Raw genomic sequence first — 72,089 nt, 5'->3', positions numbered from 1 at the left:
TTATTTATTTATACTTAAATGTATATACTGCTGATTCCGGACAGGGCTCGCAGCAGTTTACACAGTAAAAGAATAAGAAGCATAAAACCCGTAATTCCCTTAATAATAATACATGATAGTACATAAAACCAGGTGACAGGAGGAAAAAGCCCAGTTGCTATCTATTCCCCTCATCCTGTGCTGAACATATGTCTACTCCCACTTTGTATGAGTAAAACAATTATTCTATGGTACATATGAATAACCTGTCACATAAATCTCATATAAATATTCTGGGTCTATCAATTCAAAGAGACCGTTCTTGGAGATAGTGAGTACAGAATAAATTATAAGAAAGAGAATACAATATTGCAGTACTTTTATTTCAACACTTGTTCAAGATTGTTGAGCCATTGGACCTTGCAGCAGTCACTGAAAAGCTGGTTCTTATGTATAGGATGACTGCAAACAAACATATATAGGAGAACAGGCTTCTAATCTGGCAAGCCAGGTTTGATTCCTTACTCCTCCTCCACATGCAGCCTGCTAGTTGACCTTGGGCTCGCTATGGCACTGATAAAGCTGCTCTGACTGAGCAGTGATATCAGGGCTCTCCCAGCCTCACCTACCTCACAGGGTGTCTGTTGTGGGGAGAGGAAAGGGAAGGTGATTGTGAGCCGCTTTGAGACTCCTTCGGGTAGAGAAAAGCGGCATATAAGAACCAATTCTTCTTTGTCACACTATGCAATGGCAGGTTTTAAACACATCACACAATGAAGACAGCAGACACCAATGGAGCAGTATCTATATGTTTGTTTTAGATTTGGACTTCTACAGTGTCGGTATCAGTTTATTCATTGATCCATCACCATACATCAACAACAGGTCCTTTTCCTGGTTAGCTGCAGGAAAGGTTGATTATGTGAGGCCTTTAACTAGCCAAACTTTCATTTCAGTAGCTAGGGTAAGTCACATAAGCATTTTGACACCTTGCTAGCTGTCATGTTATTTGTCAAATACTATGGAAAAGAGGACAAGAGACTTCCATCCAAACTTAAAAACCACCTCAGGAAAATCCATCCCCATTAACACTGGAAGACCTTTGCAGTTTGTGGTCCAGCTCCTAGCTCTACACATAATCTGAACAGTAATCAGTACTATACTCACATGGAACTGGAGAAATAGTTCATTGGGTTGACCTTTATGAAGAGAATATTGACCTACTGCCCCATACTTTCTGATTGGTTAAAGATGACTTTTTTACTCAAAGAAGACCAAAAATATAGGCCAGCAAAAAAGGAGGTCTTTGTCAGCTTTCATGTTCAAATCTTGGCATGCTAGCAAGCCACCACAGGGAATACAAGACCAGAAAATTCTCTTAAGTTCTCAGCTAGTTCCAAATTTGACTAAATTTGGTATGTCTCTGTGAAGATAGATTCAGGTGAGTAGCCATGTTGGTCTGAAGCAGCAGAACAATGTTTGGCACCTTTAAGACCAACAAAGCTTCTTTCAAAGTATAAGCTTTTGTGTGCTTGCACTCAAAAGCTTATACCTTGAATAAAGCTCTGTTGGTTTTAAAGGTGCCACTGAACTCAGATTTCTTTCTGTATATCTCTCTATGCATCTGAAACTTGTATCTTATTCTTGAGAGACTTCTTTTCCATCACAGCTGGCTGTGCAGCTTATGCTACTTAACATAAAGGAAAAGGTGAAGCAGTAGAGATAGAAACTTGCAAGTCTCACACTTGGCACAGAGAAGGGACTTCCTTTCATACAAGGACCCAGAACTGTTCTAGGGTAATCTATCAGGTCACTAAAGGCCCAAGATAGTGGCAGTTCTACCCAAGAGCTGAGAAGCCAAAGGGATGCACATCACAGTGCATACTCCTTTTAAAGCACTATACGAGCCTATAGCAGCAATCCAAGTGGTGCAGATATACATGTTCTACTTCTTGCCACTGTGATCAAAGTTGCTATACAATATGGAGATTTAACAGGCAAACCTATTTGGACTTCTTTACTGCTTGTCATAGATTCATGTACCATGGCATGTGTTTCTTTGATTATTTCCCTTGAAGAGTCATAGGCTGAATATACACTGAGATTTTATTCCAACACCAGGTCAATTCAGTCCCTGCCATCTCCACTGAATGTGATTTCCATTTTGATTTTGTCCGATTTAAATTTTCCTCTGCAACAAACATGATTGTTCCAGAGTGACCCTACCTTTTCCCTGCAATATCCTAGAGTGGATATAAACCTCAATAGTTGAAAAATCGGGGTGAGAAAGCATGAGAAAGCGTGCAGAGCTCTGTGTGTTCCAAACTCACTGCTGAGCAATGTGGTAGAGAAGCCCTGATTGGACAAGCTTCAGTTCCTCATTCCCAGGCTGCAAGCTTGCCTTAAAGGGAAAGCCCTAACTTCTCTCAGCAGAGGCTCCAGAATAGAATCATAGAATCATAGAGTTGGGAGGGGCTATACAGGCCATCTAGTCCAACCCCCTGCTCAACACAGGATCAGCCCAAAGAAGTTAGAAGCCCTAACTTCTCTCGGTAGAGATTTGCCTCTTGTTTTTTTTTTCTCCCTCCTCTGCTGTCTCCAATCCTCTCCTCTCCCCCCCTCCCCCACTTCAAGAAAAGAAAGAAAGAGGCTCCTGCTGTGCTTGGCTGCCCCCTCCCCTTCTGAGCTTCCCTATCCATGTGCAGAACACTTTTCTGTTTCAATGGGAGAGAGGAAGACCTGAGTTCAAATCGATCTGGATTCAGCAGGATCCACAATGGTATAAAGTAAATGCAGAATCAGCCATAGACAAGCAGTTGTAATATACTGAACCACCCTCCTTTGTATTTGCTTCCTCCCCTTTTTTGACATATCTGATATGAATAGTTTTTTGGAACATCTAAAGAGTAGGTAGTGGTTTAATTTGTTTCTTGCATTTCTTCTTCATTTTTTCCATATTTCAAGTATCATGAGCAGAAACTCCTCCACTTGACAATAAGTAGAAGCTTCTAAACACGTTGGCGTCTATTTGCTGCTCTGCAGCTGTTAATCTAATGACCATGTTAACCTACCCATGAATGCTAGAACTTATCTTCAGAAACATTGTGTAGTGAATCAATCACTGCACTACCCTCTCCTGCCATTCACTTTGCACTTCCCTGAACTCATAAGGGCAATATATTAGATCACCTGCAGAGGAACTGCTTCATTCATATGCACTCTTATGTTATGAAGAAACAGGTACCAGACCTTGCAGGTTCTATTGCCTTGCCTAGAACACCCTGGGAACTGTGGTTCTGGGGGTTAAGAAACAAATATTGAATCTTCCAGCACCCTGCCCATCAAGCCACAGTTTCAGAAGAAATATGACAATAGTTAGACCTGGTATAATTGTATAGCGTGGAAATTCCATTATTCTTCATCATAGACAACATATTATAAGGAGGGCAGTAAAAGAAAAGGGAAATGTATAGCATTTCTACTGGGTGAAAAATAAACATGTTTTATTGGTAGTATCATATAGTCATATCTAGTCCCCTTATAAAAGATGGTTAGTCATGTGCAGTGAAGGAAAGTCTTGCTAAGGTAGGATGACAATTCTGTCATTTCAATTCTGTTCATTGATTTTAATTTAAATGGAAGAATCCTCTCCCAAAAGTCTTAACCTGGGTTAATGGGTGTTGGTTTCATGATGCTGTAAGATACTGCAAGGTAGAGGCTAAGTGTGATGAGAGCTCCAGTGGCTCAGGAGGGGAGCAAACATCAGCCGGAGACATTTTTAAAACATGTGGGCATAGAGATGGATGAGTTGTCTCACTAAAATAAAAGCTGAAGGTACATCAGTTACTTACTAGAGATTGAAGCACTTCCCACACCAGTAGTGTAACAGGGCCAAAGCTAGGGGTGTCATTGGCTCTATCAAGTATCAACTGCATTTCATAATTTATCCCAAACATCAATCAAAACATTAGCTGGGGAAATACCTCTATTTTCACGTTTTTTTAAAAAAAGGATTATGCATGTTAGAAGTCATGATTTTCTTGCAACAGGTATCCTTGGGGGGGAGGGGGGAATCTTTGACATCTTACAAAAAAAAAGTTTATTTCTCATGTAAAAATATATTGTGGACAGACTCTCAGATATCACATGGACCAAACCACTGCATTTGCTAGAGGTGGTGAGTGCACGGAAACCCTTGGGAAGGACACTCTTTTGATGGTGCAGGGAGCTGAGCTGAACAACATTTTCTTCTGTTCCGAAATGTTCAGAAACAATTTGTGAACTTGCCAGGTCCATCAGGAAACCCCAAAGCCTCTTTTAATTGTCATTACAGTCTCGGGCATCAAGCAGAGAGTGACATTTCCTTTTGCATTAAGTGCTCTGCTCCATGGTGCCTTCTGACGTCTCTTTTTAATGTGCCCTGTTGGGTATTAATAGCGCTTGGCTTTATTTTACATAATTTAGTGGTTGCCTTATAAAATATTAAAATGCTTATTAATGTTTAGGAAACTGGCAAAGCAACAGATATAAATTATGGGCAGTGAAGTTTTGATCAGCCACATACTAATTAGCTGCACACTCAGAAAGCAACAGTAGCTTATGCTCTATTTGTACAACTGCAAGTTGGAGGCTAAAACTATTCCTATCCCATTCCTAAAACCAAAAAAAGAAAAAAGAAAAGGTTGAGGTGCGGGGGGAAGGTAAGAAAAGCCCTATCTCTGATGAAAATCCATTATAATCAATGGAAATATTCTGTGGAATCTAAGCCACAGGCAGCCTTAATAACTAAAATACTGGTATAGAATCAGCTGCAGAAGAAAGAAAGAAAGAAAGAAAGAAAGAAAGAAAGAAAGAAAGAAAGAAAGAAAGAAAGAAAGAAAGAAAGAAAGAAAGAAAGAAAGAAAGAAAGAAAGAAAGAAAGAAAGAAAGCCTTCGGTATTTCAATTAAAAGCTCCCTGAAATGGTGTTGAAAGACATCAAGTGCAAGGGAAGCCATTCCAATATAATATGTGCTATTTTTAATACACATCAAACTAGTTTGGGCATGAACTCAGCGGTGAATGGAATTCAAAAGGTAAATGGAAACTAGAATGTGGATTTCAGGTTTCTAGCCTACAAAAAAATTCAAAATGATTCCTCTGTTTTGGTAGAGGTCTCAGGAGAATGAGCTCATCATTTTTCATAGAGGCGTCTACAGCATTTAGATATATACTGTGGGCAGCTCAGAGGGAGGCACAGGGACATTTGAAAATGAAAGCGCAACAGACCTTTCAGTGTGGTGAACTTTGTGTGTGAGGAAATGTCAGGAGCACAGTGTAATCCTACGGGGAATTCTTCGACAATTTATTTCACTTATTTATGTCAATAGGGTTTGTGTTGAGTCCCAGAGAAGTCAGCATCCTCTCAGCCTGACTTTTCAGTGTTTTCCACAGAAGTCTCTTCACATAAAAAGGGCATCCAATATCAGAAAAATCGTAGTCATTGCCATGACTATCTGAGGACCTCCTTTTTTCAATGTAACTAAAGGATAGAAAATATCCTAAAGGATCAGATTCTCTCCTCCCCCCCCCCTCCCGTAATGCTCTCTGGCCCTGAGCCTCCTAGTTTCCTGTTCTCTGCTGTGAGATTTGTTAGAGATGGACTGCCCCCTACTGGAGACAAAAGAAAATGTAACTGAAGCCAAGACATGGCCAATTATTGAAAAGAATAGCCAACTGAAAGAAAATGTGTTCCAAATGAGGAAAATCTAGGTAGTCCTCCTAGTCTCAATGTTATACAAATACAATGTTAGATGGGGTGGACATGTATTTCAGTGGTGATATTTAAAAAATTATATATATAAGGGTTAAACATTGCTGAGATATAGTGATAACACGGAATTGTAAGTACTGGGTGGGGGGATACATTGCCTTGCAGGGGGATACTGACCGCCTAATGAGGACACTGACAACCATAATTTGGCGTAAAAATATTTGGCCATAGTCTTTATTCAACATTGAGCATGGCAAACCTGGGAAGAAAAAGTTACCCTCTTGTGGTCAGCTGACCACAAGGCAGCCCATCGCAGCCTGCCCCTCAACAGGTTGCATTGGCTATCCAGCCCAGAATCCTGGACGTAATGACATGGTGACCCCTCCGGGCATTGGGTTCTCCTGCCTCCCGGAAATACAAGCCTTCAGTCAAGCTCTGCATCCACACAGCCCCTTAAGCCCCCCCCCCCCAAATCTAGGGGAGGCCAGCAGGCAAGCTTGGCTGCCCCCAAATTGATCCTTCCCATGTTACACTTAAGAGCCTCTTGTGGCGCAGAGTGGTAAGGCAGCCGCCTGAAAGCTTTGCCCATGAGTCTGGGAGTTCGATCCCAGCAGCCGGCTCAAGGTTGACTCAGCCTTCCATCCTTCCGAGGTCGGTAAAATGAGTACCCAGCTTGCTGCTGGGGGGTAAACGGTCATGACTGGGGAAGGCACTGGCAAACCACCCCGTATTGAGTCTGCCATGAAAACGCTAGAGGGCGTCACCCCAAGGGTCAGACATGACTCGGTGCTTGCACAGGGGATACCTTTACCTTTACCTTTTATGTTACACTTCCGGCAGCTGTGAAAATTAAATAATACAATCCAACATCTAAAAAATAGTCCAACAACTCATAAATAGGGAGGGAGGGTGGGTTTCGCGTCTTTGGGCGCCCTGATGGGGAAAAGAGGCTGAGCAATGTCAGGCCATCCGTTTAACTGACGCCTAGCTCAGCCACGCCCCCTGTTGCCATGCCAACACACACCCTGCCCCAGAGAATGCCAGGGCTGGGAGTTCTCTCCCACCAGCCCGGTCCCTGTCAGCGTTCCTCCCCCACAGTGGCAATGGCCCCCTTTAGATGAGTCTTGGGGGCCTTTTAACAGAGGCATTGACAAGAACTGCAGGTTTTGTTTGGGAAGTACCACTCAATTTTCCTAGAAAATATGTTTTGTTTTCAGAAAGTAAGGGTAGAAGAAGAGCTGTTTTTTATACCGTACTTTTCACTCCCCAAAGGAAACTCTGTGAGGTAGGTGGGACTGAGTGGGTTCTTACAGAACTGCTCTTAAAGATCAACTCTGAAAGAATTGTGATATTATTATTATTATTATTATTATTGTTATTATTATTATTATTATTACTATTATTATTATTATTATTATTTTATATTTGTTTCCCACTGCTATCAGTAAAGCCATCTCATGGTGGGTTACATGAAATAAAACCCCACAATATAAGATTAAACTTAAAATTCTATTCAACCCCCTCAATAAAAAATAACAACCTGGCAGCAAAGTCCTGGCCCCCACTCCCCAAATCCAATAGCTCCTCCGTGCCTTAGGGAAGAATTACGGGGGTGCCAACCATCCAGGTACATTGGAGGGGCCCCTTTGATCTTCTGCACCCAAGTTCACCCAGCTGGCTGCATGTGGAGGAGTGGAGAATCAAACCTGGTTCTCCTTATTAAAGTCCACCACTCTTAACCACTCTACCACACTACAGAGAGCTTGAATCCTTATGAAGAAGGGGCACAGGGTGTTTTGTTTTGTTGTTGTAGTTGTTGTTTTTGCCCTGAGTAGTCTTTAATTCCACAGGGGTAACCAAGTTAGTCTGCTGCAGTGGCATCTTAAAGACCAGCAAAAATTATTTCAGCATCAGCTTTTTGTCATCTGATGAAGGACGGTCTGGCTCACAACAGCTTACACTGGAATAATTTATCAATCTTTAAGTATTACTGGACCATATTGCCTTTAAAGGTAGTCTGGGATGATGGAAAGAGACAGATGGGGACATTTTGGGGGTTACAGATATAAAAGGACAGGAAAAGTTTCACCTGGTTATTTTTTGTCGAGAGGTTGCATAAAAGGCATAAGAGCAGGGCCAGCCCAGGGATACAGCTAGATGGCACATGATCCAAGAACCCTCCTGAAGCTTAGCAGATCTGGCCTGGCTGGTGCCTGTTTGAGAGGACCCTTTATGGGTGCTGTCTTTATTTTTTGTTGAGTACATTTTATCCTGCCCTTCTCTGAGGTGCTCTGGATGTCATACATAATTCTTTCTCTGTATTCCAACCTCACAACAGACCTGTGAGGTGGCATATGCTGAGAGATTGTGACTGGCCTATTTTATGCGTCTCACTTCTCTCTGTATTGAATTTGTGTGTGTCTGTGTGGAAGGGTGTCAAAGTAATAGTTTGCCCAAGGAGCCAATTTTTTTTAAAGCCTTGGGCTTGTTCTGGTAGATAGAAGCGACTTCCTTTGGTGAGGGTAAGCTCTACTGAATGTGCTTCAGGAGGATTTTGAGTAAACCTGCTGAAACCTCCCAGAGGTTTCAAAAACCAAATTGCTATGTGAAGGAAATTATGATGAAGTGGATATTTTTAGGTCTATATATATATATTTGCTGCATTTCTTGGCATATCGCATGCTGTATTTCTATGCAACCATATGATACTGAGACATTTCATTGTCTCAGCCCAAGAGATGATGGTCGTTCATTGACAGGAAGATGAATTCATTCTTCCCACATGTAAGGAAGTGCAAACCAGTTTGTAAGGCACTTCAGGTTTCTCCTGACTGAAAAGAGATATCGGACTTGTAAGAGGAAACAAAACAGTACATTTGCTAAAAGGGCAGAGGGTGCTACTGATTTCAGGGAAAGTTTAATGCAAGAATGAAGAGCTTTATACTGCCTCCCTCCTTTCAGCATATTTAGAAACCTCTGTACCTCTTTGAGCATACTGAAGGAAATTTCCCTGGGAAGTTGAAGCAGTGCCCCTTTAAAATTACAAAATATCTTCCCCTTCCCTAGATGGCATGCTAACAAGCATCTAAGTGCACATAAAAAGCAGAAGACTGTAATTTACCTCTGAAATTTAATTGTGTTAACTTTGTAATCAACACCATTTAAACTGAGAACAGGTGGGTAATTGTCAGTGTGGGGTTTCTTTTACCAATATGATTTCCTTCCCTCCTAGATTCCTAAGATGCAGAACAGGTGTGGATGAGGACTCTCACTTTTATGATTAGTTTGCATTATGTACAGAATAGAGAATTAATATTCATCATAAGTCAATGTTGCTTGTTTCTGTTTATTGAAAATTCGTTTAACTAGTCCTCAGCCAAAAATAAATCAAAGCCCATCATTGAATAGACACATTGGATTTCCCCCCTGAAATACATTCTCTCTAGGCTCATGGACTTGGTCTTCATCAGAGTCATTCTTTACAATTAAGCATGGCACATTAAAAACAAATGTTAAGCATGAATTCAAAGTACTTGTCATAGTCATCAAATGTCCATAGGCTGCACAGTTAAACAGCATCCAAGAGGGAAGGAGAAGTACCGTTTGAAAGAGAATTTAGAATGAAAGAGAATAATCTTGTAGAGAATTGGTCTGATGTTAATGAGTTTAAGAGAAAGAAGTAGAAGCAAAAATTGCTTTACTTTAAAAAGGCTGGAAATAGAGAAGCCTGGAAAATAACCCTTACTTGTTCATATTCTAACAAGCCCCCTTTTAGCATACAATGTTTTCTCCTGGTGAGCTACAAGATGGTCCTCCTTGCTTTCTAAGAGTCTTCTCATTAAGCTTCATATTACTAATGTGAGGTTTAAATTTCCCCTTTTTAGAGGTCTTGATTTGGTGTGTGTGTGTACAAGTTAATGTTATTTACTGTGCATGTTTACTCAGAAATAGGTCTCACTATGTGTAATGAGGCTTATTCTTAGGTACCTGTGCAATCCCATACAGAGTAATTCCCGTTTACCTCACCTGGAATAATAATCTACTTCAGCTATGCATGCTCATAGTTGTCATCCAGTTCCTGGATGCAGAATGCAATGGCATTCCTTATTCATGTCATAGAGGGTGGCTTCTTTAACATCTGAATATACAAGGAGTGTGAAATGAAAAAGTAGAGAAGATTATTTGTCTTCTGTCCCCAAAGTAAGAAGTTCCTCACAAGAGAGAAGTTGGGTTTTGGTGAAGGAATGGGGCAGATTCATAGTAAACGCTGGCAGGGGCTCATGGGAATTGTAATCCATGAACATCTGGAGGACCAGAGGTTGACTACCCCTGGTATAGATGGTTAGTCAACATCAGCAGCCAGTATAAGTGCCTATCAGGCCCCAATTAGCTGCAACCTTATCTGACTTGAAGAGGCAGATCTGAGATTCTTTTCAGGCCCAGCCCCTGAGCTTCAGTCACTGCTAACACACTCAGCCTCAGAAGCACCAGAACTGTCTCTGGCACCCAAGCCAAAACCTGAACCACAACCAAACACAAGCACCCAGCCCCTCCAGCCTTTGGACACCAAGCCTGATGCAGAAGCCGTGGCAGCAGCTGACTCTCCATCTTTATCTCCTGAGCTTATGGAACAAAAAAAATAAAAAGTAGTGCTTTGCTTTGCAGGAAAGAAGAAGTGAAATATTAGCAGCTCAGAGCAGAACTAGCCTCCAAGTGTCTTTGCAAAGTCAGACTAAATAATGAGGCAGCTGTTCATGGTTAGCTGTGCCCTGTAAGCTTAAAAAGAGGCCAGAGGCAAAAGTCCCTGTGCCAGTAGTATCTTTCTTACCAGACCTGCACCTCCGGGTCCTGCTTACATGGCTGTCCTTCAGCTTGCAACGTTTTTACTCTCTTCTTGGCATCTCTTCTTGCCCTTATTGGACTTGGCCTATATGAGTGATTGATTTCGGTCCACTGTCTTCAGTTCCTGTTCTTTAATCATGCTTTGCATACTCCCATCAAGACTATCTGGCTGGCCTTACCATCTTTCCATGCCATGCCTGGAGACTTAGAATCATAGAGTTGGAAGGGGCCATACAGGCCATCTAGTCCAACCCCCTGCTCAACACAGGATCAGTCCTAAGTATCCTAAAGCATCCAAGAAAAGTGTGTATCCAACCTTTGCTTGAAGTCTGCCAGTGAGGGGGAGCTCACCACCTCCTTAGGCAGCCTATTCCACTGCTGAACTACTCTGACTGTGAAAATTTTTTTCCTGATATCTAGCCTATGTCATTGTACTTATAGTTTAAACCCATTACTGCGTGTCCTTTCCTCTGCAACCAATGGAAACAGCATCCTGCCCTCCTCCAAGTGACAACCTTTCAAATACTTAAAGAGGGCTATCATGTCCCCTCTCAACCTCCTTTTCTCCAGGCTGAACATTCCCAAGTCCCTCAACCTATCTTCATAGGGCTTGGTCCCTTGGCCCCAGATCATCTTTGTCGCTCTTCTCTGTACCCTTTCAATTTTATCTACGTCTTTCTTGAAGTGAGGCCTCCAGAACTGCACACAGTACTCCAGGTGTGGTCTGACCAGTGCCATATACAATGGGACTATGACATCTTGTGATTTTGATGTAATGCCCCTGTTGATTCGCCTTTTTTACCGCTGCATCACACTGCCTGTTCATGTTTAGTTTACAATCCACAAGTACCCCAAGGTCTCGTTCACACACAGTGTTACCTAGAAGTGTATCCCCCATCCAGTAGGCATGCTTTTCATTTTTCTGACCCAGGTGCAGAACTTTACACTTATCTTTATTAAATTGCATCTTGTTCTCATTTGCCCATTTTTCCATTGTGTTCAGATCTTGTTGAACTCTGTCTCTATCTTCCGGAGTATTTGCCAGTCCTCCCAATTTGCTCCCTTTAATATCTGCTCCATTATCTTCCCCACAACAGAGGTCAGACTCACTGGTCTGTAGTTTCCCGGGTCATCCTTCCTCCCTTTTTTGAAGATCGGAATAACGTTTGCTCTCTTCCAGTCCTCCGGGACATCTCCAGTCCTTAAAGAGGTCCCGAAGATGATGGACAAGGCTTCTGCAAGTTCTCCGGAAAGTTCTTTGAGCACTCTCGGGTGCATTTCATCTGGCCCAGGGGATTTGAACTCATCCAGTGCAGCTAAATGCCTCTCGACAACCTCTCTGTCCATGTTAACCTGCCACCCAGACACTATCCTTTGCAGACTTCCCGTGTGCATGAGAGTGCCGCGCATGAGTGGCATGCGCGGCTGGGCGATTGTCCTCCCTGCTGCCACCGGTCCGCAGCCTGGAAAAGGTTGTGGACCACTGATATAGAGGATGGAGTAGAGTTGTTTTCTGGTGACCCGGAAGGTCAGACCAAAACTAATGGGTTAAAATTAATTCAAAAGAATTTTTGTCTAAACATTTGGAAGAAGTTCCTGACAGAGTAGTTCCACAGTGGAACAGGCTTCCTCAAAGAGGTGGTGAGTTCTCCTTCTTTGGAAGTTTTTAAGCAGGGACTAGATAGCTCTTTGACAGAAATGCTGATTCTGTAAATTTAAGCAGTGTGTGTGAGTGGACAGAAATAGTTGTCTGTGCTTGGCTTTTCTAGCCCTTCCTTGCATGCCCAGGAAAAAGCCAGTCATTACTTAGGGATCAGGAGGTGAATTTCCTCTAGACTGGCCAGGGGTTCTGGTTTTCTTGTAGGGACAAAATTTGGGCATGGAATTGGAGTCACCATGGGTGGGCAGGTAGTTAATTCTGAAGGTCCCTTCCAACTCCATGGTTCTATGATTCATTCACTCCCACCCTGCAAAGCCATCCACAAACAAATCAGAAGGTCATATTCCAAACACAGTAACTAATGGACAGACGGACCACAAGGCGCTACCAGCTATGTAATGTGAAGAAGGTTGTGAGCAGGTATTTGGCCTGGCAGATCCTTCTCACTAGATATTGCTTAGACCGAATACCAGACTTGATGAGATACTCATAACTTATGCTGCTTCAGTAGATTCACTGCATAGCAAAATTTAGCAGCATTGAGCAAAATGTTGGTGCAGGAGGTTAGGCACTGGAGCTTGAGACCCCTAGCATCTTGGAGGAAAAATTATCTTAGGAAAGTACACAGAAGCTATCTAGATAAGAGTCAGCATGTTGAATCAATCTAAGGAAGTCAGGCGAGTCAGTAGTACAAATGCCTGAGCACCCATACAATGTGATTCCACCAAAGGATTTTCTCAGCATCTGTTATAGATGAGAGAGTGCTGTACACTTGTGGAACTTTGTCTGGCATTACTGACTAATGCATGCATGGCTTTTTGGCTCATGGCCCACCCATCAAAAGCTTAGACATGTCACTGTCCTATATTAAGGATTCAACAGCCACCTAATTTCCCAAAAGCAAATATATAATACAGGAGAATTTATCTTTTTGACCTCACTATTAACCTTCCATCTTAGAAGATCTTTGAGATGGTCATCTTAGTAATATGCCCTTCATTAAATGTTGGTCCCCTGCTGATTTATGTTGTCTAATTGCCTTCCAAAGCTGTCTCATCTCCAGAATAATTCAATAATGCTGTAAAAGCACTTTGAACAATAATGTATTGTAAACCCCGAAAAATGTACTGGCACTCATAAAAGGCTGTAATAAATTGTACAAAATGGCAAATGTTTTATGTTTTAGTTATGGAGCTGTTCTCTTTAATAGTCACCCTGTGCCTCTAGATATCATTAATATCACCTTCCCTCCATTCTGCACATTGATTGGCTATGGAGATGGGTCAGGAAAATACCAGAACATTGCTTCCAGCTGTTTGTAACAAGCAACAGGACGTCATTTTCAACATTGTGCTCTATAATATTTAACAAATGCCATAGAACTGAATAGAATAACAGTTGGCAGGGTTGGTTTTGTCATTAGATCTATTGGGCAGGTTTTTCCATTTGCATTGTGAGTAAGTCAGAATCAATGCCAAGTTGAAAGATCCTTGCTTATTTCTGTGCAAGTGGATTGGTGAAATAGTTTGAGGAGGAGGTTAAGATTATGATTAGGAATTCAACAAGAGATTACACTCCCCAGAGAGATCAGTATTGTTTAATAGAACGTTCCAGAAAAATGCTGCCCATCACCTAAGTCCCCCCACACACCCACATTCATACACATTGACAATTATATTATTTAGTGCAGTTCTCATACCAGAGGAAAAGATTATACTGACTGGAATGTGTCTGTAAAGGGGAAGCACAAAGCAATGCATCTTCATGGGCTGCAATGAGTACTGGAGGATAAATCTTGTTTCTCAAATTGAGTTGTTAATGCTTACTTCTATGCCAACATTTTTGGTGAAGGATGTATTAGGAATGTGCACTCTTATGTAACTGAATGGAATATATATCAGAAAAATACTTTATTGGACTTTCTGATGTATTTGGGTTTCCGGGATTTGTTGGGATACTGAAAATGGATCCTGAAAAATCCTGGAAATTAACTTGGGATATTGGGAGCCAGCATGCTTACTAGGTGGCTTTAGGTAAGATTCTGCCAGTTTATATATATATAAACAGTTTACATTTATGTTTTACACAAGCTGAGAGCCAGCTTGGTGTAGTAGTTAAGAGCTGCAAATTCTAATCTGGTGAGCTTCTCCTCTACATGCAGCCAGCTGGGCAACCTTGGGTTTGTCACAACCCTGATAGTGCTGTTCTTACAGAGCAGTCCTGTCTGAGCTCTTTCAATCTCACCTCCCTCACAGGGGGTCTGTTGTGGGGAAAGAAAGGGAAGGTGATTGTAAGTCATTTTGAGACTCCTTCAGGTAGTGAAAAGCAGGGTATAAAAACCAACTCTTCTTCTTAAGATCTGAATATTGGACATGAGATTTTAGCTGGTTTCAGATTCTCAGGTTGGCCGTTCCCAATTGGGCTCATGGCGGTTTACAATAATAAAAAGACAAAACACAATAAAACCCCATAATTCCCTTAATTATATACTATTACTGCTAAAAGGTGGCAGGTGAAAAACGACTAGCTGCTTGACTCCTCATCCAGCCAGGGCGCCAGTTTCTTTGTTGACTTACTAGTGGGAGCAAGGAGCCAGATCAATCAATAAACAATAATAAAATAACAAGTTGGACATGGGTCCATCTTTTGCAGGGTTCTCGCTGTTCCAAGCAACACTGTTTTCTGAAGCTGAGACAGTGTTATTTGTTCTATGCCAGAATGTCCAGAATGTCCAAATGTTTCTTGAGACTTTTAGGCACTGTTCTAGAGGCTCCAATTACAACTGACATAATGGTAACCTTCTTCTCCCAACGGTACTCAAACTCTATGGCAATTTCCGCACAGAGTGCCAAATTGCACTTTGTGTCCTGCCCATGACTGCAGGATAGTAAATGGTGCTATTTCTCCCCTCCACACTGTTGCCGCATCATACCTTTTTCCCTCCTCACTAGCGGAGAAAAAGGCACAAGAAAGAGCAATGCACTATTTTACTCACCGCTCCTCAGCCTGTCAATCAATGAAGGCAATGAATCAGAGGTTTTTCTCTAAAGTGACCCCCAGAACAATTTTTTGGAAAAAGAACTGAAACCAACGTGTGGCAATTCATACTCACCTGCATTGAAGTCATTCCTCCCACTCTGGACCTTCCACTATTTTCCCTCCTTCATCAGTGTATAAGCTCCACTATGGCTTATTTTTTTCCAACATGTAAGTTTTGAGGTGTTTTACAAGCAGGATGAGTCTAGTGAAATGAGGTTATTGCTAAATTTATATTACTGGGGGGAAATGGCTGACAGTAAAAGGCCAAGGTACAGGCAGGAGTCCTTTTGAAATTAAAGAGAACAGGCTAGCAAGCACTTTCTCACAGAATGTGGCATCATTCTTCCCCCTCATCTCAGTGACCCCACAGACCATCCATTCTTTCCATCATCCATATATCGCCAGGTGTTCCCTGTCATGCAAGGGACAATAAGGCCAGCAGTGTATTTTAGAACTAGGACTGCCCACTTTTAATGACCTTTACTGTATGCCTCCATGTAATATCTAATTTGGTTCTCAGCTTTAGTATAGAGGGCCTATGAGTGGAGAGAAACCTTGTGCCAAATGCTGCATTCCATTTATCCAGCTGCAGGAACCACAGTCCAAATGACTCATTTTAAGGTGTTATTTGTACTTTTACAAAGGTTTTAGGCAAATGACTCCAGTCTGTCTACATCTAGTTAATAAAAGGTTATGGAGTATGTGAAGTTGTATTAAATAAGACAATACCTACCCCTGTGGGCCTCCTCCCATCCTCCTCTCTCAGCAGGAGCAGTACACACCAACTATTTGCTGCCTCCGTGGAGGAGCCTTGGCCTAGGTGCTGCGGCTGCCCTTTATCACAGGCCTTCCCTTTCCCTGCTCCCACCCCTGCAAAGAAGAATGTGTCACAGCAAATTTAAAAGCAAAATTATTTTTTCCTTGAGACTGTGTCCCAAAACATCTTTCCACCTTGGACTGTACTTCTTATAAGCTGGAACAGCCCTTAAATATTATAAATTCACTCTTAGGCAATGCTTTTAAAAGCATTAATCTGCCTTCCAAATCTCTCTTACAAATTGCTGCCTGTTCCTGATATCATTCTGTGGAGCCTCTTCTGCTAATATGTGTTTTAAATCCAGTTTTTCAAATGTTAACAAGGCCAGATGCTTCGACTGCAAATAGTCTAATTTAGCCAGCATGCCTATAGACTTCTGCAAGTCCCCTGAATTCCATTTGTGCCATTATTATTATTATTATTATTAGATTTATTTCCCGCCACTCCCCGTAGGCTCATGGCGGGTAACAATAGTCTTTGTCCCCATTAAAATACCCATTAAAAGACTTTAAAACAACATGGTGGAAAAAACACCCAGTATTCCCACTCCCTACTATCAGAGCAGTAGGGAGGATGGGGAGAAGATATAACCTATTAGACCCAAGGGGGAGGGGGGGGATGTGGCTCTCATTCGCTGACCCCCGGCCTCAACCAAAAACTTGGCGGAAGAGCTCCATCTTGCAGGCCCTGCGGAAAGCTGGAGCTCATTCCACCAGGTAGGGGCCAGGACCGAAAAGGCCCTGGCCCTGGTTGAAGCCAGGCACGCTTCCTTGTGTTTCTGGTCAGGGGCTCTATTAGTGTTTTTGCCATCCATCTTCTAGTTTCAGTTTCTTAGCTAAATCTCAGGAATGAACAGCTGTTAAATCCCAGGTCAATTTCTAGCAGGCCTCTGGGCTCCCCCACTCCTGGTAGCAAAAAATGTTCAGCTCTTTAGAGCCAAAAACAAACCTCAGCATCTCTTGTGAGCTTAAAGGTTTAACTGCTTTCAAAAGATCTTCTCTACTTAGTACATGCTCTGCACAGCAAAACACAAGCTGGGCAACATAGTCAGGGTTGGGATTTTAGACTAGACTTGGTTCTAGGTCCCTCCAGAAAATTAAGAGCTGTAGAGTAAGAAAATTTCTAAAGTCTGCAACCATTAGTTATCTTTGTGGATGAGGGACAGATCAAGACTGACAGTGCTTTGAGATTTAAAAGAGAGTATCTTTACTGCATAACTACTTCAGTCTCCTTACTAAAGCAAAGCACAAAAGCTTAAGAGATAGTTACAACGAAACCACATTGTATGCCCGCATGTCTGGGCTGCAGGCAGACTACATGCCTAAATGTCAGCAGAGAGCCTTAATGGCAGCTGCTCCTTGTTTCAGAGCACACATACCTAAACTTCTTTTTCCTGAAGAAAGAGGAAGTAGGAGGAAGCCTACCTTAAACCAAAGAATCCCCAGGAAATGTGCTCAGGGCAGCCTCACCTGTGACTGTTAGATGCTCTAGTGAGGTACGGCTCAGCTACTTAAGCTGCTTAAACAGCTTAATAACAGCCCTTCAAGACTGACTTCACCAAATTGCCTGCTGATTGTAATTCCAACATCTTGACCTGCATTTCTCACCCCTTGGTGTTCTATGGGTTGTTTTCATCCTTCTAAAATTGCATTATTCTGCTAGTTTTACTGACTTCTGGCTTTATGTGTGCACCCAGTTTTACTGCGGTCCAGTTAGCTTTATTTATTTTTGCACTATTTATTCTCAACTTTTTATTTATTTCATTTATTTTATTTTTGAACTTTTAGCCTGCCCTTCCCTAGAGGCTCAGGGTGGGTTACAAATAAAAGTCTTCAATTAAATAATTCCATTAAAATTTTTATATAATTTTTTTCCATGAAGTCTAAAGATATAAAATACAAAAATATTAAAGTCTGCAATAATATACAAATAACATTGCTTGCCCAGGTCTGCATTTTGTGTGAGGAGAAAAGAGGGGGCAATGTATAGGAATATCAGTTCTCTTAATAGAGTTGACCTGATGAAGTTGGGCAGGGAGGCCAGTTGAAATCCGATGGACCCTAAGGCTTCAACCACAGGCCTGGCCGAACAACTTCTCCTTAGAGGCCCTGCAGAAGTGTTTAAGATCTCCCAGGCCCCTGATCTTACCAGACAGAGTGTTCTACCAGGCAAGAAAAAGCCCTGCAGTGGTTGAAGCCAGTTTTATTTCATTGGGGCCTTGGAACCTATGCAGATTTTGATTGCTAGACCTAAGAGCTCTTTGGGAGATGTAATGGGAGAAGCAGTTATTTATTGTTTAACTTCACTTTTAGGATTGGATGTGGAGCACCATGTTTTAGACCGTAAACATCAAAGGAAAACAACCCTCAAAATCAATCAGCAAATTAAAAAAGTCATCTCCTCCTCCACCCAAAGACAGGAAGAGAAAATTTCCAAATCACCATTTTAAGATAGCTAATAACAAGATTGCAGGTATTAGCTATCTTGAGCAGCTGCAGGAAAGTGATATATAAATATTCCAAATAAATTGATAAACTTACTTTTAATCTGAAGGTAATTTTCACAAATGAGTCAGGTAGTCAATACCTTCATTTTCATCACCTACTTCAAATGTTTTATATCTCAAGCTTCATTGTTCCCCCGTCTTTCCACTTATAAATAGCCTGCAGGAAAGTATTAAAGCATTATTTCAAGAGACATAGGTTGTTTTTTTTCTTAATGGGGATTCTTCCAACTTTATTTGCTTCTTCCAGAGCAGCAGTTTCCTACCTTTACATTATTGGTTTTTCTCCTAAGATGCCATAGCTTTAAGCCATTCTGAATATTAAAAGTCCCAGTGTTACTTTTGTATGCGGCAGTCCCATATTACTAAATGAAATCTATAAAATATTTGGGGAGAGTGAATTTGAAACTAAAAGCACTAAAAGAGAAGACGTGCCAGTGAGATGCTTCGTCGTTCACATATGGCGAAAAATGGACTTCTTATTGCAATACTTCCCAAATGGTAATGAGACCTTTGCCTTGTGCCAAATGACTCAGACTTTGAGGATAATTTAGCCTCTGAATTTAGCATTTGCCCACATCTCTCTGCACCTGTCCCAGCAGAAAGACATTTATGGCAAAATAAATAAAATGTGTCCCTTTTGAGGTATATTAATATATGTAAGTTAATGAAACTGTAGGACATTGAAAATGAGCTCTGCCTTTGATTTATCTCTCTGAAGGAGATGTCCATTATCATTACCCTGCTATCTGATTGGCTTTTTTTGTGTGTTTCCCTCTTGAATAGCCTTAGAATAAATCAGTTACCTTAGTAATAAACAGCATCTAAAAGAACAGATGATTTTAAAAAGCCACTTAGATGGTAGCAGTGAATTGTATTTAATGCCTTGTCAAGAATAACAGAGCCAGCGCTCCCTCAGTAGACAGAAACAACTTTTGTAAAGGCATTTTCAGTTTATCTTGCCATAATTTCAGATTGACTCTGACCATGCATGGCCTCTTCCTATCTTCATTGCAGTTCAGCAATAAAAGGTTATCAAAGCCAGTTTATTCTATCATTTTGGTAGTATATGGTGTTTTATGACCATCTCTGCATCTTCTCTTCTTTATCTAGATTACATTTTGTGATCCTTTAATGAGAAATAATCATAAATTTTGACTTGCTAATCTAACAGAGCTGTCATTTCATCAAAGCACCAAAAATATATTTCCAGATTTACACTTTTTAAAAAAGTTACACCTTTAGCTCCTACTTTGTCTCTTATTGTCACAGATTCAATGATCCATGCATGGACAGCCTGCAGTCTTCCTGCATTACTGTTCATTCTTGAAACTACTTTTGATCCCTAGACAGATTATTCCAGGGTCACAGCTTCTGTCTGGAGCAATAACTGTGCAGTTGAGTGAACTGGAGAAAGGCAGGACAGGGAATGAAATGGTTCCCTTTCCTCAACAGAGTTGGTCTTGTGAAAAAGGAAGGAGGAATGTTTTCATTCACTTGTACCATGATCAGTTCCATAACCAGCTTTGCCACTGTCGGGGTTCTCCAATTCCTGGGAATGATCTTTTTGGAGGTTGAAAGGCACAACACGAACAAAAATGAACATGGGGAAATCTGATGTTCTATGATTGGATCCATGCCACTGATTCTCTCTTTTTTAAGGCAGGAAAGTTACTACAAGGTGATTTTAAAAACCTCAAGTTTTTACACTTCATGACAACAACCTGTCAAGATTGTTGTTGTTAGGTGCGAAGTCGTGTCCGACCCATCGCGACCCCATGGACAATGATCCTCCAGGCCTTCCTGTCCTCTGCCATTCCCCGGAGTCCATTTAAGTTTGCACCTACTGCTTCAGTGACTCCATCCAGCCACCTCATTCTCTGTCGCCCCCTTCTTCTTTTGCCCTCGATCGCTCCCAGCATTAGGCTCTTCTCCAGGGAGTCTTTCCTTCTCATGAGGTGGCCAAAGTATTTGAGTTTCATCTTCAGGATCTGGCCTTCTAAAGAGCAGTCAGGACTGATCTCCTCTAGGACTGACCGGTTTGTTCGCCTTGCAGTCCAAGGGACTCGCAAGAGTCTTCTCCAGCACCAGAGTTCAAAAGCCTCAATTCTTTGACGCTCGGCCTTCCTTATGGTCCAACTTTCGCAGCCATACATTGCAACTGGGAAGACCATAGCCTTGACTAAACGCACTTTTGTTGGCAGGGTGACGTCTCTGCTTTTTAGGACGGTGTCTAGATTTGCCATAGCTTTCCTCCCCAGGAGCAAGCGTCTTTTAATTTCTTTGCTGCAGTCCCCATCTGCAGTGATATTGGAGCCCAGGAAAATAAAATCTGTCACTATCTCCATTTCTTCCCCATCTATTTGCCAGGAATTGAGAGGGCCGGATGCCATGATCTTTGTTTTCTTGATGTTGAGTTTCAAGCCAACTTTTGCACTCTCCTCCTTCACCCGCATCAACAGGCTCTTTAGTTCCTCTTCACTTTCTGCCATTAGAGTGGTATCATCTGCATATCTGAGGTTGTTGATATTTCTCCCTGCAATCTTGATCCCAATTTGTGACTCCTCTAATTCCGCATTTCTCATGATGTGCTCCGCATACAAGTTAAATAGGCAAGGTGACAGTATACAGCCTTGCCGAACTCCTTTCTCAATTTTGAACCAGTCAGTGATTCCATGTTCAGTTCTCACTGTTGCTTCTTGACCTGCATATAAATTTCTCAAGAGACAAATAAGATGCTCTGGTATTCCCATCTCTTTAAGAACTTGCCACAATTTGTTGTGCTCCACACAATCAAAGGCTTTAGCATAGTCAATGAAGCAGAAGTAGATATTCTTCTGGTACTCCCTAGCTTTCTCCATGATCCAGCGTATGTTGGCAATTTGATCTCTAGTTCCTCTGCCTCTTCGAAATCCTGCCTGTACTTCTGGAAGTTCTCGGTCCACATATTGCTGGAGCCTAGCTTGCAGGATTTTGAGCATAACTTTGCTAGCATGAGAAATTAGTGCAATGGTGCGGTAGTTTGAACATTCTTTGGCATTGCCCTTCTTTGGGATTGGTATGTAAACTGACCTTTTCCAATCCTGTGGCCATTGTTGAGTTTTCCAAATTTGCTGGCATATTGAGTGTAGCACTTTTACTGCATCGTCCTTTAAGATTTTGAATAGTTCAACTGGAATGCTGTCACCACCACTAGCTTTATTGTTGCTCAGACTTCCTAAGGCCCATTTGACTTCACATTCCAGGATGTCTGGCTCCAGGTCAGTAACTACCCCATTGTGGTCATCAGGGATGTTAAGCTCGCTCTTGTATAGTTCTTCTGTATAATTTTGCCACCGTTGCTTAATCTCTTCTGCTTCTGTGAGGTCCCTACCATTTTGATCCTTTATCATACTCAACTTTGCATGAAACGTTCTCTTTATATCTCCAATTTTCTTGAAAAGATCTCTGGTCCTCCCCATTCTATTGTTTTCTTCTATTTGTTTGCACTGTTCATTTAAGAAGGCATTCTTATCTCTTCTAGCTTTTCTCTGGAATTCTGCATTCAATTGGGTGTATCTTTCTCTTTCTCCCTTGCCTTTCACTTCCCTTCTCTCCTTAGCTATTTGTAAAGCTTCCTCAGACAGCCATTTTGATTTCTTGCATTTCTTTTTCTTTGGGATGGTTTTAGTTGCTACCTCTTGTACAATGTTGCGAACCTCCGTCCATAGTTCTTCAGGCACTCTGTCTATCAGATCTAATTCCTTAAACCTATTTGTCACCTCTACTGTGTATTCGTCGGGGATATTATTTAGTTCATACCTGAGTGGCCTAGTGCTTTTCCCTACTTTCTTCAATTTAAGCCTAAATTTTGCAACAAGAAGCTCATGATCTGAACCACAATCAGCTCCTGGTCTTGTTTTTATTGACTGGATAGAACTTTTCCATCTTCGGCTGCAGAGCACATAGTCAATCTGATTTCTGTGTTGACCGTCTGGTGATGTCCATGTGTAGAGTCGTCTCTTGGGTTGTTGGAAAAGAGTGTTTGCTATGACCATTGTATTCTCTTGACAAAATTCTACCAGCCTGTGCCCTGCTTCATTTTGTACTCCAAGGCCAAACTTGCCTGTTATCCCGGTTATCTTTTGGCTTCCTACTTTAGCATTCCAATCCCCCATGATGATAAGCACATCATTTTTTGGCGTTGCTTCTAGAAGGTGTTGTAGGGCTTCATAGAACTGATCAACTTCATCCTCTTCAGCAGCAGTGGTTGGGGCATAGACCTGGATCACTGTGATGTTGAATGGTTTGCCTTGGATTCGAACTGAGATCATTCTGTCATTTTGGGGATTGTATCCCAAGACTGCTTTTCCTACTCTCTTATTGATTATGAAGGCTACTCCATTTCTTCTGCGAGATTCTTGTCCACAGTAGTATACCTGATGGTCATCTGAATTAAATTCACCCATTCCTGTCCATTTTAGTTCACTGATTCCTAAAATGTCGATGTTCAGTCTTGTCATTTCTTGTTTGACGACGTCCAGCTTACCTTGATTCATGGATCTGACGTTCCAGGTTCCTATGGAATAAAAATCTTTACAGCATCGGACTGTCTTTTCGCCACCAGTTACTTCCACAACTGAGCGTCCTTTCGGCTTTGGCCCAGCCGCTTCATTCATTCTGGCGCTACTCGTACTAGCCGTCTGCTCATCCCCAGTAGCATATTGGACACCTTCCGACCTGAGGGGCTCATCTTCCAGCGTCATATCGTTATGCCTATTGGAACTGTCCATAGAGTTTTCATGGCAAAGATACTGGAGTGGTTTGCCATTTCCTTCTCCAGTGGATCACCTTTTGTCAGAGCTCTCAGCTATGACCTGTCCGTCTTGGGTGGCCCTGCACGGTATAGCTCATAGCTTCACTGAACTACGCAAGCCCCCTTGCCACAACAAGGCAGCGATCCTTGAAGGGGGCTGTCAAGATTACCACGTACTAAAAATTCTTCAAAATTTTGCCATTTCAGGACAGGATCATTTTCATTCTTGTCAGGTAAACTATATTACCCCTTCCATTGAAAAGCAGGGAAGGGAGCAGACTGTGAACTGGCTCAGTATGACATTTTAATATGCTGCAACACCTGTCTGCATTTGGACTTTGTAATATTGCATGGGACAGAAAAACTTGGTTGCTTGGCTGCTGTGGAACCAAAGGTTCCAGAAACCTGGAACCAAAGGTGCGTCCTACTCACCTTTCTTCAGCTGTCTAACTTGTAAATCTGTGGAAAATGTGGCCGCATTTGTGGAAATGTTGTAAGTCTTTGCTGTACAACTTGCAAACTGAATACACATGACAATCAAAGCCACAAATGTTATTTAAAAATATATTTCTTGTAGTTTGCCAGTTCTCATAAAGTGTATCTTTTGTCTCACTTCTATGTTCCCTTGCTTATTTTTGTCAGTTTTTTGCATGTTTTTTAAAACTTAAAAGAGAGGACAGTTTCATCATCCTGTCCTTTGCAGACGTGGGCTGAGTTTGCTATTTTGGGAAGGAACATGTCATAAACTGTTAGCAGCTTTGTGATTCCCTTGTTTACAGACTAGCTATGGTTCATTTACTTACAAAACAAGGACTTTGCATTCTTGCAGTGAAGTGTTTTAGAGAGTGATGGCAAGACAAGGGGCTATTATGCATGTACTGGTTTTCACTGCAGTAAGTTTGCCGACCCTTTTAAATCGTTCTTTAAAAATAACATTTTTAAAACATTCCTGTTTATGCATGAGCTCTGATACTGCATTGGTTTCTTTTGCACTGATTATGCCTTTGAAACAGGGGACTTCCTCTGTTGTGATGCAATGTTATCTGCCCACCACTCTGGTATATGCTGCCGGCAGGGCCTCATAGGAATTATAGTTCATGGACACTTCAACAAGAAATTACCATGAGGACACAAAGGCTTTTGAATGGCCAAACTACCACCTTTCCCACTCTGAGGTATACTGTTCCTTGTAGAGAGTGGGCAGGATGGACCACAGCAGACCACAGGTTCCCATGCAAACTTAAAGCCTTCACCATACCATGCCCTCCCCTGAGAAGTTTTTTTTTAAATAACTGGCTAGCCCAAAACAGGAGCCTCCGCCCATAACCTGAAGCAGCAAGACAGAACTGGCATTTCAGATAGCAATGCCCTCCCCATATGGTCACTGATCAGAGGTAGTAATTACTTGTGTGCTACAGTTCTACAGAGAAGCTACAGCTTTGTAGTCTCAGCTGTAGCAGGAAATGCCATACATACCAGAGAAATAATCCTCCTCGTTTACATGGCAATACAAGCTGGTTCAGTTGCCAGGGAGAATGAACCAAATTGCATGTTCACATGATTGCTGACACTGAGGAGGCAGACAATCATCAGCAGGTGCCTCAAGCTCCCATTGGTGGACAAGGGACTGCAAGCAGAAAAGGGGCTGCCACAGGGGCTCAGGGGAGGAGATTTAAAAACATGCTAATATTTATGCATGAATAAAGGGCCATTCTCAGCACCAGAAAAGTGGTTGCAAAGCTAGTTTTAGATACCATGCTGAAAAAAATGCAGTTAATGCTATGGGGGAGGGGTGCCATACAGAATCAAGAATACACTAGTGGGTTTTGCACAGTGAAAATGGTCACGTGCAGAACTAAAAAGAACAATGTCCTTTTGGGCAGACTTTTTGTAAAGGTTTCCTGCCATGTATAATACACCAAGGACTAACTCCATTACTGTACATATAGATTTCCAAGCCAAATCCAATTTATAAATTACAACACTGTACCATTATACAAGAAATTATGTCTTTTAAAAATAGCTCGCTTCATTGAGAATTGCATCATGTATACTCTCCACAATTATTATTAGATTTTGATGGATACGAAAAACCCACAACTAAGATCTATGTGAGGACTCTCAAATACTGTGTGTTTTGATGAATAATGTCATCTCATGATGATATGTTCAAGGTAACTTAATCATAAGAACTCATTGCAGAAAACTAGATTTTGAAGACATGCTTTCTATTTTGATTTGACCTCTGGGAAACAGATTCAGACAATGGAAAGCAGCTTTCATCTGCTGAAACTGATGAGTGACTTTTATATAACACTTTTATCTTGTGATTGTTGTGACAGAGAGATGCTGGATCCCTTAACTAATACTCAAGGTGGCCCTGATGTCAGAGGAAACGTGCTTTCTCTGTGCACCAAACCATAAATGTCTCTGATTACTGACTGATAGCAGATGAGTTTCTTTTGTGGAGTCAAATAGGTAAGATAGAGACAACCGTTTGGCCCACTGCCAGGAAAGGGAAAGATAGATGGTTCTTTTGACATAGTCAATGGAACAAAATGTTCAGAAAATTTGATTGGAGAAAAGGTGTACATGGTACTTCCCAGCTGGGAGGGGAAGAGTTAAAAGTTCTGGCTACCCTGCCAAAAATGTGCAAGTGAGGATCCAGGGAACAAATGAGATGAAGGCAGTCTTGACCAGGTTCTAATTAAAAATTCCTGTGGACTTCCTTCCATTCTAGGGAAGGGAATGCCAAGCTATCACCAGGTTCGGGAAAAACTAGTTAGCTTAATATGATTTTATCTACTTTTTAAAGTCTGCAATACCCTGTAGTGTTTTGATATAATTTCCCAGTGTTTTGTGCTCTCATGACCTGAGAAAGTGTTTCCATAAAGATTTTTTTTCCTTTTAAAGATCTCCAACTGTAGTCAAAGACTCTCACCCAGGCACCTGGCTGCTCCTTCCACGCATCGATCAGAAACTCCTGGCAGGACTGTATACAGTTAGCTGGCCAGGGGGAGGGGTGTGCGAAACAATACATACATACATACATACATACATACATACATACATACATACATACATACACCCAAACCTACATAGCCATATCCATGCTTCAAGCTGCAAGTACAAAAATAAAGAGCATAACCCACATGGTGTCTTGCTACCTTATATAATTGGATGGGAAAGTACCAGTGAGCTAAGCCCTCTCACATGCAAATAGATCCCCCTCCTCTCTTGAACAAGGACAATGATAAGAAAAGGAAGGGAACAACTCTTTTTCATCTCCACTAGCATTCGGGCCTTGGCAGGACAATTATTTCTCCATTGCACTTGAGACCAACAAAGACAGACAATGGCGAAGCAAGAAACATTAATTAATTTGTCTCAAAATTATCCAAAGATATGGACAGAGGAAAGTGACTGTTTCAGACTTGATGGGATAATATTTTTGTGATCCTCCTTCTTGCTGACATGGTAATTGAGAAGTCATCCAATGAACCCAAAAAACCCTTAAGGGCTAACAAGTAAAATATGGCTGGAGACTTAATACTCTTGAGAGGTATGCATTTCCTTTGGGACTGCATTAGCATCTGGAGAGTTTCATTAGAAAAAGGATGTATGAGTCTTAAAACACTGAGATACATTTGGAGTGCTGCTTGGTTCATAAGCTAAAAGTTCCAGTTCACTGTGCAATCATCCCAATTCTCAATTAAATTAGCATTTTTCTTCTAGAAAAGTTTAATGCCTGTGAACTTTAAAAGTTTGTGCCTGTTACCACTGCTGTTATTTTCTATATCCTAGGCAGCTTAAGACAAGGCGTTCTGTTCCTGTCTTCACTTTTAGTTTATAGTTGTTCCTTTATAAAATGATAATTATGCAGTAGTGACAGTATAAAAAAATCAGAATTGCATAACTTAGGAAATGAATTTCCTCAGTTCACAAAACAGCAAGCCATTACAAGCTATGCCTAAACTCTCCAGGAGTCTGGTTCTAGCTTATAGGCATTCCAATAGGCCCTGCTGTCATATTGCTCTTTGCCTTCAGTAACCACCATTTTTCCAACCTCACACTAGCAAAGAAGGGTGGTATCAGCGGGGCTGCTTCAAGCTGGATGTGGCATTGACAGAAGCTTCATCTTTTGTGCCTGAATACCTCTGGATTCTTTTGGACATGCTCAGAATTACCACAAATGTGACCCTGGGGAAAGCGTTTTGGAATACATCTGCTTAATGCATGGAGAATTGAAACTTTCATTTATAAACAGGGCAAATATTAAAGAACATAATGTATTAGAACAGAATTTCAGTTCCTGGATAGGCCTTCATCTAACAATTGCCTTTCTGCAACTAAAGCCATTGTCATTCCAAAACCAGAATGGAAGCCTGCCTGTAAGGGGTCAGATCTAACTGGAACCAATCAGTCACACAGAACTTTGCCTTAAATAAGGAAGTGAAAGATTGGTCTAGAATTTGCCCTGCCTTCCTTAATAAAGGTCAGTTATTAATGACAGTATTACTGACTCCTTTGAAACTTTGAAAATTTGCTCTCAGTTGAAGAAGTAGCAATAATTCCAGCCAAAGGAACTCAACATATGCCAACTAAAGGTGTGCGAGAAAAATATTTTCCCTGGAGTTGGTTATATTGGCATTTCACAGTATTTCCGGATCCCAATACTGGTATGACATTTGGATTTAGTAATATTTGTGGAGTCCATTAATATCCAATACACAGAAGCCCTGTAATATTTTGTATTTTCCCAAAGCCAAGGCAAACCCAGAGAAACCTTATACACCATTTCCCCAGAAATTGAGAGGAAGGGGTTTTTGTCCTCCTCCCATCCTCCTCTCTCAGCAGGAGCAGTACACACCAACTATCGCTGCCTCAGTGGAGGAGCCTTGGCCTTGATCACAGGCTGTGGCTGTGGCTGTGGCTGCCCTTCATCACAGGCTCTCCCTTTCCCCCCTCCCACCCCTGCAAAGAAGAATGTGTCACAGCAAATTTGCATCATGATTTATGGTGCTCCTGTGGGTTCTGCTGGTTGCTGTTTGGCATGCAGGTCTCAATCTCCTATTCGGATCTGTATTTGACTTTAAAATACCCTCAAATACCAGTAATGTGTTTTTCAGGGTGGTTTGTTGTTTTTGTCTGAGATACAGTCAAATACATACCCTAGGGCTGACCATATTTAACCAGCCAAGGAAGTTAAAGATCTATTTTGCATTAAGTGACCTTCACAGCGCAAGGGCCTTGTTCACATCTGTCAGGTAGGTAAATATGAAATTATATTTCAAGACACATCAGGCAAAGGATTTGGCTTTTAACGGTCCTCAAAGTCTGACTATATGTGAGGAACATTACCAGCAAAGAATCTGAAAAAGACTCAGAGCAGGGAAGTAGAAATAGCTTCTGAAGCAGAGGAAAGATCTAAACAATCTTCTAAACAGCTCTTGCTAGATGAGAAGCAGGTCATGCAATGGCCATCATTGCCACCACATTGCCCTGCAAATGGGCTTGATGTATGACTAGGTCAGAGCTTTTGGCCAACACTACTCTGGGTCTAGATGTTTCCCTATTTGTTTTATGCCTCCCAGCTCTGTGTCCAAGGCCTGGCTAGACCAGCATTTGCACCTGCCACAAGAGAATCCATTTAGCCTCCATAAGATGTCTCTGGGCTCAGAAATTCTTAAGCTACACTTAAGTAGATACCAATTGTGCTTCTAACCCATCTCCCAACCCCCCAGATTTCTGCTTAACAGGGGATACTTACTAACTTGGTTCAAATGCTGATTAGTCATGATCAGGCAGTAGATTTGTTGATGTCTTATTTGACTCTTTATGACCCTTTTGTACAGCCCAAACATGATGTGCCCCAGCCTTGTATTGAGTGAAGAATGGTTGGAACTAGAACCCTACCCTCAGGTCAGTTGGGAGTCAGTTTCTGATATTTCACCCCAGAGACTTTATTGACTTCAGAGAAATTCCAGATAGAGGAAAAATTAGCTGAGTCAACTTCTGATCCTCCCCACAAAAAAACTTCACTGCTTCCATGCAAGACTGGGAGGCAACTTCTGATATCAAAGCTAGCAACAGCAGAACAGCTAAAAACTTGTTCAGCAGCTGTTTGAGTTCTTTGGTATGGAGTCCAGTAGATCTGGGATCAGCTCACCTCTGGTCACAAGAGTCCAAAACAGTACATTCAGCTGCCAAATATGTTCACTCCAATACATGCAGCATCTCTGTGGCTCCATACACAAAGATTAATCTGGCATATACACATCTTCAGATTCTGGGAGACAATACAACCTAGGATAGTCCTATGGAAGCTATGATGATGTTCCATGCATATCTGGAGGGGGGGGGGGAGGACTCCTCGTGAACAATGAAAACTTGCAGGCTCAAGATCACACACATCTCCCCAGCCAGGGTTGATAAATGTGCAATTAATTACACTAAAATAAGTTCTCCATAATTATCCGGACAGATTTTGGCCCAACAAGCCGGCATCCATCCTCTTAATTAATTCATGAATGAGCATAACCTTATTCTGCAGAGATCTGGCACTTGTCAAACATCAAAGCTAGCTGAGGGATTTCAGCAGGGGTTCCTTTTGCTGTATTCTTCATATCCATATGTTGAAAATATGTTCAATCAGTATTAGCATTGTGATATACAGAAAAAGCAGGAGTGTGTTTTCTTAGGCTACTGTGATGGGTGACAGTTTGCTCCACGCTGCTGTAAGAAGAAAGTTATTAACAATGCAGTCTTATGCAATTACTTCAGTCTACCCCAATAATTTTAGTGGGCTTACACTAGAGTAGATGCATAAAGCCGAGTAGATGCATAAAGCAGAGATGCACAAACTCCTGCAGGTTCACATCTTAATCTACAGCTACAATTATCACCCAGATGAATTGAAGGTTCAATTGAGCAAGCATTAAGGCATTCATCTGTGTTCACTGGGCAGTAGCACATCTATCACAATAGCACACATGCATGCACAATTAGCTTTCATGCATGTACACTGTGTCCCACATGCAAAGTTTAACAAAGGAGCATGGGAGTTGTATTGTCCCCATGGCCACTTTGTTACTGAGAATTTTCTTCCTATTTTCTAAAAAGGTTGGGGAACTGTGAAAGAAACAAATCCCCATGCCCTCCCCCAGGTCTTCATGCCACACACCCTCCCAGATCCTGGATGACCTGGTTTGCCAGGAAGCCATGTCTGTCTTTTCATCACGCACAGAGATCAGCCAGACAGTAGGACTAGTAGCAAAACAGCCACCACCTAGTATGCAAAGGAGCTCATGATGTTTGCCAAACTAGCAAAGTCATCCCACATTTAGCTCACCACAGTCACTCTCCATTTATTATGGTAAGCCTGCCTGATGTCCTCAATTGCAGCAATGTTGGCAACCTCTCTATGGTAAACAGTTGATTAACATGTGTTGTCAAAAAGTCAAGACAGTGAAAATTTACTGTATATACTCAAGTATAAGCATACCCTTTCAGCACTTTTTAATGCTGAAAAAGCCCCCCTAGGCTTATACTCGAGTGAGGGTCCCCCACTTACCTGTTATTGTTGATACTGTGGTAAAATTAGATGCCTTGGCTAAAATTTGGGTCAGCTTATGCTCCAGTATATATGGGCACTTCATTTTTTAATCTCAGCACAAAACAGGCTGTCAAACCTTGAGGACCACTGAGGCAGTTGCAGCCATCTGATGGCCCAGTAGCACATTTCTCAGTGATCAGGCAAATGTTCCCACCAAGATATCTTGGTGGTGATGGCACAAACTTCCCCACTGGGGCAACTTTAGTAGCTTTGCAACCTATACCATACTTCTAGAAATGCCCCTTCCTGTGCCAGCATGGCACAGCATGGCAGGTGCACAGGAAGGCTCATGGCACTTGGCCACAGCTCAGCCATTGTGGCTCCACTCCAATGTCTGTCTAGGACTGTTTACGCACTGGAGGTTTCATGCAGGGCTGCAGGCTGGAGTTTTAGTCCTGGCAGGTTGCCCCACCTCTTCCTGCACCCACACAGGGGAGCATTTGGCCCGGTGCACCTCATACGCCCCCGATTTGTGCTCCTGCACAAGAGCTGGGGCAGTGAAGTTCCCAGTGCATAAACGGTCAAAGAAGTTGATATGGGATTTGATGGTGTAGTGGCCAGGAGCTTCCCTATGCACTTTTGTTCCCCCCACACAGACACACACACTGCACCATAAAAGTACTTTAAAAATAGTATTAATATAATGATCTTTTAATAATCTCTCAAACATTTGAAAAACCTTGGGTGGTCTTTGTTCCCCTAGGGAAGGACATATGGTTTATTTTTGAAACAAGAATGAACCAGAATAGAAGCAAGGCAAAGCGAAAGTAGCTTTCTTTGTGTTCCCACTCTGTCAGAATGTGTGATCAATATTTCATACTTTAATGATGGGATTTATGTTACAATCCTGAACCAGCTTCCATGCTTGTAAATCACACTGACTTCAATAGGATTTATGAACAGATAAATGGGTTCGGGGTTGAAGCTGTAATTTCCAGTTTATTTTCCAAGCATGTAACAGATTTTTCTTTTAGAAGATAAAAACTAACGCTAATACAAAAATAAAGAAGCCTATTATAAATAGGGGGGAAGCTTTTTAATAAGTTACCTGTGAGGAGTTTGTTTGTTTGAGCCAGTTTGGTGTAGTGGTTAGGAGTGCGGACTTCTGGCATGTCGGGTTCGATTCTTCACTCCCCCACATGCAGCCAGCTGGGTGACCTTGGGCTCAACACAGCACTGATAAAGCTGTTCTGACCGGGCAGTGATATCAGGGCTCTCTCAGCTTCACCCACCTCATAGGATGTCTGTTGTGGGGAGAGGAATGGGAAGGCGACTGTAAGCCGCTTTGAGACTCCTTCAGGTAGAGAAAAATGGCATATAAGAACCAGTTCTTCTTCTTACTGTTTTCATCTTGACATACCAATTCAATGGTCCCCATATTAAGAAAACTTGGACAAATGATGGAAGTTCACTCACCATGAACACTGCTGGAACTTTTCTTTTCAGGAAGTGAAGTAAAACAAAGTGTCTCATGGATGAAACAGGGCATATATCTGAACATATTTAAAAATGTCTGGACATAAGTTAGAATGAATGCCAGTAGAGCTTCCTGTAAACCTCTCCTGTGCAAATCCCATTACAATAAAGGGGAGCTGTACATGCACTGTGGAACAATTTAATCATGGTATCTGGGTTGGAAAGTAAGGGCTTATATCCATTGCTATGGATTGTCTCTGAATCATGATTGAGGTGTTGGAGATTGTGTAAAATGCTTTTCATTTTTATATTTTCTTTTTTTATATGATTGTATGAAATTTATAGAGCCTCTTGTGGCGCAGAGTGGTAAGGCAGCCGTCTGAAAGCTTTGCCCATGAGGCTGGGAGTTCAATCCCAGCAGCCGGCTCAAGGTTGACTCAGCCTTCCATCCTTCCGAGGTCGGTAAAATGAGTACCCAGATTGCTGGGGGGTAAACGGTAATGACTGGGGAAGGCACTGGCAAACCACCCCGTATTGAGTCTGCCATGAAAACGCTGGAGGGTGTCACCCCAAGGGTCAGACATGACTCGGTGCTTGCACAGGGGATACCTTTACCTTTACCTTTATGAAATTTAATTGGGCAATATAATTTGATACTTTTAAAATAGGGGTGCAGGTCATCAAAAGCGGTTCATTCCACCAAAACAAACAAGCTGGTGATCCTTGGCCTGAGAGATATATGTTTGTCTTCAACCAGGGTCAGGGGCTTTTCAGACAGTAAAAAAAAAAAAAAATCAAATTCCAACATGCTATTCCATTACAAAACCCAGTGTGGTATAGTGGCTAAAAATGTCAGACTAGGATTTGGGAAATCCAGGTTTGAATCCCCACTCATGCTATGGAAGCATGCTGGGTGACCTTAGGCCAATCACATTACTCTCAGGCTAGCCCTGACCCGGGGTGGTTATACACTCATGGTTTTTAATTGACGTCAGATCTATAATGCTGGTAAATTGCACCTTTTTAAAATGTGTGTGGCTTTTTTTTTTTTTTTGCATACCACAGTAGATTGAAGTAAAGGATTATGCATTTGAGAGAGCTTTCCTCAAGTGGGAAGGTAGTTCATCCATTGAACTAGGAGTTCATCAGTAGGCTGTGGTCAGCAGCAATGGCACCTGACAGACACACGCTGCTGGCAGATCCTCATGGTAATTGTTTCCATTCAGCCATTGCTGTAAGAAAACTCAGGGGAGGAGAAGCAGTTTAAAGGAAAAAATCATAGCAAAGGAAGTTGACAATACTGTGAGGAAATGACACAGAAAATGCCATGAGGGATGAATGCCATGCATAATCAAAAATACTCCAATCAGTTTTCCATAGCAAAACTACTGCTACATGCAGAATCAAAAAAGCAAACGTCTTTCTTGCAGACTTTTCTGAGGTTTACTGCTGTGCATAATCGACCCTATATAAGCACAGAACAGCCTGATCTCATCAGTTCTCAAAAGCTAAGCAGGCAGCAGTAAACCACCTCCAAAAATCTCTTTCCTTGAAAAATCTACAAGGTTGTCATAAGTCAGCTGGGACTCAATGACAAAATAAATCCTTATCCATTGTTGTTCCTCTATATATTTCTGAAACAGCCTAGGGGGTGGGATGTGTCCGGCTGTCCAAATTGGAATAGGGCCAATCAGGGTGCAGCCAGCTTTGTCCTGATTGGCCCTGCCCCTGTAGTTCCCGCCCACCATCCCTGGACTCTATCCTCTTTGCTCTCAGATGCCTCAGTGCCTGGATCCAGTAGCAGGTAAGGGGAGAGGCCCTGAGCAAAGGCTCATGGTGGAGAGTTTGCTAATGAGGGCCTCTTGGCTGCTAGGCTGGGCCTGCTCACAAGGGCCTCCAGGCCTGCTGACTGCCTGCTAAGGAGCTGTCTTGACCCTGCTAACGAACTGCCCAGCCCCTGCCCGCCCCACTTGATTTGGTTGCGAGCCCATTCTTAGGAATGGGCTTTGAAGCTAGTAGATAAATAATCCAGCCACTTGTGTTCTGAGCAGGCACTTGAGAAAGCTTTGTTCTCCATTTTGATGTCCAAAAGCTGACCACCCAAACATCTACAAGACATCTATAAATATCTATAAAAAGTGACCATCCCAAACTTCAAGACATTTTTGAGAGCTAGGTGTCTGCCTTTGTACTAACTTTTACTAAAAGTAGACAAAGCATCACAAAACAGTGATCACAAACTTAATCAAATTGGATGTTAAGAAACACACTACCCTCTAAAGAAGTTGCCCCATCCTCCATTGTTTCCAGAGGACTAAAGCCAAACCAGAGAATCTCTGCAATCGTAACTGAAGGGGGGATTGAAAGCCCAGCAGAACCAGTGCAATGTAGAATGCACCCCCAACCCACCCTTGAGATGCCGCTGCACATGGGCTTGGTGGGACTTTGGCTGAATTGTGCTCTAAACAAATTCTATATGGTGGTGAACTGAATATACCAACCACGTTCTACTGGCTGAACATAGGGTAATAGTTGGGCTACAACAATGACTAGTAAGTCAAAGCATTCAGATAGGGCTAAGAAAATTCCTCACTTTTAGGAATTTTACATTCTTGATCTATCCAGGCAGAGAAACCAAGACCTCAACCACACAGCCCTGTTATCTGGCTGTGCCAGGTCCCATACATCTGGCCTAGTATCCCTTGAGCAGCCCCAATCTGTGGTACTAAATCAGTGGCATCCACGTTTGTCTTTGTCTCCGTACTCCGTACTCCACAGTATAAAACTTAAGAAGCGGTGCTACAGTTCTGTAAAGAAACCAAAACACTGCCTTATATCTCTCATATTAAGTTCTAAAAGCACTTTATGAAGTAAAAAGAGGATTTCAATGTCACGTTGTCCCAGTTTTACTCCCACCTAGAGAAGTCTTGTGCAATCAAGATGATGTCTCATTTTTTAAAACTTCCACCTACTCCCTTAATAAGTATATTTTTAACACAATGAATTATATACTACTATAGCTTGTAACACACAAGGCTACATCAAATCCATGCCATCTAAAGATCTGAAGAGAAGGACTTCACCCTAAAACTTTCTGCAGTTCAAATATACAACTACAATTACAGTCATGAAGGTTTTTCATATCACTATATTTGTAGATTCTTTTATATTTTCAGATTTTCAAAATTGTAACCTATGTGTGAAATCCATGCCTTATGAGGATAGGTTGGAAAAGTTTGGTATGTGTAGCTTGGAGAAGAGGAAGACAAGGGGTGATAGGAGAGCTGCATCAAAGGCAAATATGTTGTTTACTGCAGCTTTGGGGACAAGGATGAGGAGCAATGGATTCACATTATGAGAAAAGAAGAATATGAGAACGCATCTTCTGATAGTAAGGGCTGTTCATATGCTGCCTTGGAAGGTGGTGGAGCCTCTTTCATTAGAAATTTTTAGAGGGAGTTTGGAGGAGTACTTGACAGGTGTGCATGATTTTTAAGTCCTCAAGAAAGTAGGGGGATGGACTGGATAGCCTTTTGTGGTCTCTTCTAGCTCTGTGGGATTCTGATTCTGAAATAAATTCTGAAGTGTTTCTGTACATCTGCAAAACCTTTAAGGATTCTGCAAGCATATTTAGATGCTCTGACTTTCCTGTATCTGTGTGCTGTCACAGTATAATCATAAGAAGCTTCTTTGAACAGACCTCAGTAGTATTCTGAATAGACCTGTCTAAGATTACCCTTAGCCATGTTCAGAGCAATCTTTCCATGACTTGGATGGCCATTACATGAGAAGTAATTGGAGAGCTCATTAAAAGAATGGGGGGGGGGACAGAATTAAGTAACTGTTATAGAAAAGATAAGGCAAAAGTAATCTGAAAGCAATGATCAGTTCAAACCTTCACAATTCAAATTCCTCTGCAACCAGCTTTTTAACCCCAGCTCCCATTCTGGCCCACAACACAGAAATCAACAACACTGGCTACAAGTTCTGCGTCTTGTCCTTGTTGAGTTAAACCCTGGTTTAAATTGATCTCTGATTATAATAGCATCTCAAAATAGCAATTACATCTGCTAAACAACTTCCGTGGGAGACGAATTCTAAGACATTGCCTTTCCTTTTGTTCCAACTTTATCCCAATGCCCTGTTGAATCTGTTCATTTTCTCTCTGGCCCATTCAGATTAAATTGTGTGCTGTGCTGGCTTCTTCAGAGCAGCGTTCCATGTGTGCGTGTGAAGTAAACTGATAAGAGAAACAAAAAAGGGGGGATTCAAAAGACAGGAAGATGAAAGGAGGCACTTTAACTAAAGCGTTTCTGCCGCGAAAGACACACTGTATAATATTTTGAGCTCGGGTGTGTGGCAATTAGCTCCCACAAATTCTAGATATTTGGGGATGGGGAGGCAGTTGCTAAGTTTTCTGTGCATATGTCTTCATTTTGTGTATCAAAACAAGATAGCAATTAATCGTAGTAAAAAGATCCTATTCTTAGTCTGCCAGGTGTATTGGCCATTTTGTTAAAAGGATGTCTTTGAAAAGGAATCAGAGTCTTCTGTTTCACCACTACAAGCTACCCTCTCTGATTTCAAGATAAAAGTCACTTTAAACACAAAGTCTTCATTTAAATTCAAGAATAATTTCCCACACAAATGCATTAAAGAATCCCTCTCCCAAAACACGCTTTTAGTGCTGGGAAGAGAGGAGGAAAAATACTCCTGGTTTTAAGCTAGGCACTTGTAAGGAAGAAACGTAAGGAATAATTTAAAGCAATCAAGTTTAAAATCCTATCAGACAGCACTTAGCTGTACCATCAGTGGCAAGAGAGTGCTGACAGCCAGCGAAGAGCTAAAAATGGAGAATGCTAGAACATGAACCCCTAGGCTCTCAAGAAACCTTTACTACTCCCAAGTGACAAGGCTGCAATTGGAAAATTAGACAATGGAAAAACAAAACCTGTACAGAGGAGAAGTGCTGAATATTAGATATAGCCTGGTGCACTAGTAGATGTTTAGAAACCTGATTTCTAAAAGTTCAAACAACAAATATTTTAAATAAGTGCAGGCTTAAAAAGATTTCTTCCTTTCCCGAGATAGCTGAAAATTGATCAAATTATATCAGGATTTTGAAGTGCGAATACATCGGGGAACAAGGCCGAATGGGAGGCCGCTGGGAAACTCATTTAAGCTACTCTTTCCAGAGGCATGTATAAATAAAAGAAACACCATATTTTCACAGTAGCATGTAAGAGGCTTTGAAAATCTCCTTGAGACTTATAGTCCAATCCTATGCAGAGGTTATTTAATGGACTTTGACTAGAGTTACTCTGTATGAAATTGCACTTTCAGCCCCTTTGACAAAACATTAATGAAATCCATCTCGCAGAACCAATCTCCTCCTATCAGTGCATATCCATGTGTCCCTTCCTTTACGCACACAGCCTTCCGTTCCCTCCATCCTCCATAGTCATCAACCGGTTTTGATAACGATCTACCTGCCCTTTGTTTGTCTGTTTGATACTAATGTAACCAACCAAATGGTGACAGCTGAAAGGGATGAATTTTGCACGGAATCAAAGGGACCCTGCATACCAATTTTTGGACAGAGAAAAGAAAGCATTGGCATTTTGCATGACATTTCAGTACTTCCTAATAACCTTGACTAGTCTGATCTTGTCAGAGCTTGGAAACTAAGCAGTGTAGGCCACATTTAGTATTTGGATGAGAGGGTACTAAGGGGATGCTATGCAGAAGAAGGATACCAAATCACTTCTGGTCATCTCTTGCCTAGAAATTCCTAAGGTCCTTGGACTAACATGAGTTAGTTATGTATTTAATTCTCAAGTATGCCCTCCATCTGCCGATAGCTTATTCACATATGAGGGAAACACTTGCCCTGCATAATACTATTCACCAGAAGAGTGAGAAAGAAACGGCACTTCTGGGTGGGCTGGGAAACTTGAAAGGCAGGGCCAAGAATCCGTGTGGCAGCACACTTACCCCAAACAAACTTGTTTGCAAACTTGGCCAAGCCCCTAGGTTTGCAGACAAAGCTGAAAAAGTCTTCTTTAAAATTTGATAGTGTTTTAAATGCACTTACTTGAGAAAGTTCCAGCCATGGTCCCTCATGGAGCAGCTGCAGATTGAGTTGCTGATTGTTGTGAGAGGAGAGGAGTTTGACAGGCCATTCTGAGTTGCTCCAGGTGAGTCAGCAAGAGAGGGAAAGGAAGCTTGGCTGGCCTGCTCAACAAATCGGGGGGGGGGGATGTCAATAGGTCCTCATGGAGCAGCTCCAGGCAAGCCCTCAAAAACTGCAGGGGGCAGTTGGAAGCTCAGTGGGCCTGCCTGGAGAAATGACTGGTGAGCCATCAAGAGCAGTGGGCCTGCTTGAAGCTGTTCCAGGTGATCATACAAGAAAGTGGAAGGAAGTTCACCTGGGCAGAGTCTGCACTTAGGTGTAAACTGCACAGAGCTTTTATTCCAACCCCAGATCGATTCAGTCCCTGCCCTCTACACAGAATTCAATTTCAGTTTGGATTCTGGGCGATTTTAATTTTCCTTCTGCAGCAAGAAGGATTGATCCGGAGTGACCCTACCTTTATTGTGCCATATCTGAGACTGCTGAAAATCCTGAATAAAGAAAGCTCCGTGGTAGAGAACCTCTGATAGGCTACACCTGGTCATGTGACACGCTAGCCTTAAAGGAGAAGCCCCTAACTTCTCTCAACTTCTGTCGGTCCTGGATTTTTCCTCCCTCCTCTGCCTTTTTCGATCCTCTCCCCCTCCCCTCCATGAAAAGAAAGAGGCTCCCTGCCTGGCTCCTCTCCCCCCCCCCCTTCAAGAAAAGAAAGAAAGAGGCTTCAAGAAAAGAAAGAAACAGCCCCCCCCCCACCTTCTGAGCCTCCCTAACCATGTGCAGAAGACTTTCCTGTTTCAATGAGGAGGAGGGGGGAGAGGAAGACCCGAGTTCAAAGCGATCTGAATTCAACAGGATTGACAATGGAATAAAAAAAATAAGTCTTCCTTACTTTTTTTATTCCATTGTCAATCCTGTTGAATTCAGATCGCTTTGAACTCAGGTCTTCCTCTCCCCCCCCCCCCATTGAAACAGGAAAGTCTTCTGCACGTGGTTAGGGAGGCAAGTCTCTTTCTTTCTTTTCTTGAAGGGGGGGGGGGAGAGGATCGAAAAAGGCAGAGGAGGGAGGAAAAATCCAGGACTGACAGAAGTTGAGAGAAGTTAGGGGCTTCTGCTTTAAGGCTAGCATGTCACATGACCAGGTGTAGCCTATCAGAGGTTCTCTACCATGGAGCTTTCTTTCCCAAATGGATATTGAGGATTTTCAGCACTCTGAAATATGGCACAATAAAGGTAGGGTCACTCCGGATCAATCCTTCTTGCTGCAGAAGGAAAATTTAAATCGCCCAAAATCCAAAGGGAAATCGCATTCTGTGTAGAGGACAGGGACTGAATCGAGCTGGGGTTGGAATAAAAGCTCCATGCAGTTTACACCCTGGTCTACCAAAAGCTTCTCCAAATGAGCTGATGAGGGAGGGAGAGGGAAATTCAGCTGGTTCACCCAAAGCAGTTCCAGGCAAGCCAGCAAGGGAGGAAAAGGAAAGTCAGCAGGCCTGCCTGGGTCAACTCTGGGGAGAGAAGTCTCAGCGGTGGCAGTGAGGACAAAGAGACAATTTGAATACAGAAAGAGAGCTAACAAGAGTACTGGGGGCAGAATTGAAGAGATTGATGGGGCAGAGGGAGAGAAAGAGAGAGTGATGGAGGGTAGAAAGAGAGAGAAAGACTGTGGGGTAGGGGTCAGAGAGAGTGAGAGACATGGAGGAGAGGGCGAGGGAAGGACTGTTATTACCAAAGAACTTCCCTCTGGACAGGGTCCTTGAGTGCATGTTAATACATTCCCCAGCTACCCGTCATTTCCATCAACTGGTATCCTGATGTGGGCAGCAGAAGGTAAAAACAGTGAGGGATGGCAAACACTGTGCTAGCTTCATTCATTTAAAAAAAAATTCCCTTCCAGTCTACGCCTAACTTAGCTTATGTCCTGCTATCCTCTGAAGAGCCAGAGGGTTTGCTTGCAGAAAATTAATGATTCCCACTGGGAGATAAAGTACAGGAGGGCACAGGTGAATGCTCTATTTTTAAATATACACCTATCCCCAGCACCCACTTTATACTTGGCAAATAGACTTGTGCAACATTGGATCTCTCTGGGGCTGCCTTTAAATTACTTCAGTGATCTGAAGCCTTACAGTAGAAATGTTTTTATGTGGCAGTTCTACACTGGCTCATGAATAGAAGTTCTGTTATATTTAGGATGAGAAGGTTTTAAAACTCTGCTGCCTGGAGATTTGCAATGGACAGGTTATAACTCTCTTTAATGCCATTAAACTGAGGCCCAGTCCTAATCACAGGGATGCCAGCCTCCAGGGGGGACCTGGGGATCCTTGAGAATTACAGCTCATCTGCAGACTACAGAGATCAATTCCCCTGGAGAAAAAGGCTGCTTTGGAGGTTGATACCTTATAGAGGTCATTGTCTTCCCCAGACTCCATCCCTAAATCTCTCTACCTAATCATATTTCTGTACAAGTGTCACTGATTTTAATTGAGTTCAGTTCCACATAAGTAACTTTACAGTGCAGTCATAAGCCAAATTACACTCTCCAAGCCATTGAAGTTAATGGGCTTGGAAGAGTATAAGTTTTAGGACTATATAAGATGCTGCAATCACTCAAGAAGATGCAGAGGGTCTTCTTAAGTAAACAGTATAGCTTTGACTTGCAGGAGGGCATTTCAGGCTGGAATAAGATGCGACACAACAATGTTGGCTATAACCATGGCCACAGCTTTATTACCTCCCCACAGGAGAGTAGGCACAACATGGGATAGGGAGCCTGACCTAGCAGTCAGCAGACTGCACCAAAAAAACCCAGAGTCCAGAGGCATCCTGGGATCCACACCATTCCCAGCCAGGATAGCAGATCCCCTTGCCTTCTGAAATCTGCCCTACTGGAAGCGACCTATGTGGGGGAGCCAGTGGGTGCCCATCTCATTTGGCTATCCACTGGCCACCTGGCAAATGAGCCCTGGTCACCCAGCAGGGTCAGCTATGCTCGTTTACATTCCACCTCATAGGGTGGCCCGAACCTGAGGGAGTCTGATCACCCATGGGACTCCCTGCCAACAGGCTCCATCCCATGAAAATCCACAGCTGTGATGAATAATTGACTGTAAATTGACCCCTCAAGACACAGAACAAGGCTGTATTTGCATTAACATAGGGTGGGTGGGAGGGAAGGTGCGCTCTACGGCGTCCTGGACATGAGGCCTGGGAAGCTCACATGTGGAATCTTATATAGGTGCCATGGATCCCAGCTTGCCCTGACGCCCTGCATGCTGGCAGTGCGCCTGACCCACAGGCCAGCCCTCCACAGGCGTCAACGAGTGGCTGCGGTAAGTCCCAGCTGATTTTTATTCACAGTGAGCAAAGAAAGGAACACAAGGCCTGACAGAACACTTCATAGCAGTTTTACTTGCCAGATAGTATGAAGGATCCCCAGAAGTAATATCTCTCTAGGAATCACCAGAAACTCTACTGTCATCATTTCAGGCTTTCCCCAGAACTGACATCATGTTATTGGCCCAGGAACCATTTTTCTTTCTATCAACTTGGAACAGCAGCAGGAAACAGAAGTTGGGGTAGGCAATCCTTGCTTTAACTAAGAGGCTGATAATCCTGTCTAATATTTAGAAGAAGGATTACAGCCTTCCTGTTCTGTAGTAGGATATGTAAAAATAATCATACTGGATGAATGACCTGATTGGGAAATGTTTAGATATGATTGGCTATTGTAAGTCATCTTTCTTAGGTATGGAAATTACTTCATTCTTTCCTCTTTTTGAATTATCATTATCTTGGAATTAGGTCCTGTTTCATTAGATTCATATGTGAAAGAATATAATTTGTATGCATGAGTACATTGGTGGTGATTGTTTTCTCTTTTTATCATTCCAGAATCATGCACAACTGTTCCTTCCTCTTCATCAAGGAGGAAGAGATGCTTCCATTTCATTGAGACTGATTGGGGGTAGGGAAGAGAAAAAAGATGCATGCATTCAAAAAGTAGCTAATGAAACTAAACCTTGGCCAGGTAATTAATTCAAATGGAATGTTGTCAGTCTCTTGAAGTTGAACAGGCCATTCTTCCACAGCGATTCTTCACCTGCTCTCTTCTTTTAGCTAACAGGTCTGATGCCATCTTTAAGCTGCCATTTCCTATGGTGGTGAAGCAAAGAGCAGCAAGAGAAGAGAATGACTCACTAGATATGCACTTGACAGGAACCCCATCTAACCAGATTCTTCATGTTACCCAACATTGTCTCTTGTTGGCATTTCTATGCACAATATTGTTGTTATCTCTTTCATGGTTCACTGGCTCTGGGAGGGCCTTTAGCCTATGAAGAGAGACAAACTTTGCCTGAACCCTGCCAGCTGTTGGGCTTCAGAAGCAGACAAATACTTTGATTGCCACTCTGTAAAAAGACTGGGGGTGTCTCTGACTCTGTCCAGTTCCTGCCTCAAGCTTGGAGCTTGTGCAGTGGCATTGCTTGTGTCTTCAGGAAAGTTAAATCATTACTTTGCCCCCTGGGGAAACTAGTCACATAATTTTCTGAACTTAGTATTAGTATTAGTATTAGTATTAGTATTAGTATTAGTATTAGTATTAGTATTAGTATTAGTATTAGTATTAGTATTAGTATTAGTATTAGTATTAGTATTAGTATTAGTATTAGTATTAGTATTATACAGGTGTAGAAAAAATATGGGAGTGCAGAAAAGAAAAGGGATTTATACTTACAATCATTCAGAATTTGCTTTACACTACATAATATATTAAACAAACAAGCAGGGGAAGAAAAGGCTCTCCCCACATCCACCTCATCATCTTTATGGCTGAGGCCATGATGGCCTAAAATCCAGTTAAGCCTCCCCTTTCCTCCTTCCCCTTCCTCTTTTTCTCTTACCTTTTCCTCCTCTCCCCCTCTAAGTTTCTGACAGGGTTACCTCCAATGAATGACAAGCCTGATGATAGAAAGAGATAGGAAAGGATGTCGCTGAAGGGTAGCTACTGTTGTTATGGTTTTATTGATGCTTGATGATAACGATGTTTTATTGCTGATTGTTTTTATGCTGCGAATGGGGAGGGGTGGCATACAAACAATATATAAAATATTTACATTAATCCTTCAGCTACTATAACCAAACTATTGTGCTACATATCATTATTTTCAGCATTACTATATATCCCATATCGCTTACCTCATCTGAATTCCCGTGCTCTGTTTGCCTCCCCTTCCCTAACCAACCAACCTCTTTTGCAGGGGGAGGCTGAGGCTTTGGCCCTCCTGACAAATACCCACAAGGTGAGGCAAGAGGCCTGTGTGTGTGGAAGGATCTCGCCCTCATCTAAAATGGTGTCCACACGGCTGGGAACGATCCACACCTGTGGACTCATTGCCACTGCAAAAACACTGGGACACTCACAGCCATGGCAAGGTCTGCCAGCTTTGGGATAGAAGGTTCGGGAGGTTATGTGGGGAAGAGAGTTCAGCGAGGATGTGATGCCATATCTTCCAAGGCTTCCATTTCATTCAGGGGAACTAGCCTCTGTATTAGGGAGATAAGTTATAATTCAGGCCCCTCCTGGGGGTTGGCAACCCTAGCAGTGATGGAGTATCTGCCAAGAGCTATCTGCTATCCATTCCTGCTTTTCCCCTCAAGCCTGCTGTTAGATCCATGTGGATTCAGAGACCAGGACACTGGGAGTTCATATCAGTTCTTTATTGTGATCCCAGCACAATCATACAAGAACAAAAACTGAACCAAAGAAACCCACAACCAACCCCAATTTATATACAAAAGCTACACAATAGATCTTCCCGCCAGTCAGTTTCACTTTAAATTGATTGGATCCAGAAGATGGGACCTAGTCATGCATTGGTCAAATACAGGCTTACGATACTGCCTCAGACCTCAAGCTTGGTTCTCGGCAGAACCACAGACACAACACCTGCCATTCCCCTTGCCTGTGCTACTACATGATTTTGTGTGGGCTTAAAACATTAGAGTAGATACATTGCTGTTATCCCAGCTTGTAAGAGGGAAACATCACTTTAAAGATGTGACCTGATCATTAGAACCAGCAGAAAGAGGCAGAAACTGAAATCTTGGTAACTTTTAAGTTTATTCTGCCTAGCTAATGTTAAAGAGAGGGTTTTTTTTTAAATTTATTCAATTCATATGCCATTCCTTCCTGCAAGCAGGCTCTGGGAAGTTTACAATAAAAAGTAATCCCAATAAACTCAATACCTCTCCCCCACCCACCCCCACCCCTCTAGATGCCCTGTGCTGGGCTAACTGGAATGGGAGGATCTAAAACAGGGAGGGAGCCAAGGAGAAGGAGGGAGGCCTGTACAGTTTCCCCAACCATAACCCTGGCAAAAGAGTGCTGCTTTGCAGGCCTTGTGAAACTTTGGGAGTACTGTCAGGGACCAGATTTCAACTGACAACTCATTCCACCCGGTCAGAGCCAGGGCCAAAAAGTTAGGTCAAAACTCTAGTGCTTACTGCCCTCCAGACACTTAGAAATGATTCTGTTGCAGTCCTAAACACAGTTATAAAGTTCTATGCCTCTTGCTGCAGTGAGTTGAGAAGACTGTAATTCTTATACAGCTCACAGCCCAAGTGTCTGGATTTAATCTCAGAGCCTGGAAGTGTGCCTGGCATTTAAAGATAGTTCTGGGTTTTATGTTCACATTTCTGCCATCTGAGATTTGTTCTAGACCTTTGGGAATAATTCAAGATAACAAAACTGTGTACACATGTGCTCGATGCACTTGCCACCTGATTGGCCCTCCAGGAAGTTACTCACCCCTGGAGACCCAATCAGTAGGGGATAGTCTGTGTGCCCGCCCCCAATTGCCTCTGCCTCTTACTTCCACTGACAGGAAGAGCCTGCCACTTAGTTGACTCCCCCCCCCCAAAAAAAAGTAAGCTGTGTAAAGAGGGAGGGAAGGAGGGAGAGAGTTGAGGGTCTGGGGGAAGGGAGGGAGGAGGGAGATCGAGGCCAGCAGGCAGGCATACAGAGCGTTGAGGGGCTGGGTGGAAGGGAGACCTTCCGAAGCTGCAGCAATCCAGGGAGACCACAAAAGCCATATTCTCCAGGGGGACCGGTATCTTTAGGCTGGAGATGACCTGCAATTCCAGCGAATCCCATGGTCCCACCTAAAGAGTGGCATCTCTGGAGAGAGGGGCTTTCCGCACCGGGATCTTTGTAGCAAATTGTTTGCTGAACAAAAAATCGCCATTTAAAATAGTGGAATTCGTCGTTATGCATACCTGCCTTTGTAGTGGAATCCAGTTGCGTTTCCATCGTTTCCCACAAGCTTCACTGCACATCCCATTATTGATTCGTTTTCTCCGCTCCCCTGGAGGCTGGCAACCCAGCTTTCTCTACATGGAGGAGTAATCTAGCCCAGTCCTTGAGATTACAGTCTGCTGCTCTTTAACCACTACACCACACTGAATCTTAAGATCAAGTGGGAGGATGTCAAACCATGATTTCTGCTGTGACATGTAGCCAGCGCTCACGAGGGCCACAGGCCAGGCGTACATCCTAGCGCCCGTTATATTCCTGGATACAACGGGCTTTTTTGCTAGTAGTTCTATAATTGACTGGATTGTGTTTTTTTTCTTCCTGAGATACATTTCTGGGCTCATTGAGAAGTGATCCGGGCACTTAGCAAACTGTCTTGGGTTGTCAGGATTGATTGTGAATCTCACCATTGAAAGGGCTGCTCACTGGAAACCTTGGAACAGGATTGTCCCCAGCAAGTAGTGCAAGGAAGTGGGTAACAGATTGTACAATATGGTTAAGTTTGATTTCTGATTCATGCAAATAAAGCTAACTCCCCTCCCCCCCTTTTTTAAAATTTTGGAACTGATACTTCAGTGGGGTCAGTCTATCACATATATGAAACCAGAGAAGGGACAATGAATGTGCTCAGAAAAACTTGTTCTTTGCTTATCAAAAATTATTTGAAGCAACAAAATGAGACACTGATGTATCTCTCTATGCTTCTGGAGAGAGCAAAGGAAAAAATCCTTATGCCTTTTGTGGCATGCACAATAAACTCCAGACAGCAAGAAGGGAAAGCTACACATCGTTTCCATGCAGCAAATGCATGAGTAAAATCGATTTACCAACACATGGCATATTGTTATTTAGGAACTCCTTGACCTTCGGTAGCAGCTTTATAGAAATGTAAGGGGCAGCTTGGAAAGGAAGGCGGGGAGGCAAAGAAACCCCACTTCCATTAATTCTTTCTGATCTCTGGAATTTAGGCCAACACATAAAATGTGTCAGAGTGACATCATATAAAATGCAATGCTCTATAACTGTTTTTGCAAGGGCATAAAATCAACAAAAGTAGAAAACAGATACTAAATCTGTTGCTCAGGGTGCATTTAGCAGTAATAACCATCTATAAAGCACTCAGTGGAATTCTTGGCATGTTGACACAATTTGTGTTGCATGCTCAAGAATTCTTTATGGTTTGGCATTAAGTCAGCCGGAATGTTTACTTCAATCAGCACTGAATGACAAAGTATGCAAGGGAAACAAATGCTCGTCAAGCAACAGACCTGCTGGATAAAAGATGCTCTGCCAAAGCCATGCAACTAAGGAAACCACAGAGCAGCTGATAAGTGAATGGCAAGTGCAACAATAAAGCATTCTATAAACAATGAGAAAGAGACTACAAGCTGGGGTTTCAAAATTAACCAGGCGATCACAGCTAGGTTAGCTCTTAGCATGCTTTCCCCAGGATAACAGAGTAACAGTACCATTCTAAGAACTCTTTTCCCAGAGTAAGCCCAGCTGAATAGTCCTGAGCAAGATTCTGAGTAGACCTGCTTGGGAGGACACAGTAAATTTGCATTCAGGTTTATAATAGGAATAGCCAGGAAGCTGATAGAAACTGGAACCACTGAGAAAAAAGAAAAGTCCAGGCTGGAGAATTCCACCGCAAGGTTGCTTTTATGTTCTCCCGCTGGTTTCCTTGGAGTTTTGTAAATAGTTTAACTAAGCAGAGAGAGTCTGTCTGACAATGAATCCTTTCATGAACTTCTTTGACCCACCTATGAATCATACCAAAGTCTATGGAATGCTAGTGCCTTGCCCCCTTCCATGAATGGTGCTTCCCAAACCATGAACCTGCCAAAATTAGTCACAAACTTTAGTTTGTGCCCATCCCTAATTATGATCAGACTAGAAATTAAGCCCGTTATATGGAAAATACAGCAGGCACTAGCGGGCAGTGGTTGGGTGCGGGAGTTTCCCCCCCCCAGGCCCCTCGCCCTGCTGGGAGGGAGGGAAGGAAGGAAGAAAGGTAGGCAGGCAGGCAGGCAGCAGGCAAGCATAGAGAAAGAGGAAAGGGGAGGAAAGAGAGTAAGCCATGGGAGAAGGAAAGGCAGAAGAGAAATGGATGGATGCGAGCAAGAAAGGAGATTAAGGGGTGGGTGGATGGAAGGAAGGAAGGAAGGAAGGAAGGAAGGAAGGAAGGAAGGAAGGAAGGAAGGAAGGAAGGAAGGAAGGAAGGAAGGAAGGACGGAAAGAAGGAAGGAAAGAAGGAAAGAAGGAAGGAAGGAAGGAAGGAAGGAAGGAAGGAAGGAAGGAAGGAAGGAAGGAAGGTCGATGGTGCAGAGGGGGAAGGAAAGGTGGGAAGGGTCCGCTGGGCAGGTGTGGGGGGCGAGTTGTGAAGGGGGGTGCTGGGGAAAGACTTTGTGGGAGAGAAGGGTGGGTGGCCGGGTGTTTGGGGGCGGGAAAGCAGTGGAGCGTGGGGTGAGTAGCAAGGGGTGGGCGGCTGGTAAAGAGTTTGTGGGAGCAAAGGGTGTGTGGCTGGGTATTTGGGGGCAGGAAAGCGGTGGTAGCAGAGCACGGGGTGAGTAGTGAGGGGGGCAGCAGGGAAGGAGTTTGCGGGAGAGAAGGGTGGGTGGCTGGGTTTTTGGGGGTGGGAAAGCGGTGATGGAGCGTGGGTGAGTAGCGAGCGGGGCAGCAGGGAAAGAGTGTGTGGGAGAGAAAGGTGTGTGGCTGGGTGTTTGGGGGCGGGAAAGCGGTGCAGAGAAAGACAGACAAAAGGGATAGAGAGAGAGGAAGGAAGGAAGGTAGGAAGGGAAGAGTAAAGAGGACAGTGCAGGGGGGGAAGAAGGTTGGGGGGTAGGCGAAGGGCTTGCTGGTCACCCCGAGCCCCCCCCCCAGGGCCGCATGGCAGGTTAAGCCAGGCAGCTGCCTTCCTGCCTTGTTGGGGGACAGCAGCGTAATGGCCCAGGTTGGGTGTGGGGGGCCAATCGTTGCCCCCCCATCTCGGACCGAGCCCTCCCCCCACCCCTTACTGTTTTATTTATACTGCTCCTGTGGAGCAGTGTAAAGATGAGAGGGCTAAGAGCCAGTGTGGTTTAGTTACTAGGGTTTAGGGCTTGATTAGCAAGATGCTGGCTCAATTCTCCTTTGTCTCTCTCTTATTGACTTTGGACCAGTTTCTAATTTACCTCATATCCTTGTTGTGAGGATTAATTGATTAGGAACAGGGTGGGAAATATAAGCCATTCCAAGCTCATTGGTGAAAGAGTGCAATGAAAAGCTAATACAATAGATAAAGAAATACACTAATCGGTTATAGGTCACTGTCTCAATCACAAAACATCTACAGTTCCTAAAGAGAAGAAATGATTGCTTAAATCAGTATAAATCACACAAACTTACTTGAAGTTGGTACTGAACTCATTGAAACTTATTTCTGTGTAAGAACACATGACATGGGTTGCTAGTTGGTAGTGTAGAGACTTCTTTTTTTCTCTCTCTTCAGAGAGATCAACTGATTCATACTTTGGCTCATCTGCTCTGTGCCATGACATGATTTATATGAGGAATGAGCACAAACAACTTCTGATGGGTTGGACCAGTATGCCAGTTCACGAACCCAACTGGTTTGTATAGGTTTGTGAAACATTAAACTTTTAAACCAGTGCTTTTTCTTCCCTACAACAACAGAGGGGAGCTGAAAGCAAGGTTTAAATGGTTCTGAGCCATTTAAACCCTCCAGCTCTTCTACCCATCACTATGAACCCATGGGGAGCAGATCAGGGGAGTTTAAATGATTAGAAGCCATTTCCTTCTAGCCACTTCAAAACACTAGGGAGCAAAACCAGAAGGAAAAATATGTGTGTATGGGAGTAAAGTACTCCCATATTCTGCCAGTTGGGGGTTGCCCTGGCCAGCAGAAAGGAAGGGTAAAGTGCCTTCCAGGGAACACTTCACCCCTTCCTTTCAGCTAGCCAAGGAAAGCTGCAGCCATCAGACAGGAGAGGGTGAAGTGAACCTTGGGAGGTTTCCCATAGCCAGCAGAAAGGAGGAAGTGAAGTGCCTCTCAGAGAGCATTTCCCCCTTCTGTCTCCTGGCCTCCTGAGGAGGCACTTCTACTCCAATTGTCTCCTAGCCAAGGCAACCCCAGAGGGCATTTAACCCCCTCTTGTGTGCTGATCATGGAAACCCCAGGGTGCACTTAACCCCCTCCTGTCTTCTGGCCATGGCTGTCTCTAGCCAGCAGACAGGAGATGATGAAGTGCCCCATGGGAGGCATTCCACTCCCAGATTTCTGCTGGCTTGGAGCCATTTACACACTCCTGATCTGCCCTTGGCCACTTGGGGGAGGGCAAAGGGCATGTAATCCCTCCTAATCTGCCTCCCACCTCTTCAAGGGTGGATAGAAGTGGAGGGTTTAAATGGCTCTGAGCCATTTAAACCTTTCCAATCTGCTTGTTGCAACTTGGGAGGTATTTCATCCCCTTTTCTGCTGGAACTGGCCAGTAGACAAGAAGGGGTGCAGTGCCCTGTGGGAGGCATTTCATTCCCATTTACGCCTACCAGATTACTTTAATGTGGAGCAGGAGCAGAAGTTTTACATGGATTTGAGCCATTTAAATGCCCTGAATCTGCTCCATGATGGTTGGGGGGGGGGTAGAAGTGGAGAGTTTTAATAGCTACAAGTGATTCAAACCCTCCAGATTTGATCTCTGATGGTTTGAGAGTGGGAGAAAATACAAGAGGTTTAAATGGCTCAGATCCATTTAAACCTTCTTGGTCGGCTTCCCATTGCTTCAAGTTCGGGCAGAAGCAGTGAGTTTAAATGGCTTCAAGGCATTTAAGCACTCTGACCTGCTCCACATCATTTTGAGGAGGAAGAAGAACAGGAAATTTTAATGGAGCCAACCATCCAATTTTGCTCCTGCGTCTCAGCTGCTTTTTATGAAGAGCAGACAACAGGGGTTTAAATGGATTGGAGCCCTTTACTAACCACCACAAACCATAGCAGTATACATGAGCTTGGGCTTTACAGATCATGAAACAACCAAAGTTCATCCCAAACTTAGTTTGAACCTGTTTTTGTTCATCCCTAATTTATATCCAGGGCCCCTCTCTTTATCACATTTGCTAAGAAGATCTAAAAACATCTGAGCATTTTGGTGCATGTGACACATCATTCCCCACTTCTGTGTTTACCTGCTTAGGATATCTACTGTGTATAAACTAGTGTCTGGATCTCCTGGTGCTGGTGGCCCTCCTCCACCCCCACGCCCACACAGTGCCGAAGAGGAGGTCCTTGATAGCAGCCCATAGGGAGAACCCTCCCTCTCTGATGCAGTCCACCAGTGGTCCCCAACCTTTTTATCACCGGGGACCACTCAATGCCTTTTACTGAGGCCTGGGGGGGGGGAGTTTACTCCTCTACTCTCAACCACTGCCCTAGCACTCTCTGATCACTATGGTAATGTTTAAACATCCCTTCAAAATAAGATACAGACATGCCACAACAATGAAGTGTGTTGTAAAGGGCTGGGGGGGTGAAGTAAAGGGCCGGGGGGGGGGGAAGAAGGTGTCCTTCGTGGCCCACCTCCAATTAGTCGAAGGACCACATGTGGTCCACGGCCCACAGGTTGGGGATCGCTACACCAACCCCACAAGAGCTCTGTTAGGGTCATGATAGGGTCAATTCCCCACACACACATTCACCGAGTCAGATAGAAGCTGTGCAGCCTGGTGTGAGAGGTTTAGGATTGCCATCTGATGAGCTTCTCAACATTGGTCCTGTTGGAGGTTGTGGGGATAGCAGGGGGGCAAGAGGCCAGGCTCACTGCCTATAGCCTGGAAGGAGAAAGAAGTTGAGACAATGAACCAGGATGCCAAGGGGAGAGCAGGTTTAAAGTAACCCTGGCCGGGATTGAGGAGCAGGAAGGAAGAGGGAGGATAAAAGGAAGAAAGAGACAAGTACAAGGGGTGGGTGAAGCAGTAGGAGAGAGCAAGAGAGGGCGAAGAAGAGGAGAACCAATGGATCATGAAGAAGACAGATATACTGGAGGAGCGCAATGGGAGAAAGAGTGGGAGACAGTAGAGGGAACAAGGTGAGATGACGCAAAGGAGGAGAGGTGAAAGGAGAAAGCATGGGACAGCAGGGCAAGTGAGAAAGCCCCTCCCTTTTTTTCTGTATACTAACCCCTTGCCTTACAATAAACCCCCCATGGCCTCCACCCAATGCCTGACTCTTACCTTAATGCCATGGCTGAGGGCTCTGGCTCCAAGGGGGCACTCCCCAAGTCTCACAACTATTAAATTCTCATTTTATGTGTAGTACAAACTATCCCTTTACATCAGTGGTTCTCAACCTGGGGGTCCGGATCCATTTGGGGGTTGAACAGGCCTTTCACAGGGGTCACGGCAGGACGAGAAGCTTGGCTGGGATAGATTGAGATAGTGTCTGTCTAGAGTAGGGGAAAAGAGTGAGATTGGCATGGTGGGACAAGAGGCAGAACTGAACTGAGAAATCCTAGGGGGGAAAAACAATTTATATACAGTCATGAACTATTGATCCTCACGCCATTGGTAGGTTTCAGTTTAATTTCTGTGAAAGAACACTTGCATAATTTTATGGTTGGGGATCACCACAAAATGAGGAACTGTAATAAAGGGTCACAGCATTAGGAAGGTTGAGAACCACTGCTTTACATGATTGCGATGACACAGTGTAGAACAATGCCAGGAGGTGGTGGAAATATTCTTTGTGACATCAGCAGGCCCAGGATTTGCAATGCTAAGGGATCTAGTAACCAAGTCTGTGTCCATAGACCAGAATGCATCTGAATTTTCTTTATAGAATCATAGAGTTGGAAGGGGCCATATAGGCCATCTAGTCCAACCCCCTGCTCAAAGCAGGATCAGCCCAAAGCATCCAAGAAATGTGTGTATCCAACCTTTGCTTGAAGACTGCCAGTGAGGGGGAGCTCACCACCTCCTTAGGCAGCCTATTCCCAGATGCAGAACTGTACACTTATCTTTATTAAATTGCATCTTGTTCTCATTTGCCCATTTTTCCATTGTGTTCAGATCTCATTGAACTCTGTCTCTATCTTCTGGAGTATTTGCCAGTCCTCCCAATTTGGTGTCATCTGCAAAATTGATTATAGTTCCTCCACCCCCTCATCTAGATCAATTTCTTATGCTCCTGGTCTGTGTGGAGCCTTCTCACACCTCAGTTTTATATTTATTGCAATAAGATTCATGGACTATTTGTTATTCCTTTCACCTCGATATTTCTCTTCAAGTGCAACTTTAATTGATACATAGGGCTATTCCGCACAGTAAAAAAAAATAGTGTTACACCAGCACAATGGCATAACACTAAAGAAAAACGTGCCTCTGGGAATTCCTCACCTGCTATCTCCTCTGCCTCCCTTTCATGCCTCCTGCTACTCCGAACACCTGCTTGAAATGGCGGAAGAGGGGAACATGCTATACATTCTCCTCTCTTCTACCTGTCAGTCAAGACAGGTGGCCAATCACCTTTCTCCCTCTTTTAAAGGGAGCACGATGCCAGCTAATGTTTTTTTCAAATAAAAGTTCTCCGTTTAAATGCCTATGCCTATGCATCTATTCATAGATGCATAGGGCTTTTATTACTGCCACCCCTCTTGGAATCCTGAGCCTTGAAGCTGTTAAGTAATTCACCACCACCCCCAATTTTTTTTTGGGGGGGGGGGGAAGAAGGCATGCTTTTTGTGTAAACTGGTGGGGGAAAGTTTTTTTTTTCTTTTTACCTGGGCGATTGTGTGCCTATTTGTTGCCCCAGGCAGTTTTTTAAAAAATAGAAAGCCCCGTTCCAGATGAAGAGAGAGGTAGGCAGGCTCAAGGGTGAGCACTGGAGCTAGAGATCTCGCTTCTTTGGCCACCTTGGTAACGCACGTGTCTTTTGCTCGTGGCTTGTTGGCTGCTGTCATCATGCTCGCTCTACATGGCAGGGGGAATCCAGTATATGTGATTACCCTGCAAGCACTTTAAAATGGAGGATGTAGCTGCCGGTTTGCTGCTGTAACACTGGATGTTCAAGACGTTGTGCAAAATGCCCAAAATATCGTGTTTACATAAGGTAAGGATTTCACTGTTTTTACCAGGTGTGGAATGGCCCATAGAATTCCCCCTACCCATCTAATACCTTGGGATGCTGTAATAAACACAATGAGCATGATGTAATTGCTTGGCTACCGTTGTTGTTCTTATAATAACGACACCTCTCTGAGAAGGTCAGCATCTGTGTGACTGTAATGTTTAACAGGTGCCCAGGTTAGGTAAAGTTCAGGGGAATGAGTGACAGCCACAAGGGAACAGAGATGTGGAGTGCAGCAGACTTGGAGACCAGCATAGGGAAATGTAATTTTGAATGACCTTTTCAAAGCACCATGCTGAGGCTTATGACTTCATTACCCACGAGTGATTGTAACAAAGGAGAGGTGAGAATAGGTCTCAATTGCTGGCCTGGGCTTTGCCTTAAGGTCACCAAGAGGGCAGCAATGTTTGCTTTTTGAAGTCACAGACATAGAGTTCTTCTACTAAGTCCCATAGCTTTGTAGCTGTGAATTCAATTGAATCTTTGGACTATTGTAAGCATACATACTGTTCCTGGGATATTATCATTACTCATGTTATCTTCCTTTCTCTAAGAAGCTCAGGGTATTATATATAGACCTTTATTCTGTCAGGAGCATGCAAGATAGGTCAGGCTGAGAGATAGTGATTAGCCCAAGGTCACTCTGTGAGAGCTTAATGGCAGTCTCCCCGATACCAGCCTGATACTTTAACTGCTATATCACACAGGTTCTAATGTTAACACTGTAATTTCCACTCCCTCTTGGGAGAGAGGGGCAAATAGAGGTAGAAAAACCTAACACAGCAGAAGCATGAGGAGTCTCTTCAAACCGTCCCTTTGTATCAGGGAGGTCAGAATTATGTCCCAAAGGGAGACCATACGATCCAGGGTGCTAGCAGAGCTCTACCATCTGCAGTCATAACACCTTGAATGGCTTTTCTGGAACTTGGACCTGATTTTGGCAACTTCTTCTCAGTGTACTCATTCAGTAAAAAGGGACCCCTTTTGACAACTACTGCAGACAAACATTTAGCTATCTCAGCTAGTTTGTTCGTACATGCATGATTATCTGATGAGAACTTGCATGCTTGAATGGGCACAGATACATCACAGATAGGTAGAGTTTTCAGGTTGTGCATAATACTTTCCAATTATGTTACAGCCATCCCAGACACGGTATAAGGACTTGTGGGGCCCACAGCACCAGGGCCAGCAGGGCTCTGGCAGAGCATAACTGGTCCTGTACAAGTAACCGAGGGGCAGCCTTCCCAGGGATAGTTTGGAACCTTGGAAGCTACTGGAAACATTTACTAGCATTATCCTGAACTTAAATTTCCTTAGCATAAAAAAAAACCCACCTAATTTTTTTAACAGTACACTTTTATTATTTACATGCTTCACATTCACACAAAATGATAATGAGACTGGGTAACAAATATCCTCAATTATCTTTGACATGTCCATTTCTGTAAGAAATTCATGCTTAATACCCATCACAGATAGTTCAGTCATGTTTGAGCCATACTGGCTCATACGTCATTCTTGATTCGTTTCAGTTTTGAAAAAAATGTTCAGCCAAGCAGTTGGTAACCATTAGATTTAACACACTCATACTTCCATTCATCCCACTCTATGGGCTGTCGTTCCAGTCTTAAAGCAATTATTCCCGTCCCAAGGGGCACCATTCTACACCTAGGGCTCTCAGTCCAGTCCCAAAGCATTGAATGCAGTCCCAGGAACTATCATTGCACTCTGGGGACTGTTATTCCAGGCACAATAGATTAAGGTGACCATTAGTGCCGCTTTTCGCGGGACTGTCCCGCCTTTGGCAAAATAGTCCCACATCCCACCAAGTACTTAGAAAGTCCCAAGCTCAGCTGCAAAGTGAGCACTCGGTGCGGCTCTCCCAGCCTGGCCTCCTGGCCTTCGCCATGCTCAAGCACCGCCCCCACGCCACGTACCACGTCTGCCTGGACTCTGCCTTCTTCACAGGCAGGACCTGCGAGGGAAGAGAAGGTGCATGGCAGCACATGCAACTTCAGCCTGTAGGCGAGTGAGCAAACAAGGCAAGCTGGGGAAGCGAGTGGGTGGGGCAAGCAAGCAAACAAGGTGAGCCGGGGAAGGGGGGCGGGCTTTGTCTTCTCGGCCGCCACACTAAAGTTCCTCCCTGGCTGCCTTCTCTTTGGAGCTCGTGGCCTAACCTTCCCAATTTTCTCCCTAGTGCCTTTTGTAAGTGTGCATGCTTATTGCTTTGTGTGTATGTCCCTTCCCTAGGCTAAAGCTTCCCAATTTTCTCCCTGGTGCATTTTGTAAGTGTGCCTGCTTATTATTGCTGTGTGTGCATATGCTGGGGTTCTCCTCCTGAGATCTACCCTGCCTTATAACTATCTCAAACCCTTTCCCCTTCTCTGAGTAATCTCTCCCTTTCAGTACATATTTTTCAAGATAGGGAAGTACACTTCATTTTAATTATGGAATCCTTTAATTGTTTTCAGTAAAAACAATTTTACTTCTGTTATTAGTCCCAATGCTGATTACAGGCTTTTTGATTGATATTCCTTGAATTTTAGGCTGCCTCAAAGAACAAGGGCATAGAAATGCTTATTGCAAGACCAAGTTATATTTAAAAGATTTAAAAACAAACTGAAACAGAGATGGAATGGCAACTTTAACAAAAACATTTTATTATCACCATGTAGGGTGTCAAATGCTTTCTCCTACAGACTTCCCCTCGCTGGCATGCTGGAGGCAAAAATGTATTCTGGGGCTCTCATATCTCCAGTGGTCCTGAGTTAACTACCCCTCTCACCAGGCGTTAACCAGAAAGGGATCTTATACCCAAGAGGGATCTTACAATAGTTCAGTCAAGCAACCAAGCCCAGGGGCAAGGAATGTGCAAGGCTCCTCAGCTGAATAACTGTAGTAGCTACAAGACACAAACTCACTGGAACTAACTACAAGGCACAAACAACAAGATAGTTCCAGATAGGGCTAAGCATAATAAAAAGAAATGGAAGGAAGGTCCCTTGTTAGTTAACTTACAATCCTTCAACATCTGGTGCAACCTCAGAGGGAGGCTTACTGTTGCAGGACTGTATTTACAAGCACCATCCTCCTTCACCTTTCACACTGAACCTTCTTTTTTGTCTGTCTGTCTCTCTGGACCCCAAACAAAGGAACAGCTCCCCTTTTTAGATCCCCCTCCCACATGGACTGATAGGGCACTGGCCAATCTGGGCACTAGGAGCTTGAGTTCAAGCCTGCCAGAAGCAAGACAGTCAACTGAGGGATGTTAACCCATCAAAGAGATGGCACGTTTTTTCCTTTGGGTTGTAAACTATGCTCTCTACCCAGTGAAGTGTATCTTTCCCATGCTGTGCAGTCTTTGGGATGCCATCTACCCTGTCCATCACCATAACTGTCACATTATCGCTGCTATCTGCCCCATCTTGCAAAGCACCTTTTAAGCAACGACAGCAATCTAAATAAGAAATCAAAGAATAAAATAATACTATACATAAGTGTTTTTAATGTTTTATATTTGTTAATTGTACTTAATTGTTAATTGTTGAATTTTTTTAAAAATTGCAATACTATTTTTGCGTTCTATGAGAAATACAGAACCCCCCCCCCTCCCCCGGTCAATGGTGTCCCTCTTTAGCCATCTTAAAATCTGGTCACCTTACAATAGATTGATGCTACTCCCTATCATTCCACTCTCAGGGCTTTATTCCATTTGCCAGGGCAGGGATACTACTCCCATGAACTGTCATTCTACTCTGGGGGCTGTCCTTCCAGTACCACAGCAATGATTCCAGTCCCCAGGGCAGTCATTCCACTTTGGACTCTGTTACTCCAGTGCTGAACACTTATGTCACTCTCAGAGACTGTCATCCTCTTTGAGGGCTGAAATTTTATGTCGTTTTATGTAAACTGCCCTGGAACTCAGGGGAGGGTAGTATATAAATATAATGAATGAATGATTCCACTTCCAGAGCATTAATGTCTCTCCCATGAATCCTTTTACACGTGCCATCCACTCACTGCAGTTCAGAGGGCGCCCTCCTGTCTCAGCTGACACCAGCAGCTCCAAGCTGCCCACAGCCACACACCCAAACCCTGCGCTGCCTTTATCTTTGCCCTTCAGTAGCTATTCCAGATTAGGGGAGGGGGGGGAGCTCTGGCATACCTTGCAAAGTTTTTCTTTTGGGGGAGTTTGCTTCTTTGGGGGTGGTTTGCCTCATCACTAGGCAGGCTGTGGTGGAGGCAATCAGGTGTGGCACATGCCCCCAACAGTGCATCTTCTCCCGTTTGCTCCTGTTGCAGGAGCTTCACCTGTTAGAAGCATGGATATTTTATATGTTTTGCAAGTCTGGGCATTATGGAGGCAATACAGAAGGGGCGGGAAACCTCTTGCAAAAGCAGGCTACAAAGCCCATCTTCTAAAGCATTGCAATGAATGATTCCCTTCAAAGTGTTTAATGGGATGGAATCCAAAACCTGCCCCAGATCTGGCTAGCAGACTCACCTCCCCCCACTCTGACACCGCCACCGCTTCTTCTCTGGCACAATCACTTTCTGACTCCCCCTTTGCAGCTTTACAATCCAAGCAACAAGGCTGCTTGACTCAGTTGAAGCCTGTTATGTATGATGGAACCCCTCATTGTTGGACTGGCACCACCATCAGACTAGGCTTAAGCAAAGCCAGATACCCTGCATTCTCATCAGCCAGGACACAGGCCTGGCCTTACTTTATTTTACACTTCAGCTCAACAGAAGCTACTGGTCTAACCTGATATCTATAGCAACTATGACATGTTCTACATCCCCCCTTCCATTGCATTACTGATCAAGTGGCTGGCAGAGGCTGATTTGCCTAAGGGCTTCCTGGCCTAAACAACTCTGACTCACTCTAAGCCTCTTTGCCAGAGGGAAACTTCCCCTTTTCAGATAGCTAGCCTCTGGAAGCCCCTGGAATTTTTCCTATGGTGCCCTGATGGTTTCTTTTCTTTGGAGCCATTACTACCCATCACCTAAACCCCAAAAGACCCATCTCACTTTTGTCTCTATTGTGAGCTAGCCCACTTTGTGTACGGGCAGTTTCAAGCACGTACAACCCTCCAACAGGTTATAAGAATCCCTGCCCTGAAAAGCCAAATAGCTTTCTGTTTGCCTGCCACTCTGGCATCCTGGATCCATCCAGATTACCTTTCACACTGCTGGTCACTGTGTCACTTTGACTCCGTCTCCACCTCTTAAGGGCAGAATTACCTTCGCAATTCAAATCTACACTGGTACCTGACCTCTCGCTAGCCATTCCCCACTTAACACATGTCTCCTGACATGCATTTCAAATACCAAGCCAGAAGGGCATCAAAACTACATGCACAAGTTCTCTGCATGTGCACTCTCTAGCAGGCTGTCCGTCACTCAGTTCATGAGCTTCACTGGGAAAACAGAACATGGAGCCCCTTGAACCATAGATCCCATAGCACATGCTGCAAGTGCTACGTAGCAGTGAGCCATCCCCACAAACACTGCACCATACAGTTGCTTCAGTGTAGATAAAATATCACAGTTACAATTCATCAGGTGGTGTCCTTTTTAAAATATTTATGACTGGACTCTCAGCAAGCTGTAGAAAATACACAAAAGTAAGAAAACTGTATAACAGGTATAACTAGTGTTTAATCATGCTTATAAAAATCCCAGAGAAAGGCCTAACTTATAATTGTTATATTTAGTGGTTCTTCATAACATCCCCATTAATATTCAAAAAGGCATTTTGTATTTTTGCAGACTACAACTACTTTGATTTAAAGGGAAGTTCTATTGATTTTCCACACTGGCATCTGATCTAATCCCCTCCCACCTTCAAATTTATTTCCAGCATTCATTTTCCTAGAGCCATCCACTTTGAAATTTCCAGATTTGTGTCACTTTTATCTGGTGTATCGCTTATGTGAGCAGCACTAGGGTGTTTACGCACTAGTTTTAAATTGGATAAGCAGGATGAATTTGGCAAGTTTCACAGTTTCCCTACTTTTCCCACTGTGAAGAAAATGGTTGTGGGAAATAGAATAGTGCTGGGGACAATTGATTATATTGGGGAAGAGCTGATCTACATGACATAGTGCTCTTTAAAAGGGAAGCAGGGGAGTTGAACCACTAAGGAAACATGTCTTAGAGCTGGAGTTCATTAAGAAGCCCTGAGCAAAGGAGAATAAATGGGGGGGGGGGGTCATACATGAAATGTGAGCCATGCGGTAATTTAAAATCGTTAGAGGAAATAATCTTTTTACTAGAGTGAATGAATATTTGAACATTTGCAAATAAACTTTTTGGCCAGTGTACAGATGCTTTTTTGCATCTCTTTTTTGAGCCTCTTGTGGTGCAGGGTGGTAAGGCAGCAAAAATGCTGTTTGAAGCTGTCTGCCCATGAGGCTGGGAGTTCAATCCCAGCAGCCGGCTTCTTGGTCCTGGCCCCCACCTGGTGAAACGAGCTCCCTGAGGAGATCAGAGCCCTGCCCAAACTTCCACTGTTCTGCAGGGCCTGCAAGAGGGAGCTCTTCCACCAGGCATTTGCTTGAGGCCGACCGACTCAGAACACCTGCTGGTCCCCCCAGACACCTGCCCATGACTCTCTCAAAGTTACTGTTAATTGTTATTATATTATAATTGTGGTTCTGTAATCTTTTGAAGTTTTTTAAAGTTGTTTTGATGTTATGTAATGTTCCATGTAAGTTATAATGTTCTGTGTAAACCGCCCAGAGCTGCAAAGAAATGGGTGGTATAGAAATCTAAATAAATAAATAAATAAATAAATAAATAAATAAGGTTGACTCAGCCTTCCATCCTTCTGAGGTTGGTAAAATGAGTACCCAGCTTGCTGGGGGGTAAACGGTAATGACTGGGGAAGGCACTGGCAAACCACCCCGTATTGAGTCTGCCATGAAAACGCTGGAGGGCATCACCCCAAGGGTCAGACATGACCCGGTGCTTGCACAGGGGATACCTTTACCTTTACCTTACAGATGCTTTTCATGTGCCTTCTCTGTTTCCCATTTGTAAAAGAACTATTCTCACAAACATTGCATTGTACACCCTGGTTGTTTTCACAGAAGAATATAAGAACACTTCTGGATCAATAACAGGGCATAAAGGCCAGTACCTCCCCCCTAATGTTACATCCTGGCCTTGGTGTTCAGAAGTTTATTGCCTCTGAATGTGGAGGCTCCCTTTTTTCACTGATAGAGCATGAGTGTCTAAACCCTTTAACACTGTTTATGCCTGTGGTCATTGCTACATCATCTGGCATAAACTTCCACATATTAATCATTAAATGAGTAAGGAAGCATTCCTTTGTTCCATCCTGAATCAGCTGCCCATTAACCCCAAATGCCCAGTCTTCCTGCATTGTGACCCTGGAAGTCCCTCCTAACTCTATGATTCTATGTCCCAGACTCTTCAGTATTTCCCCATAGGAAAAGTGCTTCAACTGCCTAATTATTTTGGGTGACTCGTTTGTACTTTTCCCACCTCTATAATGGCCTTTTGGGAATGGAAGGTAGCATGGTATAGCCTGATCTTGTCAGATCTCAGAAGCTACTTGAATGGGAGATCACCAAGAAGTACATGCAGAGGAAGTCAATGAGAAACAACTTGTGCTTTTAAATCTTTTAATCATTTTAAGGGGCACCTAGTTTATGCTTTCACTAGATTTTAAGCCCATTTTAAAAAGGAAGAAAATGGGCGCTAGAAGAGGGAGATAGATGGCACAGTGATGTGCAAAGAATTCTGTGGGGGCAGGGAGGCAAGGAGAAGAAGGGCAGAAGAAGGGCAAGGGGAAGAAGGGTTAGGGTTCTGCGGGGGAACCTACCTGGGCGAGGCATCTGCGGCGTGAAGGAGGCGAGGAGGCGTCCGCGGCCATGTTGTGGTGGACGGGAGAGCGAGGACTGAGCGCAGAGCAGGGGGCGGCGCGGTGGATTGCGGGCGGCGAAGCAGAGGGCGTGCGGCAATGTCTGGGGCCGCGCGTCCCGCAGAGCGGCTCGGCGGCGGCCTCCTCCTGTCGGCGGGCGTCGAAACAGAGGGCGTGCGGCGATGTCTGGGGCCGCGCGTCCCGCAGAGCGGCTCGGCGGCGGCCTCCTCCTGTCGGCGGCGATCTTCGAGGGCGTTGGCTGGGCGCGGCGGCGTCTGTAAAATGCTCCTCGTTCCGGGGGCGATCGTGGAGGTCGCAGGCTGGGTGCGGCGGCGCCAGCGAAGGTGGGACGGCGGGGAGCATGCAGGCTGGTCCCGGCAGCGTACAGTTTCCCGCGGTGGGGCTCGTCAGGGTCCAGGCTGGGCGCGGCGGCAGTGGAGACTGGCGGAGGTCAGGGAGCGTGTTTGCTGAGCGGCCATTGAAGCTGGCAGCGGGTCGTCGGCGCGTTGGTGGTCGGCGCGGCCATTTTGAACTGCGGGCGGCGGCTCGGCAGCGTCATTGTCTTGGCGGCGAGGAGGTACCGTAGGCGAGCAGGTAGGACATGGGGTCCGGCGTCGGGCAGTTGGTGGCCCCATCATGTCAGCGGCGGCCTCTCCGTTGTGGTGGAGAAGTCAGAGCGCGGGTCATTCGCAGGCGGCTGGGCTGTGCATCGTTGTTGGAGGTCGGGCCGCAGCGGCGGCAAGCGCGGTTTGAGGGGGCGAGCGAGGAGAGTTTGGGAAGGGCCTCCTGTGGGCGGAGGGGAAGCGATTTTCCCTGAGCCCAGGGAAGTGGGGTGAGGCTCCTGCGTGGTAGCCATCCGACCAGGATGGCTGCTCGGGGAGGACTGGAGTGTGTGGCGCGGCGTCCGGGAGACGGGCCAAGTGTTCAACAGGGAGGCGCGCTTCGCGCGCCTCCCAATTGGACACTTGGCCCTGGAGTGCCACTTGGAGGAGCCAATCAGGAGCCGCTTCGCGGCTCCTGATTGGCCCCTCCGAGTTTTTATCCCGGACCGGTCCCGCCCTAACTCCTCCCCACTACCCCTTACTCTTTTATTCAGTCCGTGGCGCCCGTGGCGCCACGGGCTGTGTACAGATGTATTATGACTAATGCAGTGCTACTTGGGGGCTTATTTTGACAGCTACATAGATACAGTACAAGGAATATAGAAGCATTATGTTCTGGCATTTGTATCCCAGCATTCCCTAGAGAAACTTTTGGTGATTCTAAAGTCATAAAGATAACATTATTAATATGACTACAACCAAGTTAGAAGGAGAAACCTCACATTTTGGCTCCTCTTGTATCCCCAAAATTAATGGAGCTGTATCATGAGCTGCTTTCCAAAATAATAGCAGGATTTATTGTCTTCATAACTGTGAGTCTGGATTGTTTCACCCTGTCTTGCAATCCACCCAAGGGGAAAGGCATGGACAAGTCAAATCTCTGTTCAAAGGTTGCTATGGTAGCTGTGATTGGGAGGGGGATGTGTGAGTGTGTGAGTTGCAGCACATATTCACCTTACAAGCTATCCATCAATATACTTCTATATCTCTAGGGGTTCTTCCCACTTTCAGACTGAATGCAGTCTAGGGAAGCCAGAACCCAGTGAGAATATAAATCAACTATCACTGGAATCCATAAAATAAGGGAGAAAGCCTTCTTATAGCATGGACCAATGCTTTGCTACCACATATGAACTGAAAGAAGGCCTTGGGAATATATACAAAAGACAGAAAGACACAGTTAGTGTACAGCAACTAAATTATCTTAAATACTGGATCTATACCTGTTAAATCTCCAATCCTGTTTTGGCTGAATTAAAAATTCCAGTGTACTAAATAAAGCATAATCAACCACAGACCTTTTTTATTTCATTGTCTAGTTTCTCCTGGCATGTAAATTATTCAATGCAACATTCTCCCAACACAGTTCTAAATAAATATTCATTTTGGCATGGCACCTAAATACCCATATTTGGCAGACATCTCCATCTCTTTAAATTTAGGTTTTGAATCTGTGACTAGAACTCCCTGGGCAAGTTGTACAATATTCTTTTTTCTCTGGGGTTCATAAAACAGACAGAATGGAGGATTTAGGGGGGGGGGTTAAAGTAAAATTGCATTTGTTTTTCTTTAATTGAGTCTTCAGCTTTACGATGTAATTATTTGTTCTCCTAAGTATCACAGCGTAGAGCAAAAGAAAATAGCTTGGCATTTCTGTGTTTCTTGGGGCTATCTCTTAATTGTTTTAATGACTCCTTAATCCTCCAATGTCAGTTGCAGGCACCTACTTACCCAAGCTCCTTAACTTCTTAGGCCTTAAATTTGTGAATCAGGAGGAGTAATAGAAGTCTCGAGTCAGGAGGAATCTGTGGTATTTATGTCCCTATGTGAATATAGAGATTGACTTGTATCCTAGGCAGGATATAAATGGATGTACTTTGCACTTTGGCTGCTCTAGCTTGATTTAATTGTATAGCAAAATGCTCATGAGAATTTCTCCTTGGATATAATTGTTTGGAATTAAATCTCATTGTCACTTTTGCTGGAAAATGTTCCCCTGGCCTTAACAAAATAGCCATTGTGGTATAGTAGTTAAATTGTTCAGACAATGACCAAGGGAACTCAGGTTTAATCCCTACTCTATCATGAAAGGCTGGATGACCTCCAGCCAATTTCATAATCTTATTGGTCATTCCAAGCCCCAGAGAAGCACGCCTGGCCTTGACCAGGGCCAGGGCCTTTTCGGACCCTTCCCCTACCTGGTGGAATGAGCTCCCGGTAGAACTGCGGGCCCTGTGGGAGCTTTTGGCATTCTGCAGCACCTGAAAATTGCAGGTCTTCCACCAGGTTTACGATTGAGGATGGGGCCATGAGGAAGATCTGATTGGGGCTCCCCGGGACTAGGCAGTGTTGAGACCATCTATCTATGACCCCCCTCTTCCCACTCCCTTTATTAGATGCTTTATTGAGGGGATGGGGGACTGAGTAATACCACCATGTTAGTTCTAGTTTTGTTTGTTGTATGATTTTCTGTGTCCTTGGATTGTTTTAATTGAGTTTTATTGGGGTTTTGGCATAGACAACATGTAATCCGCCACAAGCCAGTCTTGGGAGTGGCAGGAAATAAATTTAAATAATAATAATAATAAATACTAAATACTTGGCAGGGTTGTTGCAATGATAATAGAATCATAGAATCATAGAGTTGGAAGGGGCCATACAGGCCATCTAGTCCAACCCCCTGCTCAACACAAGATCAGCCCAAAGCATCCAAGAAAAGTGTGTATCCAACAATTGCTTGAAGACTGCCAGTGAGGGGGAGCTCACCACCTCCTTAGGCAGCCTATTCCACTGCTAAACTACTCTGACTGTGATAAACTGGAGGAAAGGAGAATGAGGTAACCAATTTTGGGTCCCCATTGCAGAGACAGAAATCATTGGCAAAGTGCCTGTACAGAGGTCAAGACACTGAACTAGTCTGAATGACTGCTTGTGCATATCCATTCTCTATTGGACACCCCCTCCCCCACACAAACCTTTTTTAAATGGTGTGTCTGATGAGGTCAGGAAGACTTCCAGGCTTCTGGTTTTCAGCAAGTTGCATGGACCTTTTTGCACAGGAAATAGGGCTATACACAGTAACAATATGGGTGAACAAAGAAGCTTGAGGTACAGGGTTGCATACTGTAGTCCATATCATTGTGGATAGTTTGTATTCTCTGTTGCTGTAAATTCCTACTCTGTAATTGTTGATTTAGTTTAATGTGGCAAGTTAATATGCTCTGCTTCAACTCTGGTGTGTTGATTGTACTGATCTATTCTATGTAATTTGCCTTGAGTCCCAGTGAGAAAGGTGATCTATAAATAAAATAACTAACTAAAAATAGTAACAATGCTTTATTTGGGAACTAACAAATTGGAAAGGAGGAGAAGAGATAAGCCAAGTTGCCTTGCTAGTGGAGAAAAAGTTCTAGACTTTTTTGGAACAGAAGCCTAAGAATAGCATTCTGTAGATGGACAAGTAAAAAGCCTGTTTTATAAAGAAGGTATTCTTCCTATAGTGTTGCCTAGCTAGCTTTCCGCCCTCTACAAGATCTCATTTCCTCTTCTTTGTACACAGCATTTTGCTATATTCCAAAATACATGAAGTAAACCAACAATGGATCATACAAGCAAGATTTATTTTATTCATTTATTGTTTGATTTATTACCCGCCACTCTTGTAAAACATCTCGTGGCAAGTTACAGAATAAAATCCCACATCACATAAAAACATTAAAAACATTAACATTACTAGTGACACTGATAGGAGAAAAAAAAGCAAACTCATCTGACATGCCTCTCTCCCTCCGCCCCCCAGTCAGCCTTTGCTCTCTCAACACCTTAGGGCCCAAATCACCAGGGGTGCCAATCGTTCTTAGTTGCGGGGGGGGGGGCTGTGATCTCCCATGCCCTGGCCTTAACCAAAGACCTGGCAGAAGAGCTCCATTTTACAGGCCCTGTGGAACCGCAAATGATCCTGCAGGGCCCTCAGCTCTTCTGGGAGCCCATTCCACCAGGTTGGGGCCAGGATCAAAAAGGCCCTGGCCCTGGTTGAAGCCAGACAAACTTCTCAGGGGCCAGGAACCAACAACCAATTAGTACTCACAGAGTACAAAGCCCTGTGGGGAGCATAAGGCTATAGGTATGTGGAAGAATGCCAGGTATGCTACTCTTGTGATCTGCGCCTCCATAGTAAGGAAGGCATCAAGGATCACTCCCAAATTCCTAGCACAGGATGAGTTAAGATGCACCCCAGCTATGTCAGGCCATTATGCTTCCTGGTCTGAACCCTTCCTTCCCAGCCACAGGACCTCCATCTTGGAAGGGCTGAGTTTCAGGTGGCTCTGCTCTAACCACCTAGCCATGGCTTCGAAACATCTAGCAAATGCATCTGGGGAGGGGGGGGGGCAGCCGTCGGGCAGGAGTTCAGGCAGCCTTCTATGAGGAGATAGAGTTGGGTGTCATCAGTGTATTGATGACAGCCCAGCCCAAAACCCCAGTCCAGCTGGGCCAGAGGGTGCATAAATATGTTTAAAAGATTAGGGGAGAAGACCGCACCGTGAGGAACTCCACATGGGAGTCAATAGGAGCATGACATCTCTTTTCCCTCTGTGTTCGGTTTCATAAGAAGGAGAGCAGCCACTGAAGGCCAGTCCCAAAAGTCCTGGTCCCGGCGAGGCAGTGGGCCGAGAGCTCATGGTCAACCACATCAAACGCAGTGGACAGATCTAACATTATAAGAATGGCTGAACCACCCCTATCCAGCTGGTGCCAGAGATCATCCAGCAAGGTGACCAGCACCATCTCCATCCCATGGCCAGGACAGAAGCCTGACTGGTGTGGAACTATTTAAAGCCCCCATATCAACATATCACATTGTAATGATTCCCTATCTCTAAGGAAGCAGCTCCTAGTCTTTTTGGTATGATGACTCACAAGTCCAAACTTATTTGTTGTGATTAACCCTTACAAGGCTGGGCCAAAGTTTTTTTTGCCACCCTAGGCAAACTAGCCCCAATATAGATTGTCCAGGCTAACTTGATCTCTTCAAATCTTGGGAGCTAAGCAGGGTTAGCCATGGTTAGAATTTAGATGGGAGTCCACCAGGGAAGTCCAGGGTCTCTATGCAGAGGCAGGCAAAGGCAATCCATCTTTGAAACCTTGTCTTGAAAATCCTATGGGGGCATCATAAGTTGGCTGCAATTTACACACACAAAGGCTAACTGTGATCTTGGCACCCAGCTAGTTCAGCATTCTATTCTTTTGCAGTGTCTAACCAGATGCATTTGAGAAACCAGTGAAAAGTGTTCAGCTGCCCCTCACTATGAACCCTAACATGGCATTCCAACATACACAGCCTTTGCCTCTGGAGGTTATTTTCCAATCTTGGACCATCCTCTCGCAATCCATTATTTCCTTTAATTTTCCTTAAGATTTGATGACAGTCTAGTAACCCTTAGGGTGCATTTTACTTGATCAACATGTATAAGTGTGTGTGTGTGTGTGGGGGGGATACCAGCAAATATATCACACGGATTATTCTGTTTCCAGAGCCAGATCTTGCTTTCCCAAATACAAAGAGAGCAATGGAAAGGGCATGGGTAGCTTTCAGGGAGGGCTGGCCCACAACCCACCTTTGGGGGCTTTGCAACCCACTTTTGGGTACTGTCTCACAGGCTGAGAGACACTGCTCTAAGGAGCTCATCACAGCATACGTTATTCCCCTGTTTGGCTAGGGATAATGACTTGTCCATTTGAACCTGTCCATAGACATAGAAGGGGAAGACAGAGAATGAGGTGGCTGGATGGAGTCACTGAAGCAGTCGGTGCGAACTTAAATGGACTTAGAGGAATGGCAGAGGACAGGAAAGCCTGGAGGATCATTGTCCATGGGGTCGCGATGGGTCAGACACGACTTCGCAATGAACAACAACAACAGTGACTTGTCCATGACAAACCTCTGTAAGCTTGGTGGATGAGCTGAGTGAAGCTTAGAAGAACTTAACTAAGCAATCACTGAACAAAAAAGGCTGTCTTCCAGCCTGCCATTTCAAGGACTCTGTGCAATAAAACATCCTGACACCAAAGAGAAAGGGAAACGTCAAAAAAAGAAGCAGTTATGAAATATCACATTTGATGGGATACTTGAAAATTCTTTCCTGGCTTTATAATTTTTTTCAGAAGATACTTTCCTCAGGGCTTCTTAAAGAGAACAAACGGATCAAACAATAAGTATGTGATAATTTTTTTTTATAATGAGCAGTGGAACCTAGTTGTGGAAAGCTCTTCATCCCTACGAGAATCTCTCTTCCCTTCACGTCTCCCTGTGTTCTCACACAGCCTCCAGGGGCCTAATGAGATGAAATACTGGGAGATCTATAATCAGATCTTCCAACCATTTTTTTAAAGTTACAGAACACTTGGGGTTTAATCATTCTGCCCTGCATAGATCTCCCACTTGAAGTGGGGGGCTATACTATTATTAGCTAAGAGTACCTTTATTGGCATAAAACTGCAAAGCATAAAATGAAATTTCAAACAGTTTCAGATGTAAAATCTATCGTAAAAGATTTTCATTTAAAATTGCCAGTAAAAACTTTGCTACTTTTATAATAATTGCTGAGTCCCTCACATTTAGTATCATTTTAATCCAGTGTTTCTCATTAACACGGCTGAATTTCAATTTCTTCAGATAATTAGCTAATGGGCGACGAAATACATCAAACTTAGGACACACCAGAAGTATATGGTACAACGTGTCAGGGACACTACATCAATGTAAACAGTATCTCTCCTGAGGAGGGATCTTCAAAAATCTACCTCGGGTGACATTTGAAGGAAAGATGTTTAAGTGAGCTACTAGAAATGCTCTTCTTAACTGGTGTGTCTTCAAAATTTGGAGATACATGGGCATGGATTTGTACGTTCAGGGAATATCCCAGAAGCGGGGAGAACATACACTGTTGTTAGAGGAGCCCAGGAACGAAGGATGTTTCTCACTAAATACAAGACATCTACATTACAAGCAGATCATATTTTTGTTTTGCCGGATCTCAAGTCCATTAGAGGGGTAGTGCAAAAGTGCTGAGGCATTCATGAGATTTGCAAAGCAACTATTTGTACAGATTTTTTGTAGGCTCCCTTGAGTTCTTGTTTTCATTAATTGAATACTGGCAAGTTACCAAAGCCATATAATTTCCAATTTCAAGAGTGATGCAGTTGATTAGTTGTAGAAATGGGAGCCTGACAGTTGTGAATAATAAGCTCACTTTTGCCCTTTGTCTTTTTTGAGTGACCTTAAAGGAGTCACTCAAATGGTTAGTGCCATCTCTAAAATTAAGATAATTGCTTCATATCCTCATAGGGTAGTTATCAGGCCCAATTAGCCACAGTATATTTGGGGTTATGACACACACCTATTCGCGTGTGTGCGTTTAATGAATTCACACACATTCCCCCCCCTAGAAAACAACTTTAATGAGCAGCAGTTCTGCAGTAGCACGGACATGAAGTGCTGTGACAAAGTTAATTTTTAATTTGAAAAATCTTACAAATTCAAAGTAAAACACTTCCAGTGGTTCTCCAGCTCCATTTAAGAGGCCCCTGAGCCTTCGGGGAGGGCGGTATATAAATCTAAATAAATAAATAGGATCAGTGTTGAAGCACAGAATTCAGTGCCAGATCTCTCCACCTGAACAAGCTGATGGATAGCAAACATCTTTGCCTGAGGACTCTGAGAGGGTTGATAGTCAATCAAAGGCATATTGGGAGAGATGGGCAAATGCTTTGACTCAGCAGAAAGCCATGTGTTACAGTTTGTATCCTACAGACTTCCTTGGCAGTGTGCTTCATTGAAGTGATATAGATGAAGAGTGGCATGAGCCTCCTCCCTTCTACCATGCAGGTAGCTTTCCATGTGAATCAAGCCATCCCCATGAATACTTGACTGCACAAAGGATGGCTTCACGTGAATTTCCCTGTCAAAAAGGTAGCCAAAAATCAGGTAACCAGAAACTGGTTTTCTATGTTATCAGACACTTCCTGGAGCATGTGTAATATAGGAGGGGGGGCTTGTATCACTCCTCCAACATTTTATTTCAGTTCAGACCTCAAGGTACTATGTGAAGTGGACATTCTCTCTAGAAAAGTAATAATGCATTATTCTGCAGTGGATTCCACCATTTCTCCCAGGTTGTCATATCTGCAAGAGTTCTTTGCCCCTACAAGTTGGGTCTGCAAGAAGCAGTGTTTTCATGCCTGAACAATAGTGCTCTCAATACTTGGACATGATGTGTTCCTACTTTTCCAATGGGCAGTAGTCCAGGAAGGCAAAGCCCAACTGAGTTGTGATGACTACTGTAGACTCCATGCAACTGGGCAGTCCAGTAGAACACACCGAATAGTCCCCCCATCCTTGCCTGGTTCCTCTGACTGGCAGCTGGGCCAACCAGAAGAGCCAGGCCAGGATTGAGGGGGATGGCTGTGTACCCTACTGTAGCAAGCCAAAAGCTCCCACTATGGGACCCAATCACTGAGATGCAAGGAGGGAACCTAGAATTGGCCCCCATAGTAGGAGCTTTCAGCTCCCTGCTGCCTGGACTGGGGAGGCCTCCACTTAAAGTTCAGTTTACTGAGGCTGTAGGAAGCTGCCAATCAGTTCCTGCAACTAGGGTTGATCCCAGGCTGTCCCCCACATAGCTCAGTAAGAGGAGGAGGCCAGGATTGGCCCCCACAGTGAAAGCTTTCAGCACCCTGCTGCCTGTGCTGGGGATGCCATCACTTACAGCTCATCTGGATTGGCTTAGGCTGGGGGGAGCAGTTTGAACTGCCTCCCCACACAGCTTAAAAACAACCTACAATGCAATCATAGAAACCTAATGGTGTCAAACATTTACCCCACTTCACCCAACCCCAGTGCCTCAACTCCTCTGTTTCCTCTTATTAGGTGATATGATCATGTTGACCCCCCAATGGCTAATGATGGGTCTGGAGGGGGTGGGAAGGGGAGGGCCCTTAGGAGGGCATGTACACAGCTATGCTTCCCAGACATATTCTGCATGATCACACCACTCCTGGTGCTTCACAATGCATGAAGAATGTTTTAGGGGCTTCTCAATGGTAAAAAGTTGAGAAATGCTTGATTAGAGAGATGGAAACACTGTCTTCAGAAATGTATAGCCTTAGATGGAGGATATGTTGAGAGACAATAGCTTCAGATTTTGATATTTTTGTTTAATAGAGGTTTCTATGACTTTCTCGCAATGCTTTTTGACATATCTTCATATGTATTTTATCTCCCTATCTTTTCACACCATAAAGAAATATGGATTAGATTTAGAAGAAGGTGAAATGACAATTGGTGGAAGGAACATTAATAGTTTGAGATACTGAAGACCTGAAATATCTCTTGATGAAGACTGAAGCAGAAAGTGCCAAAGCAGGATTCCAGCTGAACATCAAGAAACAAAAGTAAAAGAAAGACCATCTCTTAGAAAGATTCAAAATGGATAAGAAAATTATGACTGAAGATTCAAAATCTGTGTTGGAGATACAATATATCTCCATATACAAATGATGGACATGTTATTGCAAAAATGGATAAACTTACTGAAATATGAGATGAGGAAC

The 72,089-nt window shown here is 43.6% G+C and overlaps 1 long non-coding RNA gene across 1 annotated transcript; it reads left to right on the top strand.

The window, feature by feature from the left end:
* Positions 1 to 29,264: 29,264 nt before the first annotated feature.
* LOC143841908 (uncharacterized) lies at positions 29,265 to 43,567 on the top strand. The gene is made up of 4 exons (XR_013232950.1): positions 29,265 to 29,308; positions 41,786 to 41,879; positions 42,442 to 42,577; positions 42,667 to 43,567. It is a non-coding gene; the product is annotated as an uncharacterized LOC143841908 (long non-coding RNA).
* The last annotated feature ends 28,522 nt before the right edge of the window (positions 43,568 to 72,089 follow it).

The sequence above is a fragment of the Paroedura picta genome, chromosome 1 (assembly GCF_049243985.1).
Source record: "Paroedura picta isolate Pp20150507F chromosome 1, Ppicta_v3.0, whole genome shotgun sequence".
Lineage (NCBI taxonomy): Eukaryota > Metazoa > Chordata > Lepidosauria > Squamata > Gekkonidae > Paroedura > Paroedura picta.
This window is presented reverse-complemented; position numbering and strand designations above follow the sequence as displayed.